General features: G+C 39.2%; 1 protein-coding gene across 3 annotated transcripts; it reads left to right on the top strand.

The window, feature by feature from the left end:
* The first annotated feature begins 1,263 nt into the window (after window positions 1–1,263).
* Window positions 1,264–35,091, top strand: PDK1 (pyruvate dehydrogenase kinase 1). Of its 3 annotated transcripts, XR_003437458.1 has the most exons (12): window positions 1,288–1,676; window positions 3,454–3,595; window positions 6,301–6,372; window positions 8,419–8,603; window positions 8,917–9,012; window positions 10,031–10,108; window positions 11,593–11,669; window positions 13,469–13,567; window positions 26,656–26,766; window positions 30,169–30,282; window positions 32,398–32,673; window positions 33,532–35,091. XR_003437458.1 is itself a non-coding variant. In XM_027128189.1 (11 exons), exons 1-11 carry the CDS (start codon window positions 1,475–1,477, stop codon window positions 32,536–32,538), a joined length of 1,317 nt encoding a protein of 438 aa, XP_026983990.1. In that variant the 5' UTR covers window positions 1,288–1,474; the 3' UTR covers window positions 32,539–35,091. The 3 variants fall into 3 exon arrangements, 2 of the variants coding, with proteins under 2 accessions (XP_026983996.1, XP_026983990.1); XM_027128189.1 differs by having other exon boundaries at window positions 32,398–35,091; XM_027128195.1 differs by lacking the exons at window positions 26,656–26,766; window positions 30,169–30,282 and having other exon boundaries at window positions 1,264–1,676; window positions 32,398–35,091.
* The last annotated feature ends 25,857 nt before the right edge of the window (window positions 35,092–60,948 follow it).

Genomic DNA, 60,948 nt, shown 5'->3' with positions numbered 1-60,948 from the left:
CCACCAGGGAAGACCCATTCTTTTTTTAAAAATAAATTTATTTATTTATTTATGGCTGCGTTGGGTCTTTGTTACTGCGTACGGGCTTTCTCTAGTTGTGGAGAGTGGGGGCTATTCTTCGTTGCGGTGCATGGGCTCGTTGCGGTGGCTTTTCTCGATGCACAGCATGGGCTCTAGGCGCACTGGCTTCGGTAGTTGTGGCTCGTGGGCTCTAGAGCACAGACTCAGTAGTTGTGGCGCACGGGCTTAGTTGCTCCGCGGCATGTGGGATCTTCCCGGACCAGGGATTGAACCCGTGACCCCTGCATTGGCAGGCGGATTCTTAACCACTGTGCCACCAGGGAAGTCCTCATCTCATTCTTTATACATATACTTTTATACAACTCAAGAACTGACCATATGGAGAAATGAATTATTCTATACCAGTAACTGCTGGATATATATACACATATATACGTATATATGTGTATCTATACATATAAACTTTTTATTGTATAATAAATTATACAATAAAATTGATAAACTACACACCCATGGAAAAGTACTTTTGTTGCATCTAGGACATTATAAAGCACTGTGGTTCGATAATATGGGGAAGTAGCAGTGGAGAGAAGGGACAGTGGTAATTTTCACTGTGACTCAGCCTTTGCAACTCTAAGGGATTGAATCAAAATTAGAAATTCTCTAGTCTTATATTACATTTAGTCTTATATTTAGAAACCTGGAAAGGATGGGGCAACCAAACTGTGACGCTAAGAGGACAGAGAGAAGGGCAATCGGAGTGGAGGGAGCCTTTTTTAATACACTGCTGCCCAGGCCGAGAATGCCTGTAGATAACGCTTCAAGTTGGGCTGCCAATTCTCTTCTCCTGGGACGGCGGTCGTTGTGCTATTATTTAGGGCCACACTCTGCAGTGATCACCATTCGTACTTTTGTCCCACTGTTTGGCAACGGTCTGCTCCTGAAACTCGTTGGGTTTCAGTTTCCTCCCCTGTAAAATATTGGGCTTGCATCACAGAGGAGGGTTTCTGGAACACGCTCACAGCAGGACACCGTGGCGCCTGGAAGCGGAGCCCTTGAGCCAGGCCCCGCCCTTGAGCCTTTCGTCTGAGGCTGGAAGGGCGGGGGAAGCAGGAAGGTGGGTTTTGTTCCCAAAGGGCGTGGGAGGGCGCACTAAACAGCGCCGGGCCTCCAGGCGCACGCGCCCGCCCTGCCGCTCTCCGGGCCCCGCCCCGCAGCGCGTGGGGCCGGACTCTGACCCGGGGGCGGCCCGGCGCGCGCTCCCCGCCTCCTCCCCCCCAGGGCCCCGCCCAGCGGCGCGGGAGGGGCCGGGCTCCGGCGAAGGGGGCGGTGGCCGCGGCGGTGACAGCGGCTCCCCGCCCCCGAGGCCGCCACGTCCCTCACGTACCACCCGGACGAGCCGCGGAGCGGCGACCTGGCGCCGGGGGCTCCGGCTCCTCCGGCGGGGCTCAGCATGAGGCTGGCGCGGCTGCTGCGCGGTGCCGCCTCGGCCGGTCCGGGCCCCGGGCTGCGCGCCGCCCGCCCCAACGTCAGCCGCAGCCTCACCTCGGACTCGGGCTCCGGCCCGGCGCCCGAACGCGGCGTTCCGGGCCAAGTGGACTTCTACGCGCGCTTCTCACCGTCCCCGCTCTCCATGAAGCAGTTCCTGGACTTCGGTGAGTGCGGCCCGGACCTCGGGCCTTCCTGCGCAGCCCCAGACGGGAGCTGCGGCCGCTGACCCCGGCCGGGCCCGGCCCGCGCGGACGCCCTCTTGTTTTCTGAGCGCCCCACTCAACGTCTCTCCCCGGGCGCCTTAGGCGCCTCCTTCCTTTCTCGCGGATGGATCTTTCTGCTCAGGTGCAGGGGCAGGCGAGATAACTGGAAGCGTGTGGGGTTTTTTTTTTGCCGTGTATTGTTGAAAAACAAACCCGGGGCCGAGGGCGGAATGACCCGTCGCTTTTCAGCGCCCGTGTGCACCTCCGCGCTCGCAGCCTGACCGTTTCGGAAGAGCGCAGCTCCGGTGGGAAGCGAGTGTGCTGACACCTCCGGGAGTCGCGTTGGGATTGTGCAGAGTGCTGATAAATGCTTAGTTTTGCATATGATGATTGCATAAAAGTGGCGTGCTGATAGGAGAAGCAGGTTATAACTGGCCCAGTGTTTCAGAGAATGTTTTCCTTGCCACTGGCTTAGGAGTTTCCACCAATGTCACATTCATTTCGTCAACAACAAACTCTGGAGCACGTGTAAAGTGCGTGAGTACAATATGATGTGGGGTTTGTTTACCAAAGTGACTATCGACTTTCGCCTTTCTCGGATGGGTGCTTCCTGGTTTTCTCTAGAAAGGCTGCAGAGGAATTTCAAAGTCAGGCATTTAACTTTGCCTTCTCATATGGGGGCGCTAAGGGGAAACGGGGGAAACTAATAAAGTCAAAACTTTGAGTAGGCAAAGTTATCGTCTGCATTTTGAGTGCTGTTTGGTCACTAACGGATCACTAGTGGCTTGAAAGATACCACCATGGTATCTTTTGGTATCTTGAACTTGTGGTTTACAGTGGCAATTTTGTTTGGCTCGGAGCTCTTGGTTTTTGTTTTTACTTTAAAATGACTCTAGTGTGATTAAGGGGTGAATTTGACCTTGTTCCCAAATATGCCATTAAACTTTCACAGGAAAATGTTTTAATACAATAATTCCTGCTATTGACAATCTAGTTTTTGCTAAGGATGTCTCTTGCTAAAACAGCAAGATTAAATCAGTGAGTTTAAAATGCATTATTGAAATAACAGGGCTTTTTAGTTTAACTTTAAATGAAACTGCTTGCCAAAGGAGATTCTACAGCTGTTCTGCTTAGCAAAGGAGATAGGAGTGGAGGAGGAAGCAGGTTGCTTTCCAGGAATCAAACAGTTGAATAGGACCTGCTGGGGGAGAAGCTTGAAGATGGTTGCTGAACAGGCATTGGTATTTTTTGCTTTCTGTTGCCTGAAAGACTCTTCTACATTTACTCTTTGCTTATGGCAATTAGTATAGTAGTTCTGCGTGGAATCAATGCATCTTCCTGTGAACATGTCAGAATTTCCACTGTTTCTTAGAGAGGTTCTTCTCATAAACCTAGAGTTAAGAAACAGATTTTTTTAATGATAGCAACAACAGGTTATATAGGATAGGTTTTTGCATGTCCTACGTTAATTAGACCCTGTGACTTGCTTAGGCTTGCTTAGGTCGTCTTAGTTCTAAGATGGGAGATGTGAGTAATGGAGATAAGAAAGTATCCTCATTGCTGCTGTACAGTGTGGTTGGAAGGGTGGGAGTTGGAAGGTCATTCAGGCTATCTTGTCCCTTGCCTCCTCTTCCTTGCCCTGTCATATGGTGATGCTACCACTTGCCAAATAACTCCCTCTGTGTTTCTCCCGGCCTTATGGCCTTCACTCACTGCTGTTCCCACTGTTTGGTTTCAGGATCTGTGAATGCTTGTGAAAAGACCTCATTTATGTTTCTGCGGCAAGAGTTGCCTGTGAGATTGGCAAATATAATGAAAGAAATAAGTCTTCTTCCAGATAATCTTCTCAGGACACCATCAGTTCAATTGGTGCAAAGTTGGTAAGATTGCCTGTCTTGAGTCTGCAATTTCCATAGAGTTGTAGACTTTACCCGAAGTTAAAGCAAATACTTTTTTACTCTTCAGTGGAATCTTAAGGTAGTGGCAGCATTCCTCCTCCTTTGTTTGGATGTATCTGGGTTTATCCCCTGAATCCTGGACTGTACTACTTTTTGGTTTTGAAAAAAACAATCAGAACTGCACAGAAATACAAACACTATATTTCAGATTTGTGTTATTAAATCTGCAGGGATGTTATTTTATAATGTAATAAAAATATCTACTGTATGTTGATAGTTAGGGATTTATGTACATTACCTTTAATCCCTTCAATAACCCTGCCCAGTAGGCATGATTACCTCCATTTTATAGATGAGAAAACTGAGGCACCTACAGATTAAGTCCTTTGCCCAAGGCAGCACCAGTCGTGGTGGAGCTGGGAGTCAAACTCAGATTTGTTTGTTTCTACTGCCCCATGCTGTGGTCAGATTAATAAAATGTATTAAAGGGTGTAAATATTTTTTATAAACTGAATTTATTTTAGTGAAGTATATTTTTATAAATCACAAAAGTTAAAATCTTTATTCTACCATTTAAAGACAATTAGAAGTTATTAGAATTGTGTAGAAACTATGATCTCTCCTTTAAAAAATGACAGTAGAGGTATTAAAAGTGTGCACACATGTGTGGCCACCTGTGTACAGCCTTTCTTGTTAATGCTATTACAAGTGTTATTCTCTTAAGCACTATAGATTTCAAACAAAAGAGTTTGCCAGATTTCAGTCTTAAATGGAAAAAATTGAGCTGCAAGACATTTCCCAATTATGATTTGTGGAGATCCTAGCTTTCCTGTTGTAGGCATTATAGTTTTGGGAGAAGCTGATCTAATGTCACTTTTTTAAAATAAGTGAAAGAAGTATGACTGCTACATAAACGATAATTAGATGTCATGTAGTCCAAGAATGTAACAGTTAGAAATGTGGTTTAAGTAAGAGGAACTCTGATGGAAGGGGGACATACAATTTTCTATGGAGGCTTATTCCTGTTTTGTTTTGTTTTGTTTTGAATTCGTTAAAAATAGAATATGCTGCATTTTGAAATCTTATCTGTGCCTAACACATTGTAAGTGTTGTAAATTTGATGCCAAAAACTCAGCCTCTGTGCACTGGTACCGAATCAAATCTTGAAGACAAGAGTTTTGGGAGAAGTAGGAAAGAATAGCTTATTGCTTTGCCAGGCAAAGCGGGACACAGCGGACTCATGCCCTGAAAAACTGTGTCCCAACACAGGGAGATTTGGTGATTATAGCAGTGGTTCAAGGGCAGGGTTTGCTGATAAGGATGAGGGTGTGCAGGGCCTGCAGTCCTTTCATCTGGCCTCAGGTGGTCTCCTGATGAGCTTCCTGAGGTTATCAAACTGTGACCTTCTCTGGATTAAAGAATGCTAACATATTCCATTTGTTGGGGGTTTTAGTTCTGTAAAAAAGCTCAAATATATTGTTATGTATCTCCCTTGAGGTGGAACCAGGACCTGCCCCAAGGCTGCACTGTTGTTTCTTGGCTGCTCCTGCCTTGTCTCTGCATCCTCTCCCTTCCCTGATTACCAACTGTTTGGACCTGCCCTTTGGAACTCAGGGAAGGTTGTGGAGGCTGGAGTCTATTCCCTACAAACAAGAAACAGGGGACATGGAAAGGCTTCCATGCCCAGGAGCCCCACAGGGTCCTGCTTGGTTTCAGTATCTCTTGAATAAAGAGCGTAATTGTTCTTGCCAATAAAGAGAAAAGTAAGTGTTAAGTCATAACAGTAGACATCAGAATCACTTGACTTTGGAATGTGTTGGCATGCAGTAAGGCATATTGCTTGTCAGAAACAACTTTCCAAACCAACATGTGGATTTACAGATTTTTAAAACACTTTCATTGCCCCTGGGTGCCTGCTAAGTTATGGCAGTTTTAGATCCAGCCAAAGCAGACCTTACACTACTGATGGTCATTGAATGGTAGGTGTTTTGGCTCTGGCGCTGCACTACCACTGTGCTCCTCAGCATGACCTTCAGAGAGTCATTTGGCTTCCCTCATTTTGCTCCTTTACCAGGTGATTTGCTCCCTTGAATTGTTTGGTAAATTAAAAACCTGCATTTTCATGACTTTTGTGTTTTTGTTCAGTTGTTTAAAAGAACCACGTGTTAGATTGTAAACTTTCAATAAACATCTGTTGACTGGACACAAACATCTAAAATTAAGTTTTTAAAGCAGAGGCATTTAAGTTAGACTCTTAGACCAAGGTAGGCTGGCATCCACATTTTACTGAAACTAAGACAAGTTAAGTCATTTGCCCAATATCATATGGCTATTGGTGACAGACTCAGTTCTCATAAGTCAGTATTTATACTGTAAGGTACAGTGGTAATTTTAAGAAATTTAAAAACTATCTTAGAGTATAGAACTTTCAAAAAAAAAGTAGGAAATCTTAAAATTCTTAAATCAAATTTAACCTAAGCTTTTAGGAGAAAACATGTACTTTCTTCTAATTATTGTCAGGCACTTTGCTTGAATGTGAATGGGTATAAAAATCCTACTTCAACCATAATTTGTTAAAAATTAATTAAAAATTAAGAAATGTTAAAAATGCCTTTTGAACATTTTCACAATATTAAAGTTTCAAAATGTAAAAGAACAGCTTTACTAGGGGTTGATTTGCATTTTAGGTATATCCAGAGTCTTCAGGAGCTTCTTGATTTTAAGGACAAAAGTGCTGAAGATGCTAAAACTATTTATGAGTAAGTACACAGTTTTGACCCTATTCTGAACACAATTTTTATACTGTTTGAACATCATATAAAAAATGTAAAGGTATTGAGCTTATACCTGCTGTTGGGTCACTTTAGGAAAATTGATTAACTTTTAGTTTCCCACTACTCTAGAACATATGGTGGTATATGTGTCTATAGTAGCCCATACAGGCCAATCAGGTAACATAAGTTCGTAAATTGGGCTGGGCATAAGAAAATCTTCATGTTCCTCTTAACTCTAGTGTAAAGAAAGATACAATTCAAATGGGATGACCAATATGGAAATGTAGATGTGGCCTCAGTACCACTTGGATGATAGGGGGCTGGTGAGGACTCTTGACCTGGAGAGTGTATGCTTCTAAAGGACAGCCATCTCAGCTCCGCTGATCATTGCTGAGCAGAAACACTGCCCAGATCATCTGATCTGTGTGTGTGTGTGTGTGTGTGTGTGTGTAAGAAAAACTGCAAGTCTAGTTTTTTTTAAAGTAAAATCTCTTAATTTTGAAAGATTGGAAACTAATTAAATTTTTAACAGACACTGAAGGCCTACAAAAACTTGTCTATGGGTCTCTAGTTTATGACCAGTGGTCTGTGAGACAGTGTAAGTAATGTGACCTGTTTAATAATCAACATACCAGGACTAATAAGCCCCATAGTCCCCTAAGGCAAGTTACCTGCTTATTCCAGTGAATGTTGCTCAGAACTTAAAGACTACCTCTTTTGTTGTCCTTCGAGTGCATTACACATTTTTTATTTACTGTCTTTAAAGGTGATAGCAACATTTCACTTTTTAAACCTGATTTTGGTCTGAAAATAACATCAGGAATTTACTCTGTGTCTAGGTATGCAGCATAGTTTACACAGATGATGTCATTTAATCTTTAAAATAACTCTACTGAGGTAATACTATCTGTGCACAAAGAGGTTAAGTAACATAAGATAGCATTAAGGTCACAGAGATAGCAAATGGATTTGGACCCACTCAGTCTTACTTAAAAGTAAACATTATGCTGTAGAACCTTCTGGGAAAAGTTATTCAGAGCTGAATTTTAAAAACTAAGGTGAGCAGCCAGGCAGAATACTGCAGGTTTTGGTTTTGACAAGATAGAGAGACGTGAAATAAATGATTAAGGAGTGACTAGAAATGATGAGTTGATTGTTGTTTTTGAGGAGTTTTGTTGTTTGTATTTTGGATTAACAGTTTGGTTTCGAAACTAATTACAAGCTAGGAATTCCAAAAATGTTTTGAGTAGTGAGAGCATCATTGGAATAGGTTAATAGCATTCAAGATGATGACTCTGAATGAGAAAGCACTCATTCGGAAGTGTAAATTCTTACGGGTATATTACAAGATGGATTTTGTTACTTCATAACTAAGACTTCTTTCCTCTTTTATTTAGTTCTTTAAATTAACCATGCAATAATGTCTTCCGAATGATAGAAATGGGAAGACTGGATGGCTTGATGATTTTTCTTTGAACACAACATTTACCTTTTCTTCTCCCATTTTTTTTTAAACTCATTGGATGAATGGACTTAGAATTCTTTTCTACTTTTCTAAGTGGCCCTTTCTCTTTTTGAACCTGGGGAATAGTTCCAAAACAGACAGCCTTTATTGGCTCATTCATCTTCATTCCTTACAGAGCATGTGTTCCCTAGAAGCAAGTGCTCTGTCTTCCCTTATGCTGAATGTCCCTGGATCCATCCTCATAGCAAGTGCTCAGATAATCTTAGTTAATAATGGTTAAAGAAAACCCTTCACATTTGTAGGATTGTGTTTTGTGGCCGTGTTACTTTTAGGAGTTCCAAGAAAATAATTACATCTCACAAGTTCTATTTTGGAATTTCTTAACATCTCCATAGACGTATATTTTATCATCTGAAATATATTTAAATAAGTGTAAGAAAACATGCACCGATGCTTCTTTTACTGAATTAGGGCTTCCTTGCCTAGTAGTATTGAGTAAACTTAGATTTTAGTATCCCATTCACTTGCCAAAATATTTGGCTGTTTTAACAGACGGGTTTGTTTAGCTTTACAGATACTGTGATACGGATCAGGAACCGACACAATGACGTGATTCCCACGATGGCTCAGGGTGTGATTGAATACAAGGAGAGCTTCGGGGTGGATCCTGTCACCAGCCAGAACGTTCAGTACTTTTTGGATCGTTTCTACATGAGTCGCATTTCAATTAGAATGTTACTCAATCAGCACTGTAAGTGTCTGCAAGTCAAGAGAAGAAGCTAAATAAGATGTGTTGGTATATTTTAAATTTATTTAGAAAACTTCCTTTTAGGGAGAACATTTAATTTTACTTTTTCACGTATTAAGAAAAGCAAATAGACTGCCGTACAAAGGAGCTTTTTTTAAATTGAGTTTTTATGTTTAACATTATGTAAAATACTATGTTTATGTTTAAGGAAAATACTTGTTCTACTGTTTGCTACCCATTAGAGAAACAGTATTCAAATCTGGACAGGGGCATTAGGTATTTTAGCTTATTTTATTTGTTTTTTATTTTTTGATAGCTTTATTATTTGGTGGAAAAGGCAAAGGAAGCCTGTCTCATCGAAAACACATTGGAAGCATAAATCCAAACTGCAATGTGGTTGAAGTTATTAAAGGTAAGTACCTTTCTCCTTTCAGAAAAAATGAAAAAATCAAAATTGAGTATTATTTTTCTTGCTATTAAAATAATTATTTATATTATGAGATAAAATGTTAGGAGGGAACGTATGGGTTTGAATATAACTTTATAATGCTAACTGTGCACTATGAATAGGACGAATGTTTTGTTGATACAGTGTTTTGTTAGAGTGTGGTGATATTATGAGGCTATCTGTTGACTTCAAAATATTTCCTCCTCCCCTCTTTCTAATTCCCTATATTGGAGCCATAATTCGTAATAGTTTGGTTTGCATCTTTCCACACTTTTTTGTGTTTGTACCATCTATACTTGCACACATACATAACTGTTGGTCTTATATTGTTTGTTGTTTTTGGAAAATGGGGTACTTTGTGTATATTTTTCTACAAGTTTACAGACATTGTACCATGTGCAGTACATATGGATATACACCAGGTTATTGAATGGCTGTTACGGATGTATCAGAATGTATTAATCCATCTCCTATTGATGCCTATTTCGGTTGTTTTAAATTTTCTATCACCAACAGTACTGCAGTGGACATCCTTAGATATGTGCTGACTTTTGCTAGTATTTTAGAAGGCAAGATTCCTAGAATCAAAAATATTTAAAGTGCATTTCAAATTTTGATACCTCCAAAAACGTATCAATGAATGAGAGTGGCTATTCCCTAAACCCTTACAACTCTAAATTTTTGTTATCTGTATTGTAAATAGTTTCTTCAGCCTTCTGGTTTTCTTTTTACTTTGTTTATGGTGTCTTTTCCCATACAGATATTTTAATTTTTTGTGATCATATCTGTCATTTTTTCCTTTCTGGCCTTTAGGCTTTGTCATGTCGTACTTAAAAAAGACCTTCCCCAAACTAAGATTATTAAAGTATATTTTTTTCTATAGAAAGTTTTAAAATTTCTTTTGTCTATATACTATTGCCATCTTAATGCATGAAACAGAAGTAAATTTATTTAATGACTTTTTTGTTTTGATTCACACTAGATGGCTATGAAAATGCTAGGCGTCTGTGTGATTTGTATTATATTAACTCTCCCGAACTAGAACTTGAAGAACTAAATGGTAAGCCTGATGCCTTTTCCTTAATGATTAGTGTTATGATTACCAGAGAAGGAATGATAAGAATTTAGATTTGTTTTAATTAAAAGAACTTTTCATCAACTTCTTCATTGGATATGAAAACTGAGGGAGAGCAAATCATGTTAAAAATATATGTATTTATGTGTGTGTACATATATATATATTTTTTAATTTAGTTGGATCCTTTCTGAAAGACATTTTGGCTTTTTCTTCCCCGTTTTCCTTATTTTTAATTGATAATATTGATTCTTTGCTTATTTTTGATTTTCTGGTTAGTCATAGAAAAAAGTGATGCTGAGAAAATTACATCTGACTTTTATATGTACTTCAGTAATGTATGGTTTACCCTTTAAGATTTCTATTTCCTGAGTTGTAAACCATTTTTTATTGTTGAGGAAGTAAAAAGACTGGAGATGTAAAAGAGGAAAGAAGGATGCTCATCTATATGAGAATCTGATTATTTCTGATGGTCTTCTTTTCACCCTGACTAGTGCCTTTTGGACACAAAAGGTTTAGATGCCTTAAAGGAGATTGATGAGTCTCCCTGTTTTTCCTTGAGGTAGGGTAGTTTGATAGAGGGACAAACATTTCCTAAGTTAAAATCACCCTTTAAGAAGAATGAAATTAAATAGGCTTTACTGAGTTGTATTCTGGACCTTAGAGTGGGAGGGCAGTGGAGGAAGTTGCCCCATTGAAAATAGAATTGCCTGGTTTTCTAAAGCCATATGGTACCATTCAGTAAATAAGAACCACAATGCACAAGTGATAGTTTGGGAACTTGAACTGCTGTGGGCAGTTTCCAGATGTACTGTCCATGTTTCCAAGGGACAGTATTCAGTGGGGAGTCCAGTTTATTGGCTGAATTAGAATTCTAAGGTATGGAGACTCTTACTCCTTTACTAAAAGTTCTGCTTTACTTATTATCTGCCCTCTACCCCCAGCTGGGCTCCTATTAAATGTTTGAATGTAGAATTAGTAGTCCTTGATAAATTGATGCTAGCTCAAAGTTTTTATTCAGATCTATATCCGTTGAAGTGCCTAAAATAAAACAAAACGTTCCACCTGGGTGAAACAATTAAAAAATGGCTTTTTAAAGAAATAATGTATTTATGTGGGTTGGACCAAGTAGACTTTAACACTTCTTTTTGGAAGGTAAAATTCCGACCTTAAGGCTGAGTGTCTTAAACAGACTCACCGTTGTAGACAAGAATGGGAAGATGGGTTGGTATATCATTATGCAGGATTGCAAGAGTGAGTGCAGGACTCTTGTTGTCACAGTCAGTTATAAATTTGTGTGAGCATTGGGTTCAAACACTGATTCAGTGAAGAACTGGTGTGGCCCTTCTCCCCCAAATAGTACTATCCTCCACAGTAAATGTTTTCTTTTCATCACTACACAATATATTCTTTAAAATGCTCTAAGCACATCTCTCTGTACTTTCATATTTTTCTCTTCTGCTCTGTAGCAAAATCACCAGGACAGCCAATACAAGTGGTTTATGTACCATCCCATCTCTATCACATGGTGTTTGAACTTTTCAAGGTTTGTAAAATAGTATTACGTCACCTTTATCAGTCCTTTCCTAAGGTTAGGAATCTGCTTTGAAAGTTTAAATACTGTACCGCATTTTCCTCAGTTTCATTAAAAGATACCCTTTCATGTTCGGTGTCATGTCACATCACTGGAGATCAGCTGTTTGTCAACACTCACGGGCCCCTCAGTTTAGTGGTAAGCTCAGACCCGGGACTCAGAAAGACCTGGATTTGAATTCCAATTCTGCCACGTAATATGTGTGTGACCTTGGGCAAGTCACTCAACCTTTCTGAGCCTCAGTTTACTCCTCTGTAAAACAAGGATAATACTATCTAGGTTACTATGAAGAGAATAACATACTAAATTCTAATACAATGGCAGCACACTATAGGTGCTCAATAAAGTTTTATTTATATTTTTACAAAACAAAATATTTAGAAGAATGATTCTCAACTTTCACCTCTAAAGGACCAGTCCCACTGTTATATGCATTTTTTTTGAGAAAGTCATTTATATTGATTTACAGGGCTTCTCCTGTTATTTTTGCTCTTTACAGCAAAATTTGAAAACTAAATACAATTATGCTAATAATATTGAGAGTACGTTTTTTCTCATCAACACACCAATGACACTTGCTGGTAGACAGGAAAGTGAATGATGAGGAGTGGTACGGGTCCATGTGGCTGAAAATTACACCCCAGATCAAGCCTGTAGTCTCTCTCAGTGTGGTTACCATGTCTTCAGCCAAGAGCCTGTGGAAGAGAGAAGAGGTGGCTTTCAGCCTGATCATGAAAAAGAAAAATACAGTGAAACAGAAAAACTGGTTGACTGTCTTAGAATAGCGAAGATTGAAGAATGTTCTTGGTTCTAAGACAGCAAGAACGTATCGAATATCTTACAAAAATCTTTCTACCAAAGTGGTTAAATGAATAAACAATTGGCACTTCAAGGATTAACTTTTTTCCTTGAAATTGCAGTCACATAAAGATCTTGTTCCCCATGATGCTTTATAAAAGAAATATTACCATATTATGTAACAGATTTTATATTATGTCAGTGATAATGGCTTCTGTCTGAAACCTGATCTTAAATGGCCTTTGGTAGAGATGACAGAATCTCCTCCTCAGGGGACTCAATCCTGATTGGTGCTCCAGGGCCACACACTCTTATTTCCAAGTTCAGTCCTGTCTTTTGCCTTTTAAACTGTATCTAGTCTTAGCAGTTCCTACTCCAATGCTACATGTCATCACGTAGTGCTTATGATATGTTGGCACTGTGTACCCTGTATCCTCTAGAAATTGGTCAAAACAGTTTTACAGTGTAAATACCCCAGTTTCAAACTAGTGGTAACTTGGATTCATTTCTACATCATAATAAGACTTGCTATTAATACTAAATGAAAAAATTGTTTTTTCTTAAAGCAATTTATGACAATTTAAATAGTTCTTTAAAATGGAGATGAAACTGTTTTCAAAAAACGAGGTTTGCCCATTACCAAATTATAAAAATATTTGGATAGAATTTTCTGCTTTCATGTAAAACTAGTTAAAAGTGTCGAGAAGTCTGGTTTTGGAAAATATGCAGAATTTAGTTGGGGTCTTTAAATCTAAATATCTACCAAGTCCTTCAAAACTGACTATTTTTTTAAAGTAATTCTTTAAATATGGTTATAAGAATTATGATTCTCTGGCATATTTCCACTGAATTAAATTTTTAGAAAAATTTCAAGTAGTGCATATGTACTTGAAAATTGTAATTAGTTTCTCTCTTTAAAGTTGCATTTTTAATGTAACCCTTATGTATTTCAGAATGCAATGAGAGCAACAATGGAGCATCATGCCAACAAAGGTGTTTACCCGCCTATTCAAGTCCATGTCACGCTGGGTAATGAGGATTTGACTGTGAAGGTAAATGCTGTTCTTTGTTTATTTTTTTAAATTGATGTACAGGCATGCACATATTTTCTAGAAGACAATTTATTCTTAGGAGAAAGAAATTCTGTAACTAATTGATAATAAGCACATTACTTCATTTATCTGGCAGGTTATGGAATATTCCCTTGAGTCTATTTCTGTTCTGGTCCTTCATCCAGATGATTCAAGTTAAAGTAAATCCTGGAGACAGACAGCTTAGCAGGATCATGAATGTCCACTTTGGTATCTACTTTGATAAGTAAAATCTAAAATATTTGGGTATTTGTAGTGTTATGTAGATAGTACATAATTTTTCATTTTTAAACAATGCTTTTTAATCTACTTTTGTTTCATTTGATTTTCATAGCAAATTTTAGTTAGGAGCAAAGGCAATTTTATTCTCAATTTTACAGATATGAAACTAGACACAGTGATTAGTTCATTATTAGATGGCCAATAAATGACACAGGACATGAAATCAGTCTTTTGACCCGAGTGCCAGGCCTTCTCTACTACATTTTTCAGATAGTCCAGTTTCTTAGAGTATGATGATGTTTCTCTCTTTAAAATAGTCATTTTAAATTTTGTATTAAATTAATAAATGAAGAGCATATAAAAATCATATATGTCAGGTCCTTGCCGTTTGTAGGTCACTACTCAGAGATAGTCTTTTAGTTGTTTCTTCTGGTATTTAGCTAGTTTAAAGTAGTATTCTAATATTGCTGTTTCTGAAATTAGAAAATTTTAAATAGCTAACATCAGCTTTCAGTTATGGTAGCTGAGAAGTTAGCTCTTTTAGAGCATCTCCCCTCTTTCTCTTCCCCCAGCCTCAATTGCCATTTTCCTAGCATTTAAGTTCATACATGGAATTATAGACTAAAAATAATCATCTTGCAGAACTTTTGAAGGCATCTACTGTTCCTTTTTTTTCTTAAGTATACAATTCAGTGGTTTTTAGTATATTCATAAGGTTGTACAACCATACCACTGTCGAATTTCAGAACATTTTCATCACTCCCAAGAAAATACTCAGTGTTCATTAGCAGTCACTCCCCATTTCCTCCTCTCCCCAGCCTTTAGCAACCACTAATCCACTTTCTGTGTATGGATTTCCCTGTTTTGGACATCTCATAAAAATGCAGTCATACGATACGTGGTCTTTTGTGACTGACTTCTTTCACTTAGTATATTATAGCATGTATCCATTCCTTTGTATGGCTGAATAATATTATGTTGAATGGGTATAAACATATTTTGCTTATTCATTCATCAGTTCATGGACATTTGGGTTGTTTTCATTTTTTGGTTTTTGTGAATAATGCTGCCATTTGTGTACAAGTCTTCGTGTAAACATTGGTTTTCAGTTCTCTTATGAATATACATACGAGTTGAATTGCTTATAGGTAACTCTGTTTAACTTTTGAGGAATGCCAAACTCCTTTCCAAAGTGACTGTACCATTTTACATTTCCATCAGTAATGAATGAAAGTTCTGATTTTTCCATATCCTTGCCAACATTTGTTATTGTCAGTCTTTTTGATTATAGCCATTCTAATGGGTGTAAGTGATATATATCTTCTTTGAAAAAATGTCAGTTAAGATCCTTTGCTCAGTTTTTAAGTGGGTTGTCTTTTTATTGTTGAGCTCTATTTATTTGTTTTCTATCGTAGATACTAGTCTCTAATGAGATACATAGTTTGCCAATGTTCTCCCATCTGTGGCTTATCTTTTCACTTTCATTGTAGTGTTCTTTGGAACACAAAGGTTTTAATTTTGAAGAATTGCAGTTATTCTATTTTTTCTTTTATTGCTTGTGCTTTCCATGTCACATCTAAGAAGAAACCATTGCCTAATCCAAAATCACAAAAATTTATGCCTTTGTTTCTTTCTAAGAGTTTTATAGTTTTAGTTCTTATGTTTAGGTCTTTGATCTAATTTTGAGTTAATTTTTATAAATGGTTTGAGGTAGGGATCCAGTTTCATTCTTTTGCAGATAGATATCCAGTTGTCCCAGTACCATTTGTGAAAAGACTATTCTTTCTCCATTGAATTTTCATGTCATCCTGGTCAAAAATCAATTGCTTGTAAATGTATAGGTTTATTTCTGGATTCTCAATTCTATTCCATTGGTCTATATATCTCTCCTTAAGCACATTTTGATTATTATTGTTTTGTTGTAAGTTTTGAAATTGGCAAATGTGAGTCTTCAAACTTTGTTCTTCCCTTTCAAGGTTGTTTTGACTATTATGGGTTCAGTGCAGTTTCATAAGAATTTTAGTATCAGCATGTCGATTTCTGCAAGAAACACCAGCTTGAATTTTTATGGGGATCAAGTTCAATGTTTTAGATCAATTAAGTCTTCCAGTTCATGAACAACAGAATGTCTTTGCACTTATTTAGATCTCTTTAATTTCTTTCATCAGTGTTTTATGATTTTCAGTGTACAAGTCTAACACTTATTTTGTTAAGTTTATTCTTAATTATTTTATTCTTTTGGGGGCTATTGTAAATGGAATTGTTTTCTTTCATTTTTGGATTGTACATTGCCAGTGTATAGGAATATAGTTGATTTTTGAGTACTGATCTTGTATCCTGCAACCTTGCCAAACTCATTTATTAGTTTTCATAATTTTTTTGTGAACTCCTTAGGATTTTCTATACACAAGATCATGTCATCTGTAAATAGAAATAATTTTACTTCTTCCTTTCCAATCTGTTTTTTTTCATTGCCTAATTGTGTGGCTAGAACCTCCAGTACAATGTTGAATACAACAGGTGTCCTTTTCTTTTTACTTACCTTGGGAAAGCTTTCAGTCTTTTTTTTTTTTTACTTTTATATGATGGACTGTTTTTTTTAATTAATTTATTTTTGTCTGCATTGTGTCTTCTTTGCTACACACGGGCTTTCTCTAGTTGTAGTGGGTGGGGGCTATTTGTTACAGTGTGTAGGCTTCTCATTGAGGTGGCTTCTCTTGTTGCGGAGCACAGGCTCTAGGTGTGCGGGCTTCTGTAGTTATGGCACGTGGGCTCAGTAGTTGTGGCTCGCGGGCTCTAGAGTGCAGGCTCAGTAGTTGTGGTACACAGGCCCACCTGCTCCACAGCATGTGGGATCCTCCCGGACCAGGGCTTGAACCTGTGTCCCCTGCATTGGCAGGCAGATTCTTAACCACTGCACCACCAGGGAAGTCCCAGAGCTCAGTTATTAAGTGTATATATGTTTATAATTTTATATCTTCTTGATGTGTTGACCCTCTGTCATTGTAAAATGTCCTTCTTTGTCTCTATTAACAATTTTTGACTTAAAGTATATTTTATCCAATATTAGTATAATATCCCACCTCTCTTTTGGTTTCTGTTTTCATGGTGTATGTTTTTCCAGACTTTTTTACTTTGAACCCGTTTGCGTCTTCAAATCTAAAACATGTCTCTTGTAAACAGCATATGGTTTGTTCATTTTTTTTAATCCATCCTGCCAATGTCCACCTTTTAATTGGAGTGTTCAAGCCAGTTACATTTAACATAATAATTGTTAATGTAGAATTTACATTTGACATTTTGTCATTTTTTCTATATATCTTGTCTTTCTTTATCCTTTCTTTCAACATTACTGCTGCTTTTTTTGTTTAAATGATAACTTTTTAGTTTATCATTTTAATTTCCTTCTTGTTTTTTTAAATTATATTTGAGTTATTTTCTTAGTGGTTGTCCTGAGATTATAATTTTTATTTATAGCAATCTAGTTCAGATTATATACCAACTTAATTTCAATAGTATACACAGACTTTGATCCAGTATAGGTCTGTTCCCTCCCCCTCCCCATCCTTTGTGGTGTTATTGGCATATACATATACATATCTTTATACATTGTATGTCCATCTACACAGATTTATAATTATTGCTCTGTGCAGTTGTCTTTTAAATAATACAGGAGGAAAAAGTTATGAACAAAAAAATACGCTTAAACAATCCTTTATATTTATCTATGTGGTTACCTTTCCTGGTGCTCTTTACTTATTCATGTGGATTTGATTTACTGTCTATTGTTCTTTTATTTTAGGGAGAAGGATTCCCTTTAGTATTTCTTGATAGGGGAGGTCTACCAATGATGAACTCAGTTTTTGCTTATCTGAGAATGTCTCAATTTCTCCATTTTTTTTTTTTGCGGTACACGGGCCTCTCACTGTTGTGGCCTCTCCCATTGCGGAGCACAGGCTCCGGATGCGCAGGCTCAGCAGCCATGGCTCACGGGCCTAGCTGCTCCGCGGCATGTGGGATCTTCCCGAACTGGGGCGCGAACCCGTGTCCCCTGCATCGGCAGGCGGACTCTCAACCACTGCGCCACCAGGGAAGCCCTCTCCTTCATTTTTGAAGGATAATTTTACTGGCTATGAAATTCTTGGTTGATAGTCTTTTTCTTTCTATATTCATTTCTTTGAATATGTTAATCCTACTGCCTTTTGGCCTTCATGGTTTCTGATGAGAAACCAGCTGTTAATCTTTTTAGAATCCTTTGTGTGTGATGAGTCATTTTTCTTGCTGCTTTTAAGATTCTTTCTTTTTGGCTTTTGACAGTTTGACTGTAATCTGTCCAGGTATGGATCTCTGAGTTTATTATACTTGGAGTTTGAATAGCTTCATCTTTTTCATCAAAATTAGGAAGTTTCAGCTATTATTTCTTCAAATATTCTTTTGTCCCTTTCTCTCTTTCTTCCTGGAATTCCCAATATGTGCATCAGTACACTTGATGGAGTCCCACAGGTGTTTTTGATGCTTTGTTCTTTTTTTTTTTCTTTTTTTTTTCTGTTTCTCAGATGGGATGATTTCAGTTGACGTGTCATCACTATTGATGATTCTTTCTTACAAGTGTTTAAGTCTGCTGTTGAGCCCTCCTAGTGAATTTTTTTGTTTTGGTTATTATACTTCTCAACTCCAGAATTTCTCTTTAGTTCTCTTACATAATTTCTATATTTTTTATTGCTATTCTTTATTTGGTGAGACATCATCCTCATACTTTACTTCTTTAGAAATGATTTCCTTTAAGTTCTGTGAACATATTTAAAATAGCTGATTTGAAGTCTTTGTTTAGTAAATTTGAGTTTCCTCAAGTATAGTCTCTATTGATTCCTTTTTTACCCTTGTGTATAGAACACACTTTCTTCCTTCTTTGTATATCTTATAATTTCTGTTGAAAATTAGACATTTAAAATAATATGGAGACCTTCAAGATGGCAGAGGAGTAACACGTGGAGCTCACCTTCCTCCCCACAAATACATCAGAAATACATCTACATGTGGAACAATGACTACAGAACACCTACTGAACGCTGGCAGAGGACCTCAGGCTTTGCAAAAGGCAAGAAACTCCCCACATACCTAGATAGGGCAAAAGAAAAAAGAAAAAAACAGACAAAAGAATAGGGACAGGACCTGCACCTTGGGCAGGGAGCTGTGAAGGAGGAAAAGCTTCCACACACTAGGAAGCCCCTTCACTGGCGGAAACGGGGGATGGCGGGCGGGGGGAGCTTCAAAGCCACGGAATAGAGCACAGCAATAGGGGTGCAGCGGGCAGAGCGGAGAGATTCCTGCACAGAGGATCGGTGTTGACCAGCACTCACCAGCCTGAGGGGCTTGTCTGATCACCTGCCGAGGTGAGTGGGGGCTGGGAGCTGAGGCTCAGGCTTCAGAGGTGAGACCCCAGGGAGAGGACTGGGGTTGGCTGTGTGAACACAGCCTGAAGGGGGTTAGTGCACCACAGCTAGCCAGGAGGGAGTCCGGGAAAAAGTCTGGAACTGCCTAAGAGGCAAGAGACCATTGTTTCGGGGTGTGTGAGGAGAGGGGATTCAGTGCACCGCCTAAACGAGCTCCAGAGACGGGCGCAAGCCGCAGCTAGTAGCGCAGACACTAGAGACGGGCATGAAATGCTAAGGCTACTGCTGCAGCCACCAAGAAGCCTGTGTGCAAGCACAGGTCACTATCAACACCTCCCCTCCCAGAAGCCTGTGCAGCCTGCCACTGCCAGGGTCCCATGATCCAGGGACAACTTCCCCGGGAGAACACATGGCGCACCTCAGGCTGTTGCAATGTCATGCTGGCCTCTGCCGCTGCAGGCTCGCCCTGCATTTCGTACCCCTCTCTCCCCACCAGCCAGAGCCCCCTAATCAGCTGCTGCTTTAACCCTGTCCTGTCTGAGCGAAGAACAGACACCCTCAGGTGACCTACATGCAGAGGCAGGGCCAAATCCAAAGCTGAACCCCAGGAGTTGTGCAAACAAAGAAGAGAAAGGGAGCAGAATAAAGAAAAAGAATGAAAAGAATTGAGGACACTCTCAGAGACCTCTGGGACAACATTAAATGCACCAATATTCGAATTATGGGGGTTGCAGAAGAAGAGAAAAAGAAATGACTGAGAAAATATTTGAAGAGATTATGGTCGAAAACTTTCCTGATATGGGAAACGAAATAGTCCAGGAAGCACAGAGTCTCACACAGGATAAATCCAAGGAGAAACGCCAAGACACATATTAATCAAACTATCAAAAATTAAATACAAAGAAAATATATTAAAGCAGCAAGGGAAAAGCAACAAATAACATACAACAGAATCCCCATAAGGTTAACAGCTGATCTTTCAGCAGAAACTCTGCAAGCCAGAAGGGAGTGGCAGGACATATTTAAAGTGATAAAAGGGAAAAACCTACAACCAAGATTATTCTACCCTGCAAGGATCTCATTGAGATTTGATGGAGAAATTAAAAGCTTTACAGACAAGCAAAAGCTACGAGAATTCAGCACCACCAAACCAGCTTTACAACAAATGCTAAAGGAACTTCTCTAGGGGGGAAACACAAGAGAAAGAAAAGACCTTCAATACCAAACCCAAAACAATTAAGAAAATGGTAATAGGAACGTACATATCAATAATTACCTTAAATGTAAATGGATTAAAAATATGAGTCATGTTGATAGTAGGAACCCCTGATGGGAAGAGCACTTTACCTCTGTGGTCTTCCTTCCCCAAACCCTTTACGCCAGTCAAGCCATGAGCAAAACATCAAACAGATCCCAGCTGAGAGACGGTCTCTGAAATACTCTCCAGAACTCCTCAAAACTCTGAAAGGTTAGCAGAAACAAGGAAAGTCTGAGAAACTATCACAGCCAAGAGAAGCCTAAGGAGACATTTACCTGACAATCAAACGTAATGGGGTGTCCTGTTATGGAAAAAAGGCATAATGTGAACAAAATGTGGACTTTAGTTAATAATCACATAACAATTAATGAACAATTAATTGGTTCTTTAATTGTGACACATGTACCATATTAGTGTAAGATATTAATAAAGAAAATTGGGTGTGATGTAAAAAAATATATATATGATGCAACAACTCTGAAGATCAGTTACTTTCCAGGTCCCTAAAGTTGTTGGTGGTAGTTGTTTGTTTGGTGACTTTTCATTATAAAACTAATTCTGTAATGTCTGTATTCTTTGTTGTGTGTGCTTTCTGCTTAGTGGTCAACTAATGATTGGACCGAGGTTTCTTTAAATGCCTTCTCCCAGTCTTTGTCAAGAGACTCTGTGTGCATATTGGGGCACACCTTCAATGTTTAGCCAGGCAGTTGACAACTCTGAATTAACCTTCAGGTTCTGCTTGTACAGAGCCTCAAGGTTAGTCAGAGGTGAAAGATTAGGACCCTCTTAGGTTCTTCCTGAACATAGCCCTGGGCATGAGCATGACCTTCTAGATTTCAGGATATCCTTGAGCTTTTCTAAGCCCCTGTGGACATCTCATTCCTTAGCTTTTCCTACTAAGTTTTTTGGGTAGCCTATTATTTGCCTTAACTGTTGTAGACTGCCTCAGGCAGCTGTCAGACTAACTAGTTACCTCTAAGTGTTTTTGACAAGTGTTTGAGGATGCGGGGTACGTGCACGGAAGACTTTTTCGCACTGGGGAGCACAGAATCAGGTCAGAGAAAGATAGTCTTCCCAGTGGCTGCCAGGCAACTCTGGTTGCAAGTTGTTGATGGGTGGGGGAATGGGAGGTGGGAATAAGCCAAGTTAAAATACCACAAAGCTCACTGTTGTTTTTCTTGAGTCAATACTCCCCAGATTGCTACAAGCCTTTGGTTAATTTCCAGAGGCCTGACAATTTTTGCGTTTTTGCTTTGGTGCTTTGATGGAGGACTTTTTGGAGGTCCTTTCTCCACTGTTTCTGCTGACGTCACTCCTGCTATTCCTTTTGAGAAGACTTATGCTTATTCCAATTCCTGTTCCTTTGTATGTGACCAGTTATAAGTGACAGGTTTTGTTGTTTTCTTTGTTTAATTGAAGTTTTTAAGATCTTCAGCTCTGTTCTGAAATTTCATAATGATGTGACTTGATGTGAGCCTTTTTGTACCCATTGAGCTGGGTCCTTTAGAATTTCCACTGTTTCTTTGAAATACTTTCTTTACTGTTTCTCTTTCTGATAGTCATATTTCAAAGATGTTGGGCTTTGTGAAATGGCCCTCTGATTTTTATCTTTTCTTCTTGTTTTTTATATCTTGAACTTTTCATTCTACTTTGAGATTTCTTTGAATTCCCAACTCCTCTATTGAATTTTATTTCTATTATAAATTTCCCAGGAACTTATTTTTTATTATTCCTTTTTTTTTGTAGTATTCTGTTCTGGTTTCATCTTTTTTTTTTAATCACTCAGAGGATAGTGATATTAGTTATTTTTTTTAAAATTAAAATGCTTCAGCTCTCTGTACTGTTTCCTCTGAATTCCTTTTTTCTGTTTATCCCTCTTGGCTATTCATATAAAAGAACGAGGCACAAATAAATATATGGGAATATTCTCTGCTGAAAAGGTAATGTGAACGTGTCACTTTTTTCCATTCCAGATGCTAACGTGTGCCTATTTTTTGGTTAGTTATGTGTCGGCTACTTGCTTATTAGGGTGTGTTTGATTCAAAATAAATCCCATATGTCTTCCGCTTTGGGGCATCAGTTGTGCTGCAGCATGGTCTTTCTCGTCCCTTTTTCTGCTTGTGTTTCCTGTGCTTTAGCATGCTTGTCTGCAGCTGCTTTCCATTACTCGTGGTCATCCATCACTGTATGGATCAAGGTTCACTGAGCTCTTCAGCACTCATCAGTGACTCGTTCTGTGCTGGGGGACAGGCTTTGCTTAGGGACTCTGTGTCTGTCTGGTATAAAGAAAGGTTCATAATAACCCAGCAATTCCACTCCTGGGTATATACCCCAAAAGCTTGAGAAACAGGTATTTAAGCAAAAACTTATACATGAGTGTTCATAGAAACATTATTCACAGTAGCCAAAATCTAGAAACAACCCAGATGTTCATCGGCTGACGAACAGATCAACAGAAATGTGGTACATCCATACAATGGAATATTATTTGGCCATAAAGGGAATGAGGTATTGGCTCATGCTACAACATGGATGCTACAACATTGAAAACAATATGGTAAGTGAAAGAAACTAATCACAAAAGGCCACCCATTATGATTTAATGTATGTGAAAAGTCCAGAATAGACAAATACATAGGGACAAGAGATACATTAGTGGTTGCTTAGGAGTGTAATCAGTAAAGAGCCCGTGGTTTCATGAAAATACTCTAAAATTGACTGGTGGTGGTTGTACATACCTGTGAATGGAGGCATACCTTGTCTTATGGCGCTTCACTGTATTGTACTTTGCAGCATTATTGTAAAAAACTGAAGGTTTGTGGCAACCCTACGTTGAGCAAGTCTGTGGGCATCATTTTACGAACAGCATTTGCTCACTTCATTTCTTTGTGTCACATTTTGGTAATTGCAATATTTCAAACTTTTTCATTATCGTGTTTATTATAGCGATCAGTGATCTTTGATATTCTAATTGTTTTTTGTTTTATATTTTTAAATTAATGTTTATGTACATTTTTTTAGACATAATACTGTTGCACACTTAATGGACTACAGGATAAGTGTAAACATAATTTTATAGGCACTGGGAAACCAGAAAACTCAAGTGACTCGTTTTATTGTGATATTTGCTTTACTGTGGTATCTGGACCTGAACTCACAATATCTCACAGGTATGCCTGTATGTTAAAAACCATTGAGTTGTATACTTTAAATGGGTGAATAGTATGGTATGTGAATTATATTTCCATAAAGCTGTTTAAAAAAAGAAAGGCTTATAAGGGTTTTGAACAGACTGTTCCAGAAGCTTCTGTACAAGTCCTTAGCTATATCAGGCTCTCCTCACATCCAGGTCACATGACTGCATCTGCTCTTGTTAGCGCTTTCCATGTTAAATGCTTGCTTCAATTTTCTTCAGTAGAGCTTTCATCCCCATCACTTACTCTAGAATTTTCAGGATCAAGGCCTGGATTTTTTTGCCCCCCATTCTTTTAGCTTGTTGAAATTATTGACATTTTTTTTTTTACTTTTTATCCCTCTGCTAAAAATCCTGCGAAAGAATTGGTTTTTTCTGACTTACAAGTCTAGCTACTGTTTCAGATTTGGTGTTTGGTCTATATTCAGTAAATAACATAAGTGTTACAGCCACGTCTTATAAATTAAAACTTAAATGTCTTGGTTCATTCACTGTTGGCAGTTTTACAAACCGGACGTTAAAAAGCTGTTGACTAAGAAACTTCAGGAGCTATGGGTGAATTCAGGATTAGTAAATTTCCTGCCTTCAGAACTGTCATCAAGTTAGTAGTGGTTCATTTCCCGTGGACCCGAAAATCCACATATATTAGACCAGGGAGCCTCGTGTTATGGGAAACAGGACTTTAGGGATGGCAGGTCTCAGATGACATTGAGAGGTGGTGATTTCATGCGCTGAGGAGAAAATTTTCAAAGTAATTGGCAAACTTCTCTTCCTCTGCCTTCCTGTTGACATGACTACACTGCCCTTCTCTTTCACAATCTCTTTCCTTTTCCTTGATGTAGGCTTATGTTTCTATGATTCTTGATTTTTTTCTTCAAATAATCTTTAGAGTTTTTCAATTTTCACATCTCTTTCGCAATATATTTGTCATCAGAGTGCCATTCTTCTTGTCTTAAATATACGCAGACCAAACATGTCTGTCTGTCTCTCCGTTATTCCCTCTGTCCCTTTTTCCCAAAGAACTCAGGTTCTGTTATAATACCTGTTACAATTCTCTTGGAAACTCTTTTGACCACTTCAAAAATGTACTGGTTCCAGTTTATTGTATTTTTGGCTGCAAAGCAAAAGCAGTTACCTTTATCAATTTTTAACTATATTTCCATGGCTTAGATTACCCCTCCACCTCTAATGAGACGACACTTCTCAGAGTCACCCCTGGCCTTTCTTTTCCACTCTGCTTTTATCATACTAACCTATGGCTAGAAATCACTTCTTGTTTCATACCTGCTGGATTGCTGTAGTGTTTCTGACCAAAAGGTTAAGGAAAATCAGGAAATATTTATTGAAGTGTACCTTTTTATCTTAGTATCTAATGTGTTGTTTACTTAATATTTATAGAACCACACTTGACTCATGTTACCAGTAAATGTGCAGCAGAGCATTAAATTAAAGGATGAATAATTAACAAATTGATGGATCTCAGAAAATACCCAGAGCCCTTCATTCATCTTACTAAAATAAATCTCTTCACAGGGCTTGAATTCATAGCCAAGAACAATTTCAAGCATAATGCTACATATATAAGTTCTTAATAAAGTGCTTGTATATTTTTATACTGTAGTTATCTAATTATAGACATCAGAGGCCAGTCTTCAAATGATATTTCAAAGCAGATTTGTATTTGAAAAATTAAAATAGCTATGAATTTCCATTGTGAGAGTAATAGATGTACACATAAATATTTTTAGAGACTATATAAAAACTCAGCTGTAAGCCATTCAAATTGGCTTTTTAATACATATCATTCCATACAGTTTTTATCTGTATATCTATACACATGTTAAAAGCAGGTTTGTATATCACAACCATGTTAATATTATAGATAGAATCAATTTAGATTTTGTGACAAGGGAAAATGGCTAAAGTAGATTAAAAGATAAGCTGTACGATAGCTAGGGAAAAAGTCCATGTTAACTGAAGGAAAACAATGAAGACAATCTAAATAAATCACTAAATTCAATCTACCATATGATTTGAGTTGGAAAATGACATAAGAACAATGTAAAGAATTGTGTCCTTTATAACTCACCACAGAGTTGTCTGGGAGACTGTGCTGTGAAATTACTTGTAGATGAGACTCTAAAACACAATGAAATGGTTCTGTTTTTTTCCTCCCTGAAAATGGAAATTATACTTTTATTTCCATAACAGAGGTAATTGTGGGAAAAAATTAAGAAACTAAAACCCCAAAAGAAGAAAGTCACTCATAATTCCATTGACAATTTATAACTTCTTTATAGACTTATTATATAACAATTTATAGACTTCTTTATAATTTTTGCAGAATTAGAATGTCATAAATGCTTCTCCATTTTTTTTTTGCTACTTAACAATATTTTATGAGCCTCTCATGCCAGTACATACAGTTCTACCTAATATTTAGTGGCGAAATAGTATTCTGTTTAGAATGTATGTTAGTTTACTTAAATAGCCCCCTATTGAGGTGGTAATCCAGTTTTAGCTGTTCTACACAGTACTGTCATGGACATTCTCATACGTACTTAGCATGCTTTTCGGATTATTTTCTCAGGATAAACGTTGTGTCAAAGGGTACATGCATGTTTCATCTGGTTGCCAAACTGCCTGTTAGAAAGGAATTACAAATTTATTGTTACATCCAAGATAAGCTAAGCCTTTGCCCCATTGTGTGCTGTACTGCATCATTAGTGTGACTGCAATAATTACACAAAGCCACAGCATTGAAATTTGTATTACAGTGGAGTTCCTTATGTCTTAGAATTCTACATATTAGAGGGGTTAAGTCCAGCAGTGATGGAAATGTTTACATTCGCAACTTGTATCACGTGGTATTCATTTTGGAAAGCAGAGCTTTTCAGCCAGCAGTTAAATGGTGACACAGCATGTGTTGGTATTTTGCTGTTTCTTGGACTTGGTGACAGGCCATGATCCTTTATTACCTTAGATGAGTGACCGAGGAGGTGGTGTTCCTCTGAGGAAAATTGACCGACTCTTCAACTACATGTATTCAACTGCACCCCGGCCTCGTGTTGAGACGTCCCGAGCAGTGCCCTTGGTATGTGATCAAGAAATTGTGAAGCAGGTTTTTGTGACTAGTCATAAAATAATTTACCACATAAATCAGTTAAGCCATTGTGTAGGTTTCACCACAAGGACGAAATGAAGCTATTAGGGGGGAAAAACCCCACTTTCCTCTAAATTTGTAGTTTTAAAAATGCTCTTTTTTAAAATGATAAGAGCATAGGACAAGGAGTATGGTTTTAGAGTTCTTGTTGCCAAGGTTAATAGTGGTGTGTCAGTAGTTTCCATGTGGTAAACCACATTTTGATATACTATCTCTAATGTGAAGCCTAAATTACCAGCTTTACTAGTACTTGGTTTAATCTTCAGTGTTTGGGTTTTTTTTCCCCTCAAGTACTTGTAATTAGAAAGATTACATGTTTGAGACTGAGAAGTATGACTAGAGCTCTGATCAGTTTATTTGCCAACCTGAAAATGGCTCAAATGATAATGGCGTTAATAGGTTTTTTAACTGATCATAGTCACCTGTGTTCAAGTTTTAATAAGGTTAGCTTTTGAATGGTCCTCCAACACCCAGAAGAGCACTTTGCCAAATCTCTTACCTGTAATTCTGGAAAAACTCTTGTTCTTCTGGGCTTTGAAGGTTCTCTGGCATATACACTGGAGTTATACTGTAATGTGATTAAAAACAGTATAAGATGGGTCTGTTTTAGACTCTTTCCTAGGAAGTTACTAAAAGGACTTCATTCTAATTGCACAGCACATTCTACTTACACAGCACAGATTCTGTAGCTACAACTGTAATACAGTTCATGTCTTACCAAACTTTTAAAATGATTGCCCTAGGAATGTGCTTTTCAAGTTGAGATATGGGTAGGCATCCATGTGCCGTGGGACAGAAAAGGTCAGATAAACACCAGTATCTTCTTAGATTCTGATTTTACTCTAAGAAGTGGAGAAAAGGGATATGCTGCTTTTGTAGTGAACAGACATTGTAGAATTTTTGTGGAGAGCAGCATAGTGTACTAGTCCAGACTCTGAATCTAAACTGTCTGGTCCATTCTCAGCTCTACTACATCCTAGCTGTGTAGCCTTGGGAATATTTTTGACCTTTCAATACCATAGTTCCCCCGGCTTTAAATTTCGAATTATGGACTTCCCTGGTGGTCCAATAGTTAAGACTCCGTGCTTCCACTGCAGGGGGTACGGGTTTGATCCCTGATTGGGGAACTAAAATCCTACATGCAGCGTGGTGTGGCCAAAAAAAAAAAAAAAAAAAAAAATCGAATTATTATAAAGATTGAGTTAATATATCTAAAATGCTTTTTATAGTACCTGGCACACAGTAAATGCCATGTAAGTGTTTGTTTAGGATGCAAAATTTACTTGAATTTTTAAGAAAACAGGAGGCTTGATGTGGCGCAGGCTGCCCCTACACCTACACAGCCTTACCGAGGGTAAGCCTATTGTTAAGCTTTTACATAGCCTCATTCCTGATGTCATGACCCCTTTGTAAGTGGACCCAGTAGGCAAGCACTGGCGCAGCTGGGGAAAGGCTGCTTGACCTCCACAGGAGTGGTCATCAGGTCATACCTGATTACTGAGAGCTTCCTCCACGTGATGCCTTCCGGTGGGCATCTACATGGATGGAATGTCTTCATGCTGTAAGCCTGTTCAGAGAGGACTGTCCACATTTCCCTCTTCCAGACCTTCTCTGTTAATCCAGTTTTGTTCTTTCCAAGTCTCTGACCAGCCAGCCCATTTGCCACTGCCCATGGTCCATGTAGGTGTTCCACTTTGAATTCCACCCACTGGTAGGATTTGCTTTCACTCCTGTCTTTCAGGCCCGGCCCTGAGAGAGGCTGTAGTGAAAAGGCAGTCCACTTTGGCTGGTGTGGGACACTGTGTAGATCCAGCAGTGGACCAGGCCCATGCTGTTTTACTTTTATGTTAACTACTTACAGGGGAAGCCTGATGGGTCCACAGGTGTGGTAGGTTCAGGGAGAGGCAGTGATAAAGTAGATCAGGTACCATGGGATCCTGAGCCACCTGCTCATGCAGTTTTCTTGGGGCCATTTCTAGAGCCACTTAATGTGTCAATCAGGGCCCCACCTGGAAAGAGATAATTATAATTATAATCCAAGGAAGGCTTATCTACGAAGAGACAAATTATAGAAATAGGGGTGGGACAGCACAGGAATCCTGGCTAGGAGCAGCAGAGCTGTCACCACCCTGACTCAAGGGGAGAAGGAGAAGTTAGCAGAACCCAGAAGGGAAAGTTGCAGAGCAGCTGCTTACTCTCCAGGGACCCAGCCTGCCCAGGGGAAGCAACCTCAGTGAGAAAGAAGCAGGGGATGAATACCCTGACTTGACTCCCTTGGAACTCCTACTGGGTTCCCCATTGGCTAGACCTACTGGAACCAGAGGGCACAGAAATCCACTGACATCTGTTCAGGTCAGCCTCCCAGGGCAAGGAGAAATGTGGAGAATGGATAGTTGATTTGGAGGGGTAAACAGAAACTCTGGTTTAAAAAAAATCAAGTAATAAATGATAGAGGTAGATAAGGCCAGAGCCTGGATTTGTTAATAGCAGATTCCTGAATCCACATACACTCTTTACTGAAGTACTATATGGAATGTCATTGAACATCTGAGTTGGTGATAAGACCCTTTTTTACATTTATCCAAATGTTCTTCTTTGTATTAAAGAATTGGTAGGATTTATCCAGGTAAAGATGGCCATTCCAGATACTGGGAACAGAATGAACAGACACAGATGTGAAAAATAACATGATCTGTTTGAGGGACTAAGGAGGAGATTTACTTCAGCTGGACTGGAAAGTGGGTGGACAGACCTGATCTTACAGTCTTGAAAGCTCTTTTTTAGAAGCTTGGATTTTTAGGCAGTGGGTCTGGATGATGGGGGTGGGGAGGGTTTTGGGGTGCTTCAAAGATTTTTAAGCAGGGTAAGTGACCTGTCAGTGAGAATTAAAAGAGAACTATTAGGGATCTCTTCAGGTTCAGAACACGGGCTGCAGTTCATGGTGTGAGGCCATGACATATATCTGTTAGGCTGCCACCAGGCTCTTTCTACCCTTGCTCCCGAGAGAGGCCATGTTTTATGTAGTATCACCGAAAGCGGTATTGGGATGCTCTGGAGCAGGGCAAGAAAGAAGAGAAACGTGCTTCTTCTAGACCCCCACAGGTCATTTTATACAAATAAGACGAATGAGGAATTTTAAATGACCAGAGGGAAGCCGTCTAATGCAGTACTCAACTGGGCTGCAGCTTGATCATTTTTAATACTTAAGTATTAACTGATCTTTTAGATGCGGGCTCTGATAGCTCTGGGATACTCCAATAACGTTTATTTTAATTAGAGAAGTATTTCAGTGTGTGGCTTTCCGAATAGAATTTCATTTTTCTCATCAAACAGGCTGGTTTTGGTTACGGATTGCCCATATCACGCCTTTATGCACAGTACTTCCAAGGAGACCTAAAGCTGTATTCCCTAGAGGGCTATGGGACAGATGCAGTTATCTACATTAAGGTAATGACTATAGTCTTCTGGACTTAATGATACTTCTTTGATTATAAGATGCCAGCATTTAACTGTAATGAAATTTTCTTCTACCTCATGCTATTATAACAAGGATCTCCTCTGCTTTGACAAATGATCTCTTTGACTGTGGGTAAGAAACGCTCGACTATAATGATCAGGGCTTTGTTAATAGAAAAAAAACTGGGTTAAAGTGGGGCTTCAAAAACTTATGTTAAAATTAAATTTGTAAGATAAGACACATGAATTGACATTGATTCACCAGCCTTTTGATGTACTTGCTGAGGCCTTTCATTTGCATATGGGTCTGCAGATTGAAGTTTCAATTGTCTTTCTTGCAGAAGCTATACTTACAATACCTTGTTTTGGTTTCTTTAATCAAAGAAATAGCCAAGTGCATAATCCTTGTTGATTATTATGCATTTCCTTACAGTTGTCTTCTGATTTGACAGCAATTTTTATGTGGCTTTCCTTCATGAGTCTTTATGCAACATTCATCTTAGTTTTCAAAGAACCCCCCCCCCCCGCCCATTTTTTGTGCTTTGTTAAAAGCAATACTTAGATTAAATTACAATGACAGATTTAAGTATATTAACAGATTTAGGAACAATTACAGGTGACTCTTGGTAAGCACATAGCTCACCTGGTGGAAACAGACTTGCCTGGGTTGTTCCCTGTGTTTATCTGACAAATCAGTATAAATTACAGGGATAGAAAGCCCTGGGTTAGTTCAGCGGTGGGCTGTTGGTACCTAATTTTTTAGCGACGCTAGTTTCTTGTTCTGGCCACTAGATGGCACCTATTTTATAGGAAATGCTAAAGACTTTACATTAGAAAAAGTAAAAATTGTCTGAAAAGGTTAAGTTCTTTCAAGATAATTATCTTTTTTTAAACCATCTCAATTGTGAGGAACTTAAAAACATTGCCTTTATGATGCCCTTTTTATCATCAAATGTAACATTTTTGTTTGAGTCTATAGATCAAGGAGTTCCAGCATAAAGAGAATATGATGTATAGGTGAAAGGTCTCTAGCTCCATTTTGGAAAAAAATAGAATACATGAAGTCTTATAGAATAATTAAGGTCCTTCCTTCCTATTATTGGAATGAAACTTCCAGTTCAATATTTTCTACATCTTGGGGAATACCTGTGGCTTAAGGTTGAAATCCTACCAAAATATCCTAATTTGAAGATAATGAGGAACATAGTTTATCTCAGTGATACACAGGAAGCTGAAATAGAACGGTGAATTAATTGTGATAATATGTTGGAAACATGAAATTACAATCAGCCCTCTGTATCCCTGGGTTCCGTATCCATAGATCCGAACACGACTAAAAAATATTCGAAGAAAAAAGGAATTCCAGAAAGTTGCAAAAAGCAGAACTTGAATTTGCTGCACATCAGCAACTATTTACATAATATCTACGTCACATTTGTATAGCATTTACATTGTATTAGCTATTATAATTAATCTACAGATGATTTAAAGTATACAGGAGGATATTTAAAGGTTATACATAGATACTACAGCATTTTATATAAGCGACTTGAGCATGGGCAGACTTTGGTATGCATGCGGGGGTGGGGGGGTGATACAGAGGGTCAGCTATGCATGATGCAGAAATCATGTACAGAAATCATGCTGTAACTAAAATTAGTGTGACTTTAATGTAGGAGAAGACACAGGATCAAACCCAGATTTCATTAAGTGATTGTACAATTACATATGTTAAGGTACATATGTGAATTTTTATGCTTTTACACTTAACTGACTTTTTCAGTTAACCAACTTCTGTTTGTCATGTTTTATAAGAATGTCTGTCACACGTGTGTCAAACTTCAATCCAGCAGCTCCCAGGCTGGCTGGAGAATTACCGCAAGCAATAAACTCAACATGCACATCAAGCAGTTGCCATGGGCTTAGTAAATAACACGTTTCAAAGATGTGCTCTATTTTAAAATGTATGTAGATGGTCTTATGTTTGATAAAATACAAATCCAATGAAGTATTGTTTAATTTGTAGTAACCTTTTGGCCACTGTAGATTTTCTCAAATAATGCATTCCAAAAAAATGCCTGATTTAGGTCCTGCTTTGACTTTCAGGCTCTGTCAACAGAATCAATAGAAAGACTCCCGGTATATAACAAAGCTGCCTGGAAGCATTACAACACCAACCACGAGGCTGACGACTGGTGTGTTCCCAGCAGAGAACCGAAAGACATGACGACATTCCGCAGTGCCTAGACACACTTGGGACCCCTGGAAAATCCAGATGTGGTTTTTTATTAAATTTGGAAGGGATGGTGTTCAGAACTACACTATACCAAATACTTCATGTGTCGTTTTCACAGTTAACTGTTTGGGTAGATAGAATAAGTGGTAAGTTAAATTCCTCTTATGCCCATTAAATCTCCTAAAGGATGAAGTTGTACCTATTTTACACTTAAATTTTCACAGTTAATTGAACATTTTTAAACAACTGTAGTTCTGGTCAACTTTCTCTTTACAGTAGACTTCAGAAGCGTAGAAGTCTTTGGGTTTCTACAGGAAGCTGTGTAGTTTTGTAGTTTTTTAAGAAATACTTTTATGTCTGCTAGAAACATTTCCTTAATATCGATTAGTCAGTTAGCCACCTTTCTGTTTTAGAGGAGTTCTGCCAGCCTTTATTTAGTAATGACAGATGTAATAAGATGATTTACAGATTTACATGACTGACTACAATTAAAGCAGTAAACAGTTGCCCTGTTAAGTGTAGAACCAGCCACCTTTCAGCATCTACATGCATTGTCTTCACTCTGAAGTTAATTTATCGTGTTTTAATTTTATTGCAAAGGATTGTAATGATTGATTTCCTATGGAACTAAACCAAGATCACGGGCAATCTACTTTGAATATGCTTATGATTAATGCAATGGGAAATTTTTATACTAAAACCTAACAGCTGCTAAAATTCTAAATTGAATTTAAGAAATTGAGGGCAGAAGAGTGAGTCACAAAAACTGTACTAAAGATTGTTGAGATTACCTGGGGGGTGCTTTTGAGAAAGTTTTTCTGAGTCCTACTCCAGACAGAATCAGACTCTGCGGCTGGAGTCCAGGAATCTCAGTTTTTATAACACTTCCTAGACCAGTCTGATGCCTCACCTAGTTAGGAAGCCACGCTTTTAAAGTGAGTAATGATGATACCACATTTGCTAACATAACAGATCTTTATATTTTGGTTTTCACCTATTGAAAGGTCAGACTTCTAGACTCTGGTGCAATTAGAAGCATAATTGGAAGCAAGAGACAAGTTGGCTACAGAAGAAGAGTCAGGTAACCAAAGGATTAGAACCGTAAATGCACAGGTATTGACAAAAAACATGTTATGAAAAATATCTATACTTCATCAGGAAAAAGTCACCTTGGGCTTATCACATTCAAATGTTTGCATTCGAATGTTAATTTATAATGTACAAATTTTTGGTATATTCAGTATATTATAACTCTGTTAGGCTTTAAGACAGAGATACCAAACAGGTGGTATCATCTTCGTTTTTGAGACTCAGAGTATAGCCCAAAGCTGCCCAGAATTGGCGTGAGGGCTCAAGCTGTATCTGCTGATCACTGTCAGCCGCCTGGTCTAAGAGACCATGAAAGTCAGGAGACTAAGTTGTTAGTCTTACCTCATCTTTTAAGGTGACAGGGAAGTACACTGAAAATAAATTTTAAAGTAAGATTTTAAATGTTTAAAGAACAGCTTTACTACTTAAATGGGGAACTTTATCTGGTAAATACATTGAGTTGAAACAGCTCATTCTCAAAAGGATTATGTAAGCTTAACAGTGCTATACAAATTTGTAAATTGGAAGGGATGTTAAAGGGCCGTTAGCCCAGGATTCTCACATAAGAGATGAGGATCCTGAAACTCGGGGTGTGTGGGGTTTGCCCAGGGCTGATTAGCTGATGTGACCAAATGTTGGAAAAAGATCTTTTACCTATTACTCCTTAATTATGGGTTTTATGATAAACAATAGGATATGCTAGTGGATGATTTATATTAGTTCAATGTGTCACAGTTTTTTTAGCTTAAAATTACACTTTTCTTATAATGATGAAATAGTTTCGAATCCTTTGAATCAAAGTATTCACTTTCTTTCCTAAATGAGACATTTGTACAAGTGACATAAATTTGATATTTTTACTTATGATCCACCCACCCACACACAAAATTTAAGTTTCTCTCTTTATTTAAGAGCTAAGAAATTGTATTTTCAAAGGAAGAATGAAATCTTTTCCTTTAGCTTCTTTTTAAGGTGTAATGGCTTTTTCACTTTGTTACTGTGGTAAGGGACACAAAGTTACATACAGAAATATTTGGGGGAATGCTTTCTCTTAGTTGGTTTTAAATTATTGTGCTACTTGAAAAGTTTTTAGATTCTTATACTATTTTCCCCCACCAGCATTTAATATGATGCCATGTAGATTTTAAAAATATACTGAAAGATAAGAAATGGATACTAAGTGATTTTTGTAACCTGGGCATTTAATGAATATGCCAACATTTTTTTAGGAAGAATCACAAAAAGTATTCTGCCCTGTACTTAAAGTACTAGCTGGCTTTAGATGTCTTCATACTTAATGGTAATCACTTTCTTGCACTGTGAAGTTTTTACGTGAAGATGTTGAAGTGGCAGTCTACCCTATTATTTTATAAAATGTTTTGTGTATGGCAATAAACTGAAAACATGGATCAACTCTTATTCTGAAAATAAATTGACCAATTGTTTTTTAAAATAAAGGTCTCTTTCATCATCAAGGGTCAGCTTTCTGTAAACATTCAAAAAGTCAAAGCTACGTGGCTCACAGTGCACCTCACTATGCTTGGTAGAGGAAGTGTTTAGATTTCCAACGTGTATATTCTAATCGCCAAAGCAGGCAGTCGTTTGTATGGTTTGAGTTATGCTAGATTTTCATTATCCAAACAGCCACAGATGACTGACTTACTGCATAAATGAACATCTTCTCTTACGTGATTTTCAAGAGGTTATGTTAGTATACTCTTTGAATAACTTTTCACAATGTAAGTAATATTAGGAAAAGCCTTAATTTAACCAGCATTACTGTGTGCTTGTACCAGCCGAAAGTCAAAATTAAACTCCTCTAGTCAAAGACAGGTTCCTGTCCTGTTCCTGATGAATGGGCTATGACCATCAATCTTCCCTTCATTATTAAAGCCAACAAGTTCCATAAAAGGACTGCATAGGTAAAGAACCAGGGAAACAGACTACTAGTGTTAGGGTCCCTTTGTGGCCTTGTGAACAGCCAATCAGAAAGGAAGCCAAAAAAAAAAAAAATCAACCAATTTGTTTGCATCTTCAATTGCTGTGCCATAAATGTGAAGTTTTAAACAGATGAGTAATCAGGGTTGAGTTAAGCTGGTTTGCAAATACTGTATATGATTAACTTCTGGCCCCCAAAATTAAATTTTCTTATAGTCAAACTGAATGCACTTGAAAAAATGTGGCGTGAAGTATTTTATGTATGGCAAAAAAGAACGCACTGCTGGTTTGCTTAGTCCTGGCATTCTTAAATTACTGCACCTTTTGTTCTGTTTACATGTTTGGAAATAATTAGGTATATACTACCCACTCTTCACGTTTCTTCAGCAGTCATTAACCATAGGCTTTTAATAGCGAGAGACAAGACTGCCAGCTTTTTCAAATTTATGACATGAGATGACCATAAAATTGGGTGGCCATGAGATTCTATACTATTATAGATATAAAACCATTTGGGGGAAGGAGGATCAAGATGGTGGAGTAGGAGGATGTGGAGCTCACCTACCACCATAAACACATCAAAAATACACCTGCATGTGGAACGATTCACACATAAAACCAACTGGAAACTGGCAGAAGATCTCTTACACAACTAAGCTGCAGAAAAGATTTTCCATGTGATTGGGTAGGACCAAACACACAAAAAAAAGGCATCAGGATGGGACCAGCACCCCTGGGAGGGATCTGTGAAGGAGGAAAGGTCCCCATGGGCAGGCTCTCACTCTGGGGAGCCCCCTTGCCTGCTGGGAGGTCTGCTGGGAGAGGCTGGAGTGGCCTGGACTCTGATTGCAGGGAGTGTGTGCATGCTGACTTGCCTAGTGATCAGGGCGGAGGGAGACCAGTACTGACAGCTGCCACCTCCTGCCCTTCCCAGTCCCAAAGGCGTGCAGAGCAGGGCTGCTAGAACGCACAGTGGGAAGATGCTGAATCTCGGGCAGATAGGCCCTGGGATAGGACTCTGTCTAACTGCATGGAGACAGCCTGGAGGGCCTGGGGTGTGGTCTAGGCCAAATCTCAGAGCTCATTGTCAGCACGTGAACAGCGGGGCACAGGTCCAGCATCGGAACCCACTGCCAGCACACACACACAGTGGTGCCACAGAGACGCATCTCTCTGTGCAGACAGTCCCTGGGGAGGAATACACAGCAGTTTGTTTCCCCGTGGGAGCTCTCCAGTTCCACCCACCCCACACTGTAACCTGGGGCCAGATCTAGCGTGGACAGGTCCTGGGAGAGGCCTGTCATGGAGGCAGCCCAAGTCCCAGGCAGCAGCACAAACACCTCCATTCCTGCAGCCACAGCACCAGCCCACCCCACACTACAGCCTAGTACTAGGTCTGGGATGAACGTAACGGAGAAAGCGACACGACCTTGGGCTGCTTCCAGGCAGAACTGAACATACCTGCATGGGCAGCACATAGGTTTGCTGTGACCACAGGGGCCTCACTTGCTTCAGCGATCATCTCCTTTGAGACATAGCACACACTTCAGGGCGATGAAGACTTATCAAACCTGACCCTCAAGGCTTCTACTCCCAACAACCAGGCAGCAAACCCGACCCCTGACAGGGATATGACAGCCTCAGAGCAAAGAGGAGGCCCAAGTGAAGGCTCTGGACACCACAACACCAATCACACCCACTATCAAGGGAATAATGGCCTTAAGGAAATACGTGACTGGCCTCCATACCAAATCCAGCCCTTGCACCAAAAATATTGGACTCACAGTCTTACCCAGGGATGTTCCCACATAAAAACACCCCTTCCAGACCACAGTAGATAACTTTCTCTGTCTCTGATTTTAGGAGAAACAGTTAAGTAAATGAAAAAGAGGAACTACTCCCAATTAAAAGAACACGAGAAATCCCCTGAAAGAATTAATGAAACAGACTTCAGTCTAGTAGACCCTGAGTTCAAAAAGGAGGTAATAAAAATGCTGAAGGAATTAAGAAAGTGTATCGATAGAAATACAGATCACTGTAACATGGAACTAGAAACTCTAAAGAGGAGCCAATCAAAATTAGACAATTCAATCACCAAGATAAAAACCAATCTAGAAGCAATGAATAGCAGACTAAATAACAGGATGAATAAGTGATCTGGAAGATAAAATAATGGAAATCACCCTATCAGAACAGCAGACAGAAAGACCAATGGGAAAAAAAATGAAAGCAACAGACAAGATCTATGGGATAATATAAAGCGTGCCAACCTACACGCTAGGGGTTCCACAAGGAGAAGTTAGAGAGGAGGGGATCAAAAATGCATTTGAAGAAATTCGGTTTGGGAAGTTTTCAGCCATAAATAAGGAAACAGATATCCAGGTACAGGAAGCACAGAAGGTCGCAAACAAGATGAACCCAAGCAGACCTACACCAAGACATACCATAATTACAATGGCAAAAGTTAAAGATAAAAGAGGATTCTAAAGGCAGCAGGAGAAAAACAAAGTCAGTTACAAGAGAACCCCCATAAGGCTATCAGCTTATTTCCTTGCAGAAACTTTGTAGGGCAGAAGGGAGTGGCATGATAGATTCAAAGTCCTGAAAGGGAAAAACCTGCAACCTAGTATACTCTACCCAGCAAGATTTTCATTTAGAGCAGAATGAGAAAAAGAATTTCTCAGACAAGCAAAAACTAAGAATACAGCAATACCAAATCTACCCTGAAAGAAATCTTGAAAGGTCTTCTCTAAATACAAAAGTAAGAATCTATAGGAAAGGAAAAATCACAATAGGAAAGGTAAATATATCAAAGGATCAGAGGTCACTTAAGTAAACCAAAACACAGACTACAAAACAATCAAATTTTGTAAAAGTGATAACTACAATTAACAGCAAAAGGATAAACGTGAAGATGTCCTATTTTACATCCAAATCACAAAATGTGGGGGAGGGGAGTAGAAAAGAAAGATCTTTTATAGAATGTGTTTGAACTTATATGACTATCAGTCTAAAGCAAGTAGATAAAACCAGGGTAACCACAAATCAAAAGCATACAATAGATTCACAAAAACTAAAAAGAAAGGAACTCAAGCATAATAGAAAAGAAAACCATCAAACCACAGAAGGAAAAAACAAAGAGAAGAAATGAACAAAGAACTACAAAACTCAACTGGAAAACCAGATCTAAAATGGCAATAAGTACATACCTATCAATAATTACTTTAAATGTCAAGGAATTAATGTTCCAATCAAAAGACAGAGTGGCTGATTAGATTTAAAAAAGACCTTCCAGACTTCCCTGGTGGCACAGTGGTTGAGAATCTGCCTGCTAATGCAGGGGACACGGGTTCAAGCCCTGGCCCGGGAAGATCCCACATGCCGCAGAGCAGCTAGGCCCGTGCACCACAACTACTGAGCCTGCACGTCTGGAGCCTGTGCTCCGCAAAAAAGAGAGGCCACGATAGTGAGAGGCCCATGCACCGCGATGAAGAGTGGCCCCCGCTTGCCACAACTAGAGAAAGCCCTCGCACAGAAACGAAGACCCAACACAGCAAAAATTAATTAATAAACTCCTACCCCCAACATCTTAAAAAAAAAAAAAAGACCTTTCAGTATGCTGCCTACAGGAGACTCACTTCAGGGCACAAAACACATGGATTGAAATTGAGGGGATGGAAAAAGATATTTCACACAAATGGAAATGACAAGAAAGCAAGGGTAGCAATACCCATATCAGGCAAAATAGACTTTAAAACAAAGTCCATAAGGACAAAGAAGGACATTATATAATGATAAAGGGATCAACACAAGAGGATATTACACTCAACATATATGCAATATAGGAGCACCTAAATGTATAAAACAAATACTAACAGACACAAAGGGAGAAACTGACAGGAATACGTAGCAGGAGACTAACACCCCACTAACATCAATGGACAGATCTTCCAGACAGAAAAATCAGTAAGGCAAGAAAGGTCCTAAATGACATATTAGACCAGTTGCACTTAACTGATATCTACAGGACACTACATCCAAAAACAAAAGACAGAACACACATTCTTTTCAAGTGCGCATGGAACAATCTCTAGGATAGACCACATACTAGGTCAGAAAACATGCCTCAACAAATTTAAGAGGCTAGAAATTACTTCAAGCATTTTTTCTGACCACAGTGCTATGAAAGTAGAAATCAGCCACAGAAAGAAACATGGGTAAAAAAAAGAACACACAGAGACTAAGTAACATGCTACTAAAAAAAAAAAACCAAAAAACCAGTGAGTCAACGATGAAATCAAGGAGAAAATCAGAAAATACCAAGACAAATGACGATGAAAACACAACCTCACAAAACCTATGGGATGAAGTAAAAACAGTTCTAAACAGGAAATTCATAGCAATAGAAGCTTTTCTCAAGAAACAAGAAAAATCTCAAACAACCTAAAGTACCACCTAGAAGATTAGGAAAAGAAGAACAAACAAAACCCAAAGTCAGCAGAAGGAAGGAAATGAAGATCGGAGAGGAAATAAAATAGAGAATTTAAAAAAAAAGAAAAACTAAGCTTTTTTTTTTTTAAGATAAATAAAATTGACAAAACTGTAGCAAGGATCATCAAGAAGAAAAGAGGACCCAAATAAACAAAATAAGAAATGAAAGAGGAGAAACGACGACTGATACCACAGAAATACAAAAAATCATGAGAATGCTATGAACAGTTATATGCCAAATTGGACAGACTAGGAGAAATGGACAAGTTTCTACAAACAACCTGCCAAAACTGAGTGAAGAAGAAACAGATAATTTGAACAGACTGATCACTAGAAGTGAAATAGAATCTATAATAATAATAAAAAAAAACTAACTGCAAACAAAAGTCCAGGACTAGACAGTTTCACTGGGGAATTCTACAAAACAAAAGAAATTATTCCAATCCTTCTCAAACTATTCCAAAAGACGGAAGAGGGAACACTCCCAAAATTCATTCTATGAAGCCACCATCACTCTGATACCAAAACCAGCCAAAGACACTACAAAAAGAGAAAATTACAGGCCAATATCTTTGATGATCATTGATGCAAAAATCTTCAAAAAAATATTAGCAAACCAAATCCAATACATAAAAAGGATCATACACCATGATCAAATTAGACTCATTCCAGGGTCTCAAGGATGGTTCAACATATGCATATCAATGTGATACACCACATTAACTAAAGAAAAGTCAAAAACCACATTATCAGAGGAGCTTCAAGATGGCGGAAGAGTAAGACACAGAGATCACCTTCCTCCCCACAAATACATCAGAAATACATCTACATGTGGAACAACTCCTACAGAACACCTACTGAATGCTGGCAGAAGACCTCAGACCTGCCGAAAGGCAAGAAACTCCTCACGTACCTGGGTAGGGCAAAAGAAAAAAGAATAAACAGAGACAAAAGAATAGGGACGGGACCTGCACCAGTGGGAGGGAGCTGTGAAGGAGGAAAGGTTTCCACACACTAGAAGCCCCTTCCCGGGCGGGGACTGCTGGTAGCAGAGAGGGGAGCTTCGGAGCCACAGAGGAGAGCACAGCAACAGGGGTGCAGAGGGCAAAGCGGAGAGATCCCCGCACAGAGGATTTGTGCCGACCAGCACTCACCAGCCCAAGAGGCTTGTCTGCTCACCTGCCGGGGCAGCCTGGGGCTGGAAGCTGAGGCTTGGGCTTCGGAGCTTAGATCCCAGGGAGAGAATTGGGGTTGGCGGCGTGAACACAGCCTGAAGGGACTAGTGCGCCACAGCTAGCCAGGAGGGAATCCGGGAAAAGGTCTGGAGCTGCCAAAGAGACAAGAGACTTTTTCTTGCCTCTTTGTTTCCTGGTACGAGAGAAGAGCGGATTAAGAGCGCCACTTAAAGAGTTCCAGTATAACTGATTCACTTTGTTATAAAGCAGAAACTAACACAACATTGTAAAGCAATTATACTCCAATAAAGATGTGGAAAAAAAAAAAAAAAGGCACTCCAGAGACGGGCACGAGCTGTGGCTATCAGCGCGAACACCAGAGATGGGCATGGGACCCTAGGGCTGCTGCTGCCATCACCAAGAAGCCTGTGTGCAAGCACAGGTCACTATCCACACCTCCCCTCCCGGGAGCCTGTGAAGCCCACCACTGCCAGGGTCCTGTGATCCAGTGACAACTTCCCCGGGAGAACACACGGTGCACCTCAGGCTGGTGCAACGTCTCGTCGGCCTCTGCCACCGCAGGCTCGTCCAGCATCCGTACCCCACCCTCCCCCTGGCCTGAGTGAGCCAGAGCCCCCGAATCACCTACTCCTTTAACCCTGTCCTGTCTGAGCGAAGAACAGATGCCCTCAGGCGACCTACACACAGAGGCGGGTACAAATCCAAAGCTGAACCCTGGGAGATGTGCGAACAAAGAAGAGAAAGGGAAATCTCTCCCAGCAGCCTCAGGAGCAGCGGATTAAATCTCCACAATCAACTTGATGTACCCTGCATCTGTGGAATACCTGAATAGACAATGAATCATCCCAAATTGAGGAGGTGGACTTTGGGAGCAACGATATATATATATATATATATATTTTTTTTTTTTTCCTTTTTCTCTTTTTGAGAGTGTGTATGTGTATGCTTCTGTGTGTGATTTTGTCTGTATAGCTTTGCTTTTACCATTTGTCCTAGGGTTCTGTCTGTCCGTTTTTTTTTTAATTAAATTTTTTTTCTTAATAATTATTTTTTATTTTAATTACTTTATTTTACTTTATTTTATCTTCATCTTTCTTTCTTTCTTTTTCTCCCTTTTATTCTGAGCCGTGGAGGGGACAGGCTCTTGGTGCTTCAGCCAGGCATCAGGGCTGTGCCACTGAGGTGAGAGAGCCAAGTTCAAAGACACTGGTCCACAAGAGACCTCCCAGCTCCACGTATCAAACGGTGAAAATCGCCCAGAGATCTCCATCTCAACATCAAGACCCAGCTCCACTTAACGACCAGCAAGCTACAATGCTGGGCACCCTATGCCAAACAACTAGAAAGACAGGAACACAACCCCACCCATTAGCAGAGAGTCTGCCTAAAATCATAATAAGGTCAAAGACACCCCAAAACACACCACTGGACACGGTCCTGCCCACCAGAAAGACAAGATCCAGCCTCATCCACCAGAACACAGGCAACAGTCCCCTCCACCAGGAAGCCTACACAACCCACTGAACCAACCTTAGCCACTGGAGGCAGACAACAAAAACAACGGGAACTATGAACAAGCAGCCTGTGAAAAGGAGACCCCATACACAGTAAGTTAAGCAAAATGAGAAGACACAGAAGCACACAGCAGATGAAGGAATAAGGGAAAAACCCACCACACCTAACAAATGAAGAGGAAATAGGCAGTCTACCTGAAAAAGAATTCAAAATAATGATAGTAAAGATGGTCCAAAATCTTGGAAATAGAATGGAGAAAATATAAGAAACGTTTAACAAGGACCTAGAAGAACTAAAGAGCAAACAAACAGAGATGAACAACACAGTAAATGAAATTTAAAAATTCTCTAGAAGGGATCAATAGCACAATAACTGAGGCAGAAAAACGGATAAGTGACCTGGAAGATAAAATAGTGGAAATAACTACTGCAGAGCAGAATAAAGAAAAAAGGATGGAAAGACTTGAGGACAATCTCAGAGACCTCTGGGATGACATTAAACACACCAACGTTCGAATTATAGGGGTCCCAGAGGAAGAGAAAAAGAAAGGGACTGAGAAAATATTTGAAGAGATTACAGTTGAAAACTTCCCTAATATGGGAAAGGAAACATTTAATCAAGTCTAGGAAGCACAGAGAGTCCCATACAGGATAAATCCAAGGAGAAACACACCAAGACACATATTAATCAAACTATCAAAAATTAAATACAAAGAAAACATATTAAAAGCAGCAAAGGAAAAACAACAAGTAAGGGAATCCCCATAAGGTTAACAGCTGATCTTTCAGCAGAAACTCTTCAAGCCAGAAGGGAGTGGCAGGACATACTGAAAGTGATGAAAAAGAAAAACCTACAGCCAAGATTACTCTACCCAGCAAGGATCTCATTGAGATTTGATAGAGAAATTAAAACCTTTACAGACAAGCAAAAGCTAAGAGAATTCAGCACCACCAAACCAGGTTTACAACAAATGCTAAAGGAACTTCTCTAGGCAGGGAACACAGGAGAAGGAAAAGACCTACAATAACAAACCCAAAACAATTAAGAAAACGGTAATAGGAACATACATATCGATAATTACCATAAATGTAAATGGATTAAATGCTCCAACCAAAAGACAGACTGGCTGAATGGATACAAAAACAAGACCCGTATATATGCTGTCTACAAGAGACCCACTTCAGACCTAGGGACACATACAGACTGAAAGTGAGGGGATGGAAAGTGATATTCCATGCAAATGGAAATCAAAAGAAAGCTGGAGTAGCAATTCTCATATCAGACAAAATAGACTTTAAAACAAGCACTGTTACAAAACACAAAGAAAGCCACTACATAATGATCAGGGATCAATCCAAGAAGAAGATATAACAACTGTAAATATTTATGCACCCAACATAGGAGCACCTCAATACATAAGGCAAATACTAACAGCCATAAAAGGGGAAATCAACAGTAACACAATCATAGCAGGGGACTTTAATACCCCACTTTCACCAATGGACAGATCATCCAAAATGAAAATAAATAAGGAAACACAACCTTTAAATGATACATTAAACAAAATAGACTAAATTGATATTTATAGGACATTCCATCCCAAAACAACAGAATACACTTTCTTCTCAAGTGCGCATGGAACATTCTCCAGGATAGATCATATCTTGGGTTACAAATCAAGCCTTAGTAAATTTAAGAAAATTGAAATCGTAACAAGTATCTTTTCCCACCACAATGCTATGAGACTAGATATCAATTACGGGAAAAAATCTGTAAGAAATACAAACACATGGAGGCTAAACAACACACTTACTTAATTAGCAAAAGATCACTGAAGAAATCAAAAAATACGTAGAAACAATGACAATGACAATGAAAACACAATGACCCAAAACCTATGGGATGCAGCAAAAGCAGTTCTAAGAGGGAAGTTTATAGCTATACAACCCTACCTTAAGAAACAAGAAACATCTCAAATAAACAACCTAATCTTACACCTAAAGCAATTAGAGAAAGAAGAACAAAACCCCCCTAAAGTTAGCAGAAGGAAAGAAATCATAAAGATCAGATCAGAAATAAATGAAAAAGAAATGAAGGAAACGATAGCAAAGATCAATAAAACTAAAAGCTGGTTCTTTGAGAAGATAAACAAAATAGATAAACCATTAACCAGACTCATCAAGAAAAATAAGAGAGAAGACTCAAATCAATAGAATTAGAAATGAAAAAGGAGAAGTAACAACTGACACTGCAGAAATACAAAAGATCATGAGAGATTACTACAAGCAACTCTATGCCAATAAAATGGACAACCTGAAAGAAATGGACAAATTCTTAGAAATGCACAACCTGCCAAGACTGAATCAGGAAGAAATAAAAAATATGAACAGACCAATCACAAGCACTGAAATTGAAACTGTGATTAAAAATATTCCAACATGGGCTTCCCTGGTGGCGCAGTGGTTGAGACTCCGCCTGCCTATGCAGGGGACACGTGTTCATGCCCCAGTCCGGGAAGATCCCACATGCCGCGGAGTGGCTGGGACCGTGAGCCATGGCCACTGAGCCTGCGCATCTGGAGCCTGTGGTCCACAATGGGAGAGACCACAACACTGAGAGGCCCACGTACCGCAAAAAAAAAAAAAAAAAAACAACTTCCAACAAACAAAAGCCCAGGACCTGATGGCTTCACAGAATTCCATCAAACATTTAGAGAAGAGGTAACACCTATCCTTCTCAAATTCTTCCAAAATATAGCAGAGGGAGGAACACTCCCAAATTCATTCTACAAGGCCACCATCACCTTGATACCAAAACCAGACAGGGATGTCACAAAGAAAGAAAACTACAGGCCAATATCACTGATGAACATAGATGCAAAAATCCTCAACAAAATACTAGCAAACAGAATCCAACAGCACATTGAAAGGATCATACACCATGATTAAGTGGGGTTTATCCCAGGAATGCAAGGATTCCTCAATATACGCAAATCAATCAACGTGATACACCATATTAACAAATGGAAGGAGAAAAACCATATGATCATCTCAATAGATGCAGAGAAAGCTTTCGACAAAATTCAACACCCATTTGTGATAAAAACCCTCCAGATAGTAGGCATAGAGGGAACTTTCTTCAACATAAAAAAGGCCATATATGAAAAACCCACAGCTAACATCGTCCTCAATGGTGAAAAACTGAAACCATTTCCACTAAGATCAGGAACAAGACAAGGTTGCCCACTCTCACCACTATTGTTCAACATAGCTTTGGAAGTTTTAGCGACAGCAATTATAGAAGAAAAAGAAATAAAAGTAACCCAAATCGGAAAAGAAGAAGTAAAGCTGTCACTCTTTGCAGATGACATGATACTATACATAGAGAATCCTAAAAATGCCACCAGGAAACTACTAGAGCTAATCAATGAACTTGGTAAAGTAGCAGGATACAAAATTAATGCACAGAAATCTTTTGCATTCCTATACACTAATGATGAGAAATCTGAAAGTGAAATCAAGAAAACACTCCCATTTAGCATTGCAACAAAAAGAATAAAATATCTAGGAATAAACCTACCTAAGGAGACAAAAGACCTATATGCAGAAAATGATAAGACACTGATGAAAGAAATTAAAGATGATACAAATAGATGCAGAGATATACCACGTTCTTGGATTGGGAGAATCAACATTGTGAAAACGACTCTACTACCCAAAGCAATCTGCAGATTCAGTGCAATCCCTATCAAACTACCACTGGCATTTTTCCCAGAACTAGAACAAAAAATTTCACAATTTGTATGGAAACACAAAAGACCCCGAATAGCCAAAGCAATCTTGAGAACAAAAATCGGAGCTGGAGGAATCAGGCTCCCTGACTTCAGACTATAGTACAAAGCTACAGTAATCAAGACAGTATGGTACTGGCACAAAAACAGCAAGATAGATCAATGGAACAGGCTAGAGAGCACAGAGATAAACCCACACACATATGGTCACCTTATCTTTTATAAAGGAGAAAAGAATATACAGTGGAGAAAAGACAGCCTCTTCGATAAGTGGTGTTGGGAAAACTGGACAGCAACATGTAAAAGAATTAAATTAGAACACTCCCTAACACCATATAGAAAAATAAACTCAGAATCTATTAAAGACCTACATGTAAGGCCAGACACCATCAAACTCTTAGGGGAAAACATAGGCAGAACACTCTATGACATAAATCACAGCAAGATCCTTTTTGACCCACCTCCTAGAGAAATGGAAATAAAAACAAAAATCAACAGATGGGACCTCCTGAAACTGAAAAGCTTTTGCACAGCAAAGGAAACCATAAACAAGATGAAAAGACAACCCTCACAATGGGAGAAAGTATTTACAAATGAAGCATCTGACAAAGGATTAATCTCCAAAACATACAAGCAACTCATGCAGCTCAATATCAAGAATACAAACAACCCAATCCAAAAATGGGCAGAAGACCTATATGGACATTTCTCCAAAGAAGATATACAGATTGCCAACAAACACATGAAAGAATGCTCAACATCATTAATCATTAGAGAAATGCAAATCAAAACTACAATGAGATATCATCTCACACCAGTCAGAATGGCCATCATCAAAAAAATCTACAAACAATAAATGCTGGAGAGGGTGTGGAGAAAAGAGATCCCTCTTGCCCTGTTGGTGGGAATGTAAATTGATACAGCCATTATGGAGAACAGTATGGAGGTTTCTTAGAAAACTACAAATAGAAATACCATATGACCCAGCAATCCCACTACTGGGCATATACCCTGAGAAAAACATAATTCAAAAAGAGTCATGTACCAAAATGTTCATTGCAGCTCTGTTTACAATAGCCAGGACATGGAAGCAACCTAAGTGTCCATCAACAGATGAATGGATGAAGAAGATGTGGCATATATATATACAACGGAATATTACTCAGCCATAAAAAGGAATGAAACTGAGTTATTTGTAGTGAGGTGGATGGACCTAGAGACTGTCATTCAGAGTGAAGTGAGTCAGATCGAGAAAAACAAATACCGTATGCTAACACATATATATGGAATCTAAAAAAAAAGAAAAAAGAAAATGGTCAGAAGAACCTAAGGTCAAGATGGGAATAAAGATGCAGACCTACTAGAGAATGGACTTGAGGATATGGGGAGAGGGAAGGGTAAGCTGGGACAAAGTGAGAAAGTGACATAGACATATATGAACTACCAAACGTAAAACAGATAGCTAGTGGGAAGCAGCCACATAGCACAGGGAGATCAGCTCGGTGCTTTGTGACTACCTAGAGGGGTGGGATAGGGAGGGTGGGGAGGGAGGGAGATGCAAGAGGGAAGAGATATGGGGACATATGTATATGTGTAACTGATTCACTTTGTTATAAAACAGAAACTGACACACCATTGTCAAGCCATTATACTCTAATAAAGATATTAAAAAAAACCCAAAAAACCACATGATCATCTCAATAGACACAGAAAAAGCTTTTGATAAAATTCAACATTCATGATAAAAACTCTCACCAAAATGGGTATAGATGGAACATATATCAACATTAAAAAAGCCATTTACAACAAACCCACAGCCAACGTAATATGCAATGGTAAAAAGCTGAAAGCCTTCCTGCTAAATTCAGCAACAAGTTTGCCCACTCTCACCACTTCTATTTAACACAGTATTGGAAGTCTTAGCCACAGCAAATCAGAAAAGAAAAAGAAATAAGAAGTATCCAATTTGGAAGGGAAGAGGTAAAACTGTCACTACTTGTAGGTAACATGATATTCTATATACAGAGCCCTAAAAACTCCACACAAAACGATTAGAACTGATACATGAATTCAGCAAGGTAGTAGTATACAAGATTAATATATAGAAAACTGTTTCATTTCTTTACACAAACAATGAAATATCAGAAATTAAAAAACAACCCCATTTAAATCACATCAAAAGGGACTTCCCTGGTGGTGCAGTGGTTAAGAATCTGCCTGCCAATGCAGGGGACGTGGGTTCGAGCCCTGGTGCAGGAAGATCCCACATGCTGCAGAGCAACTAAGCCCATGCACCACAACTGCTGAGCCTGCAAGCCACAACTACTAAGCCCACGTGCCACAAGTACTGAAGCCCGCGTGACCAGAGCCCGTGCTCCACAAGAGAAGCCACCACAATGAGAAGCTGGCACACTGCAACAAAGAGTAGTCCCCACTTGCCTCAGCTAGAGAAAGCCCACATGCAGCAACGAAGACCCCACCCCCCTAAAAATGCAGCCAAAAATAAATAAAATCACATCAAAAAAATAATAAGCAGGAATAAATTTAACCAAGGAGATGAAAGACCTATATACTGAAAATATAAAACATTGGTAAAGGAAATTGATGATTCAAAGAAATGGAAAGCTATCCCATGCTCTGGCATTGGAAGAATATTGTTAAAATGGCCATACTACTCAAAGCAATCTATAGATTTAACATGATACTATCAAAATACCCAGGACACTTTCCACAGAACTAACATACTAAAATTAAATGGAATTACAAAAGACCCAGAATTGCCAAAGCAATCGTGAGGAAAAAGAACAAAGCTGGAGGCATAACCCTTCAAGACTTCAGAAAATAATACAAAGCTACAGTAATCAAAACAGCATGGTACTGGCACAAAAACAGACAAATGGATCAATGGGACAGAATAGAGAGCCCAGAAATAAACCCACCAACCTATGGTCAATTAATCTTTGACAAAGGAGGCAAGAATATACAATGGAGAAAAGACAGTCTCTTCAGCAGGTGGTGTTGAGAACCCTGGACAGTTACATGTAAATCAATGAAATTAGAACACTCCTTCATGCCATATACAAAAATAAACTCAATGGAATAAAGACTAAATATGACTTGACACCATAAAACTCCTAGAAGAGAACATAGGCAAAACATTCTTGGACATAAATCATAGCAATATTTTTATAGCTCAGTCGTCCAAGGCAAAAGAAATAAAAGCAAAATTAAACAAATGGGACTTAATCAAATTTAAAAGCTTTTGCACAGCAAAGGAAACCATCAACAAAAAGACAACCTATGGAATGGGAGAAAATACTTGTAAATGGTGCAACTGACAAGCGGTTAATATCCAAACAGCTCAAACAACTCAATATCAAGAAAACAACCCAATCAAAAACTGAGAAGACCTAAATAGACATTTCTCCAAAGAAGACATATAGATGGCCAACAGGCACATGAAAAGCTTCTCAACATCACTAATTATTAGAGAAATGCAAATCAAAACCACAATGACCTAACACCGATCAGAACGACTGTCAAAAAGTCTCCAAATAATAGATGCTGGAGAGAGTATGGGGAAAAAGGAATGCTCATACACTGTTGGTGGGAATGTAAATTGGTGCAGCCACTGTGGAAAACAGCATGAAGGTTCCTTAAAAAACTAAAAATAGAGCTATGATATGATCCAGCAATCCCACTCCTGGGCATATATCCAGAGAAAACTCTAATTCTCTAATTTGAAAAGATACATGCACCCCAGTGTTCACAGCAGCACTATTTACAATAGCTAAGACGTGGAAACAACCCAAGTGCCCATCAACAGACAACTGGCTTAAGATATGGTATACATACAATGGAATATTACTCAGCCATAAAAAGTGAAATATTGCCATTTGCAGCAACATGGATGGACCTAGAGTTTATCATACTAAGTGAAGTAAGTCAGACTGAGAAAGACAAATATTATAACATTTATATGTGGAATCTAAAAAATAATATTGATGAATCTATATACAAAACCAAAACAGACTCACAGACACAGAAAAGAAACTTATGGTTACCAAAGGGGAAATAGGGGGAAGGGATAAATTAGGGGTATGGGATTAACAGATATGATCTACTATACATAAAATAGATACGCAACAAGGATTTACTATATAGCACAGGGAACTATATTCAATACCTTGTAATAACCTGTAATGGAAAATAATCTGAAAACATATACAACTAATCCCTTTGCTGTATGCCTGAAAGTAATCCAATATTTTAAATCAGCTATATTTCAATTTTAAAATATATAAAATCATTTAGTTTTGTGGATAACTCCAAGGGTGGCGTCTCTGGTGCCCCCCCTTAGATAGGGTAGTCCTATGTCTAAACAGGATAGTGGTTAACCATACTTCCTGGGAATGTGATGCCTGGGAGAAGAATGCAGGCCAGTTTAACAAGTGATGTAGTATACACGCCAAATATTGATTGTAGTATAACGACCCCAAAAAGAAACTGAGTGTTGTTGCTACACAAAGATTTTGCCTGATCATCTGGGAGGTAAAATGTGCCAAAGCCTCCTCTCTCTTAGCACTTAATCAAATTCTCGGTATCCACGACATCCACATGGCAAGGAGGATGTAATAAATCTTACCATTTTGTGGCAGCCCACCATCTTTTCAATGGCCTTTCTATATTTTAGTAAACCTCCATATTATGAGTCTTGCTTCCTCAAGTCTCCTTTGCGCTAGAAGACAGACAGTAACCTGGGCGTTGGCGATTAGAAACACCTGCCCTAAGCAACACGAAGAACAAGTTCCGTGCAGTTTCCCACGTGCTGGTGTGAGTCATGGCATATCTGTCTGGCTTTCAGAGGGCATCGCGGTCGCAAGGGTCATGTTCGTGAAACAGAAATGGCATCAGTGCTGGTGCTACTGTAAAGTCGAGTTCCTAGATTTTAGTGCTCAGAGGTGGCAGGATATGGTGGTGATTTTTTTTCTCCTTCCCTTTTTTGTTGTTTTTTCTACTTTTTTTCTTGAGGTGAAATTCACATAACCTAAAACTAACTGTTTTAAAGTATTTCTGTGGCATCCAGTACAATTGTGCAACCACTACTTCTCTCTAGTTCCAAAACATTTTCATCACACCAAAAGGAAACCCTGCACTATTAAGCAGTGGTAGTTTCTTTCTCATGGCAGTTTTGTAGCAAGGTTTGAGATATTATTCCTGGGAGCTTATCCTGGAGTCATTTTCTGCAGTGGTAAATTACATAAGAGTGAAAATATACAAGGGTAATCCTAGAGAAACAGTTTGTGCCTAGATTAGTTCTTGGACATACTACCTTCAAAAGGAATGTTTTAAACCAGCCAAAGACTAACACCAACATGCTTACATCTTGGGTCCATTTTAAATTAAAAATCCAACATAGGGCTTCCCTGGTGGCGCAGTGGTTGAGAGTCCGCCTGCTGATGCAGGGGACACGGGTTCGTTCCCCGGTCCGGGAAGATCCCACGTGCCGCGGAGCGGCTGGGCCCATGAGCCATGGCCGCTGAACCTGCGCGTCCGGAGCCTGTGCTCCACAACGGGAGAGGCCACAACAGTGAGAGGCCTGTGTACCGCAAAAAAAAAAAAAAAAAAAAAATCCAACATAGTAAGTGCATTCTTTTTTTTTTTTAATTTTGTTTTATGAGTTTGGAAATACAATCAATTGTGAAAATGTAATTGGGTAAATTACGAGTATAGTTCTTTCACAAATCCCTGCTGTTCATACTTTTCTCTAAGATGTAGTTTGACCCAGTCAAGAATTATGGCTTCAACATGCCCCCAGTTGTCTTGGCATTCCTGGGCCTGCCTCAAACAAATATAAGACGTGGTGTTAGCCTGAGGCAAGCCAACTCTCACTGCAGGCACAGTGTCATCACTGCGGCTACAGGCTGCCCCACGGTGCTAGGCTCTGTGTTCTTTCTAGCCACTGGAATGAAGCGAAGTTCCCTTCCCCAGCAGTCATGTGATGGAGAATCCAGGAGTATGGCACCAGGGATGACGCTGGCCACACTCCAAGTGGAGGCTGACCCTGTGTCCTGCTGTAGCAGGGCCAGTCCTAAATGAGCAGGTTGGGCAGCAGCCAACTTTAAGGACCCTGCAGGCAGCAGGTGAGGGAGGAGGAGCAGAGGGAGGGGAAACTCCCAGGAACAGAATAAGAATTGGCCGCTGACATTTGGAATCTGCAGCTTCCAGTTCAGGACAGGAATGGTGTACCATTTCCAGTACACTTCCTCTCCAAATGTTTCTTGGGCAATTCTAGTAAAAATATTTTTGAAAGGAGCTATGGTTAGTGGAAGACCATAGCTGTCCAAGCCATATGAGATGGTATGCAGCTTTTGTAGTATAAAGCAAAAATCTCAGTAGTAATTATCTAAGGATTACTAATAGTAGCCTCGCCAATACTTGGCTCAGCTGAGGATGAGTTGCCTAAGGCAGAGAGGTCAATGCAAAAATTCCATCATGCTTCATTGTATGAGAGTTTATGATTCATTATATGTTTAGTCTGTTCATGTGAAACCCAGTCCATACGTTTACCAGTGGCTGTTTTACTGCCTCCAAAACTTGCTTTTTTATTGTTTCGAATGTCTCTTTGCTTATTCCATTTCCTTCTGTTTAAAATCGTTAATGTTCTTTTGAATTATATATCATTTCTCTGTGTGTGAGGCATCTAGACCCTTTGAGAAAATATTCAAAGCTATTTGACCTATGACTGGTTGCTTACTGAACATGTATTTTTTGAGTGTCTACTGTATAGCAAGCCTCATGAATGGCACTGGGCCTAAAAAGACTACAAGAAAAGCACCATCCTCCGATGGCTTTTCTAGGTCATGGAATTAAACTTCTCTTTCCCAGGATCATTTAATTGCCACTCAGTTGATTGGGTTCCATTTTCAGTGAGAACATTTGGAGGCTCATGGATAATTGGGTATTTTCATAAACCACATTAAATTGTATAATTTTAAATTTCTATAACGAAAAAAGAATGTAAGTCCCAAATCACATATTATTGTGAGTATTGCAATAGGCAAAACTAAAAATATGCTTGCCTCAGACCTATGCTTTTTCAAGTTAATAATGGGCATTTTTGAGAGGACCCTAAATGCACTTCTTATTTCCAATCAGCAGATAATAGCATTTGAATTCAAAGCAAAGTTACAATGGTGTTCTGTTTAACATTATGAGAAGTACACACAAAACTTCCAGAAAATGATTAAGTGAAAACTGAACATATTCAAACTGAAGATTCTCCGATTTGTCTTAGAAGGGGCAACATTGGGATTCTTTGGTCAAGTACCTTTAATTGAACAAAGTAAACGCTTTTACTACTCCTCAGTGTACTCAAACAACTGGGCTTTTTTTCTATTAAGTATCATATTAAACAATCTGAAATTTTATTTTCAATCAAGGAAATAATATTTACAGTTTTCTCTGATTAATTTTTCTCAGGACCAGTGTAATGAAGTTAACTTGATTTACAGCAATTTATAGTATTACTATAGTATTGCAGTATAGTATTGCAGGCAACTAAGCTATCCATTGCATTCTATAAAATCAAGACCACACAGAAGAAATACTTCCAAACAACTCAGAGAAGTAAGAAAGGAAACATCCCTGGATACTAGGTCTGTAAAATGGGTATATGCATTTTCTTAAATGCTCATCATCATTGGAAGGCATGATTATCCTGCTGTTTGTGTGTGAGACCAATACAGCTGTAAAAATAGCAAACACATATCCAATGTATTATTTCAATAGCAGAGGATGTTTTCATTTTCTAGACTCCATATATGATTTCAAATGAAATACTTGTTAGGATTTTGGGGTTTGAGTTGCATAAAAATTGAATCCTTTTCTTTCAATAATCTGAAAAGAGAGCCAATAAAATCAGAAATTTGGGGTGAAAGAAGGAAAAACCTGATAAACAAAGCCCTCAGTGTTGCATTTAGCAATGGTTTAGATTCATGATTAACAAGTCCATAATAGTTAAATCCCGAGAAGATACTTTACACTCTGCAAACTTCTTCTCAAATTACTAGTAAAATCTTTATATTATATCTGAAAGTCTTATTGAATGTTTTCCTCTTTCCTTTCAAACAGCCAGAGAAAACCCACAAAATACCAAAACTCAACCAGCATGAAATAATCTATATGATCCTTTAACCAGGAAATTTGTAATTTGAAAGTCCAAAAGAGAATCTCCAGTCCCAGATAGTTCCACAGGAGAATTCTACCAAATATTTAAAGAAATTAATGTAAGTTTTACATAATTTCTTCCAGAAAACAGAAGAAAAGGAGACACTTCCCAACTCATTTTATAAAGCCAGTATTACTCTGATACCAAAACCAGACAAAAACAGTACAGAAAAGAAACCTACACACCAATCTCTCTCAAGAACTTAGATGCAAAAATCTTCAACAAAATATTAACAAATCAAATCCAACAATTTGAAAAAAAAGCATATACCATTACCAAATGGGATTTATTCCGCATATGCAAGGCTAGTTCAACATTAAAAAAAGAAATCAATGTAATTCACCATATAAACAGGCTAAAGAAGAAAAATCAATGATATTATCAGTTGACACAGGAGAAGCACTTGACGAAATCCAACCTCATTCCAAATAGCCAGGGGTCCCTACCTTGGGATCTGGTAGTGTTGACTCCACTCTCAGGCAGCTGTTCCCATCCTTGATATACTCCCTATTGGGCTGCACCCCACAGGCCTGCAAGCCTTGTAGTTACCCAGCCTCAAAACTGAAGAGGGGGCTTCCCTGGTGGCGCAGTGGTTGAGAGTCCGCCTGCCGATGCAGGGGACACGGGGTTCGTGCCCGGGTCGGGGAAGATCCCACATGCCGCGGAGCGGCTGGGCCCGTGAGCCATGGCCGCTGGGCCGGCGCGTCCGGAGCCTGTGCTCCGCGGCGGGGGAGGCCACAGCAGTGAGAGGCCCGCCTACCGCCAAAAAAACAAAAACAGAAAAAAACTGAAGAAAGAGCCTGGAGATGGTGACAGAGACATCAATGGCTTATTGGATAGGGGATCTTACACCCACCTCTGAAGCAAAGAGTCCTGGAGCAACACCCCCACTGCAGACCACAGACAGGACATGGCAGCCATCTTCACTAGTCTGGGAGGTGGGTGGGGGAAAGCTACCATTTATAGGAGGAATTGATGTCGTCAGTTGGCTCATCAGTTACCAGGGAAACCAACAGCTGGGGCACTCCCTAAAAGCCCCTCAGATTAACAACCCTCACGATCATCATGAGGGCAGATGTCTCCCTTTAGTAAACTAGCAGGTGGAGTCGTTCTGGCCTAAGGATTAGAACAATCACCAGCCGGGGCTGGGGGCAAGCACGTTCATATGACTAGGGTATAGGGGAAGCAGGCGCTGGGTGAGCAGGGGATGTACAGAGAGCAAGAGAACAGCCATCCTGAGTGGCCTGACCATACACTACATAAGAAAAATTCATTTCATATCCATTTTGTAAAGGACTCAGATTTTAAAAGAAATACATGGATGGAAATGGTATAAGTCAACACAGATTTATGGTATCATAATTTTCCAACTGACATAGTAGAAATGTGATTTTTTCACATAAATAGTACTTTTTCTAAATAAATAATGTAGTTGGAAGGTTCATAATTACTCCTACAGTATACACTTTACTGGACTAAGCTGATAAACACCATAACGTTTCTGTTCCCAAGATCCACCATTATACATTAACATTTTAATGGACACACTCGTTATATAGCCAGGATAGCAATTTCCAGATCTAGTGCTAATGTACTTCCTGGCTAAAGCTGAAACTCTTAAGAGCAATTAACTAAGTCATGAATTAATATTGTTTAGACATCAGCCTTTAGAACTAAATGGGATAATGTATGTTAAACCCTTAGCACATTTCCTGCCATAGGGTCAGTACTAATAAATGATAGCCATTAATATCAGTATTATAAATAAATGATGTCATGAGGTTTTCTACATCGATTACTGCCACTTGAAAAAAAAATGTTTTTTTAATGTAAAGCACTTTCAAGCTATGGATAAATTTCTCAAATCCGTTCTCAAATCTGTGGTCTTATATGACGGAAATGCTTTCACACTCTCACAAGGCCAATCACTACTCTATCAACCCAAAGTTCAATTAAACCAGTTACTAACAGTTTTTCCCTGTAGGCACCTTCAGCCATCTACATGCTATATATGCCTGTCAGTAAAAACAAATGCTACCAGCTAGTGTTTTACTTAAAGTCCATGCTACAGAAAGCTGTGTCAGTTGGGTACCGGTGAAGCAGACACCGAGACAAAGTTAGGAGGGCAGAAGGCTTATTGAGGGGTAATGAGAACAAAGTTTAGAGATGAATTGGGGAGGAAACAGTATTGGGTAGGGAGAGCCTTAGACCATGATGCAGGACGGACAGTCTTGGCTACCATAATGGGGAGCTCAGGAGCAAAGCTTGCCCATGAGGACCCCCACCTAGGGCAGAAATGGCCGGTACACTCACCATGCCCAGCCATTGGTTGGGGTCTACCCTGGAAGAATGGCCTTGGCTTGAAGGCTGAAGCAGAGCCTGAAGGTGCCAACAGATGGAGCTTGTTGGCTAATTGCACTCTTTATAGCTGATGAAAGAAGTTTTTAAATATTGAGTTATGGAGAAGTCATTCTGACTTATACACGAGTTAACTTGAATTTTATGCTAACTAAAACAGCCTGTTTGTGGCCTATCAAACATACATTGTACATCTACTATATTAAAGAAAAAGGTGCCTTGACCACAAGAGAAGAATGTCCATGCTAAAAATAAAGATTAAATGCCTCCCTTCCTGCGACGCCATTGCTGGTTCTCCTTCAGTGATAAGACTCCCTTCCCAGGTGCCAAGGTCATACTGACTTGCTGTGCATGTGCTCATCGGTTTTTTTTAAACCTTGAAGGAACGTACCCTCACTCCTTTGATGTTCTTTGTTCTGACAGATATAAAACTGTGCTGAAAACCATGCTTCTCCGGAGCAGTTCTTCAGAGTTATCTAAGAGGCTGTCTCCTGGGCTATAGTCCTCAGTTTGGCTCAAAACTCTTTTCTATTCCTATTACAGATTGTTTATTGATTATTTTCATCGACGCAGCTAAATGGTAAGTTCTTTTTTGAAAGGAGAGCTGACCAGCACACCCCCATAACTTCCTCAGAAGAAATGCTGTAGAAGACGTATAGAAGTAAAATTCCTACTTAAACTTTTTTTTTTTTTTTTGCTGCCAAACCCCTTCCTTACTTAATTGGACTCCTTTGAGAAAGGCGGTTTTTAAATCATGCTTCTGTGGAACACCTATCAGCCAGAACCATGTAATAATCACCTATTTTTTTCTTTTTTTTTAAACAAATAATCACCTATTTCTAATTTGAAAACATTTAGAAAAAATTTTCATAAAAATTAAGGTAATGGATAGACATAATTTTCTCAATATTGTTTTCTTCTATCAGTTTTTCATAAATTTGGTGTCTCATGACTTATCCATTTACAAGTACACAACAGTGACAGGAATAGCTGTTTGTATTTTTCTTGAACAGACTTTTGTGGATGTGATTTTATACTATTTACTTAAAGTAGTCATTTTCTGTTAGAAAAAAATACTGCTAATTTGTTGGAATTAGATCCAATGTTTCATGTTTTTCTGAAAAATGCTTAATATTTTGAGAGCACAGGCACTCTTTGCATGGTTTAGCTGCTAGAACAAAATTTAGAACTCCTCTGTTGCCATTAAAACTAAATAATAGAAGCAGGGTACTGCTTCCCCAAAGATAACTAATATGCAAAATCATCTTTAAGATAATTATATGAACACTTTTTAAAATAAAAAATCAATCATGCAAAAGAATCATGTCCCAAGTTGCACTGGAAAGAGGAGGAATTTGTGAGGTTGTCTTTGGTTGCCTGGATACATCATTTAGACACTTCCACTCATTCTGCTCCTTCTGGGTAGGAGAAAACCCTCACCCTTTGCCACTTGTTCAGGGGTGCCCACGTTCTCTTCTGGTCTTGGATTTCCAGATGTACAGAGGGTTTCTCCTTTCTCTTTCTCCAGTCTGTACAAATTCATGTAGCTCAATAGACCACAGGTGGAGATGAAGAGAAGCAGGGGGTGTGACAGTGAGAAAAGCAGAGTCTGACTGCAGATAACACAATTTTTGCCCACCTAATTTTTATGACATGAGTTCCCCCTGGGCCAAGGGTTTTGTTTTGTTTTTTCTTTTTTTTGTAATGTCCAATGGCACAAGGTTCAGAGATTTAAAAAGCCTTTTCTTTTCTTTTCTGCTCTAAAAACCTTTCCCGGAGGCAATGAATGCATTGACTAAATGAATAAAGGGCGAAGCGTAAAAGAAATTCAGAAAAGAAAATCTTGGGTAACATCTCAAAATATTATCCTGCCACAATTACATTCAAGGATCCTAACAGGACCTGTGGATGAGATCAATGAAACTTTCTAATAGTCTTTGATGCTTCAGGGAGAAGAAAAAGGATCCAATGATCAAAGTCAGGAAAAGTCTCCATTTTTTTTTAAGTAGGAAGAAAGAAGATGCTGCAAACCGTAGACTGATAACCTTAATGTCCCACATAGGGAAAATGCCAGACAAAACACATCTCATTTTTTTTAGATTGTTTGTTTTCATGCAAAGGCCTTGAAATAAGGTATCTGGACTCCAGGAAATAATTTGACAGTCTCCTGAGGTATCACTATGAATAAGATGCAAAAAATGGGGACCAGAAAACAGAGGGGCTGGCAGATTTATAATACAATGAACAACTATTGCCAGTGAGAATAGGAACATGGTCAAAATGGTCAAGATACAGGTAGCTATGGCAACTATGACACATGCAGAAAGTTGGACAGAACAGAGGACATGACGCCTGAGGAAGAGGAGCCCTGGGGAAGCCATAGTTGTCTGGAAATGAGAAGTGCAGCACCTGACATGTGGAGGCTAATTCTGTAGGACTCAAAAGAAAAACAACTAGGGCAAATTTCTGATAATTAGAATTCTTCTTAAAAGCGAACAAACCAAAAAAACGTAGGATGGGCTTCCCTGGTGGTGCGGTGGTTGAGAGTCCGCCTGGCAATACAGGGGACACGGCTTCGTGCCCCGGTCCGGGAAGATCCCACATGCCGTGGGGCGGCTGGGCCCGTGAGCCATGGCCGCTGAGCTTACGCGTCCGGAGCCTGTGCTCTGCAACGGGAGAGGCCACAACAGTGAGAGGCCCGCGTACGGCAAAAAAAAAAAAAAAAAAAAAAAGTAGGATGTTGTGAGGTAATATGTTTATCAGCAGCATGACGTCATGGAGGAGATTCATTCATTCCACTAAAGGTACTGATTGCCTGCACTCCACTCAGAGAGAAATAGAATGGGACCGGATGACTTCTAAGTGCTTCCACAGTTCTGAGCAGCTCTGGTTCTACTCTTAGAAAATGTGAATGCTAAACCAAAACCATGTGAAATTGCCTTTTTTTTTTTTTGGTACGTGGGCCTCTCACTGTTGTGGCCTCTCCCGTTGCGGAGCACAGGCTCCGGATGCGCAGGCTCAGCGGCCATGGCTCACGGGCCCAGCCACTCCGCGGCATGTGGGATCTTCCCAGACCGGGGCACGAATGCGTGTCCCCTGCATCGGCAGACGGACTCTCAACCACCGCGCCACCAGGGAAGCCCCGAAATTGCCATTTTAAACAAAAATATTTTATATGATTTACAGAAAAACTAGTGAGTCAGAGTTTTATAAAAACCTGTGGCTACTCTCAGAGTTGATTTTATGGCTCATGACTGGCAATATTAATGGAAGCACTAATAAGTTACGCTACGTAGTCATAAAACACCTAAGCATGAACTCATAAATCATACTCCAACAGGATAAGGCAGGTCATTTTTCCTTTGTGATTTAGTGCAGAGTAGATTTCAAACTCAGCTTTCCACAGGAGACCTATAAAACTCAGTATAGGTTAAGATCGAGGTCCAGCTATGCCATTTCAAAGATAAAATAGCAATGAACATATGGATATGAGAAAAATCCGACATTCTATACTTACAAAGTGGAAATGGTTTAGTCACCCCACGTGACAGATTAAGAGCACAGGAGGTTGCTCATTGGGTTCTCCTAACTTGAGTTTGATAGGTTGACTTTCTCCCCTTCAGCTCTACCAAGATTCTACACCAAAATTTAATGAGGAATTAAAACTTATACTTGCTTTGGTCACAGGTGTTGAATTTGTAGCTCAACTACTTACACCTGCCATCTGGTATCAGCGCTGTTCTGTTTCACTCAGTAACTACCCCTCTGACACCTGACGGGGCTGCAAATCATAAGATCCTGGATCCCTGCCACT

The sequence above is a fragment of the Aethalodelphis obliquidens genome, unplaced genomic scaffold, assembly GCF_003676395.1.
Source record: "Aethalodelphis obliquidens isolate GAN/ISIS:26980383/991018 unplaced genomic scaffold, ASM367639v1 scaffold2, whole genome shotgun sequence".
Classification (NCBI taxonomy): domain Eukaryota; kingdom Metazoa; phylum Chordata; class Mammalia; order Artiodactyla; family Delphinidae; genus Aethalodelphis; species Aethalodelphis obliquidens.
This window is presented reverse-complemented; position numbering and strand designations above follow the sequence as displayed.

Excerpts from the sequence above, each read along its gene's own strand:
- PDK1 (XM_027128189.1), top strand. The coding sequence starts at position 1,475 with ATGAGGCTGGCGCGGCTGCTGCGCGGTGCCGCCTCGGCCGGTCCGGGC. Across the intron at positions 1,677-3,453 it reads GAAGCAGTTCCTGGACTTCG|GATCTGTGAATGCTTGTGAA; the intron begins GTGAGTGCGGCC and ends GTTTGGTTTCAG. Across the intron at positions 11,670-13,468 it reads TGGTGTTTGAACTTTTCAAG|AATGCAATGAGAGCAACAAT; the intron begins GTTTGTAAAATA and ends TATGTATTTCAG.